General features: G+C 37.0%; 5 protein-coding genes across 5 annotated transcripts in view; 3 read left to right on the top strand and 2 right to left on the bottom strand.

The window, feature by feature from the left end:
• LOC124822369 (putative disease resistance protein RGA1) overlaps positions 1-3,637 on the top strand; it is an 8,278-nt gene extending 4,641 nt beyond the window's left edge. The window contains exons 2-3 of the mRNA XM_088096858.1: positions 1,020-3,238; positions 3,332-3,637. Of these exons, the coding sequence (XP_087952984.1) occupies positions 1,020-3,222 (2,203 nt within the window). The 3' untranslated portion in view covers positions 3,223-3,238; positions 3,332-3,637. The remainder of the gene's footprint in view (positions 1-1,019; positions 3,239-3,331) is intronic.
• A 1,722-nt stretch (positions 3,638-5,359) lies between these two features.
• On the top strand, positions 5,360-11,724 carry LOC124822370 (putative disease resistance protein RGA1). Its single transcript, XM_088097112.1, has 7 exons — positions 5,360-7,873; positions 9,438-9,559; positions 9,886-9,946; positions 10,396-10,467; positions 10,758-10,832; positions 11,021-11,087; positions 11,555-11,724. The coding sequence occupies exons 1-7, from the start codon at positions 5,360-5,362 to the stop codon at positions 11,722-11,724; spliced, it is 3,081 nt and encodes a 1,026-aa protein (XP_087953238.1).
• A 7,820-nt stretch (positions 11,725-19,544) lies between these two features.
• Positions 19,545-21,892, bottom strand: LOC148194106 (uncharacterized). The gene is made up of 2 exons (XM_088097111.1): positions 19,790-21,892; positions 19,545-19,556 (listed from the first exon to the last, which is right to left on the bottom strand). Exons 1-2 carry the CDS (start codon positions 21,482-21,484, stop codon positions 19,545-19,547), a joined length of 1,707 nt encoding a protein of 568 aa, XP_087953237.1. The 5' UTR covers positions 21,485-21,892.
• A 24,086-nt stretch (positions 21,893-45,978) lies between these two features.
• Positions 45,979-48,901, top strand: LOC124837545 (putative disease resistance protein RGA3). The gene has a single exon (XM_047312947.2). The coding sequence runs from the start codon at positions 46,027-46,029 to the stop codon at positions 48,652-48,654; it is 2,628 nt and encodes an 875-aa protein (XP_047168903.2). The 5' UTR covers positions 45,979-46,026; the 3' UTR covers positions 48,655-48,901.
• A 15,878-nt stretch (positions 48,902-64,779) lies between these two features.
• On the bottom strand, positions 64,780-68,825 carry OXS2 (CCCH-type zinc finger protein with ARM repeat domain-containing protein). The gene is made up of 2 exons (XM_047312948.2): positions 68,599-68,825; positions 64,780-67,526 (listed from the first exon to the last, which is right to left on the bottom strand). The coding sequence occupies exon 2, from the start codon at positions 67,421-67,423 to the stop codon at positions 65,318-65,320; it is 2,106 nt and encodes a 701-aa protein (XP_047168904.1). The 5' UTR covers positions 67,424-67,526; positions 68,599-68,825; the 3' UTR covers positions 64,780-65,317.
• Between the last annotated feature and the right edge of the window lie 3,264 nt (positions 68,826-72,089).

The following is a 72,089-nucleotide window of genomic DNA, read 5'->3' as shown; positions in this document are numbered from 1 at the left end:
GAACCAAGATATTCTCATTGGAAAGCAGTAAAGCGGATATTAAGGTATGTAAAGGGTACAATATCTTTTGGATTAATGTATACTATGTCAAACAACTACCAGCTTAGTGGATATTCAGATAGTGATTGGTGTGGAGATATTGATGATCGAAAAAGCACGACTGGCTATGTTTTCTTTATGGGAGATACAGCATTTACTTGGCTTTCCAAGAAACAACCTATTGTGACGCTATCGTCATGTGAGGCAGAGTATGTGGCAGCATCCTGGAGTGTCCGACACGCAATTTGGCTAAGAAACCTACTAAAAAGTTTGGAGATGATGCAAGAAGAGAGGGTAGTGATTCGAGTAGATAATAGATCAGCAATCGAGCTAGCAAAAAATCCAGTCTATCATGAAAGAAGCAAGCATATTGATGTTCGTTTTCACTTTATCCGGGAAAAGATAAAAGAAGGAAGTGTTGAGTTAGAACATGTGGGAACTAAACAACAAATTGCAGATATATTCACAAAACCGCTCCCTGCAGTAATATTTCATGAATACAGAAAGCTTATTGGGATGAAGGATAGAAGCATTTGAGTTTATAGGGGAGTTTTGTAGAATAAACTCAAATGGTGCCCACATGTCTTCCACTGCACCAAAAACCTTGTCTGGTTATGAAAAAATCTGCCGAAAGAAATAAAATTATTGAAGGGAGAAATGATAAACCCACCGAAAGTTTTTTTGTTGGCCTGTGATTATCAAATCACCGTTAGTACCTACCATACAAATGCACCGAAAGTGGAATTATTACATTTGCTTTTCCCTTCTATAAATAGACACCCCTATGGGAGACCAGACTTAGACCTCCAAAAACAGAAAATTAGTATTGTATAAGAAGAAGAAAAATAAGTGTTTGTGTCGTGAGAGAGTGTGCAAGTGGAGTGAGAAAATAATATTGTGAGTTCCTAAGAGAAGGAAGTGTTGTCTCTGTACCCTGTATTTCCAACTTTTAAAATAATAAAATTATCTTTGATACCAACAATGGCGCATCGCATTCAAGACATCAACACTAGATTGGCCAAACTTGCAGCTGATAGGAACATGTTTGGCCTTCAAATCATTGACCATGATACACGTGTTGTGCACGTGAGGGAAATGACTCATTCTTATGTAAACCCTTCCAATGTTACAGGGAGGGAACATGATAAGAATGAAATACTAAACCTTCTTATGCAAGATGGTGATCGCCAAAGGCTTTCTGTTATTTCCATTGTTGGAATGGGAGGCTTGGGGAAAACCACCCTTGCTAAGTTGGTCTTCAATGACACAAACATTGATGCATGTTTTCCGTTGAAGATGTGGGTCTGTGCCTCTAATGATTTTGAACTTAGGAATGTGCTCGTCAAAATTCTTAATTCTATTCCAAACCCAACTAGAGAAAACTTCAATAACCTTGAGATAGAGCAACTTCAAAATCATTTGAGAAATACACTTAAAGGTAAGAAGTTCTTGCTTGTGTTGGATGACGTGTGGAACGAGGATCCTGCAAGATGGCATGAGTTAAGGGAAATAATAGATTCGGATGTTGAAGGTAGTAAAGTCGTAGTGACTACTCGTAGCCATGCAGTAGCTGCCATGATGCATACTAAATCCTCAAATCCGTACCTTCTTGAATGTCTTTCTGAAGAAGATTCTCTTTCTCTATTTGTGAAATATGCGTTTGAAGACGGAGAGGAGAAAAACCATCCAGAACTACTGGAGATTGCGAAAGAAATCGTAGAAAAATGTGGACGGTTACCGTTGGCACTGAAAACGGTGGGGAGTTCGTTGTTCTCGAAGGTTGTTAAGAAAGATTGGGAGTCTATAAGAGACAATGAGATTTGGAATTTACAACAAAATGAAAAAGGCATTTTGCCTCCTCTCAAACTAAGCTATGATCAACTGCCTTCATATTTAAAACCATGTTTTGCTTCTTTATTCCTTTATGAATTTGACATTAATGTTTTATGTTATGATCTTTCCATGGTGTTGGATTCACTTGGTTTTCTTCCACCACCAAAGGAGGGTGAATCAATGAGTGATGTTGCCAATCAAGTTTTGCGTGAACTAAGGACAAGATCGTTTCTTTCCGATGATCTTGACTTTGGGGTCGATTCTTGTTTTGAAATGCATGATTTGGTAAGTGATCTTGCAGTGTATATTGGGAAAGGTGAATTTGAAAGAGTCGATCGCCGCAATCCAAAACTATCGGAGAACGCCCAGCATTTAGTATTTGAGGAAAATGACTTTTGTGGTCAAGATCTTGTCCCCGCCGGTGTCAGATCTGTTGTTTTTCGTAACGGAGGGAGCGATATAAATTTCTTGAATACATTGGTGTCAAGATGCAAATACTTGAGGCTTTTGGACTTACGTTATTCAGAACACGAGAGTCTGCCTCAGTGTATGGGAAAGTTGAAACATTTAAGATTTCTCTGCCTTGCAAAAATGGAAAAACTTAAGGAACTTCCTGATTCAGTCTGCAAACTTCAAAATTTGCAAACTTTAATCCTTAGTGGATGCACAAATCTGCAGAAGTTACCCAAAGGAATGAAAAATCTTGTTAGCCTTCGTCAATTGGCTATAACCACCGCACAAGCTGATTTTCCAAAAGAATTGATTGCAAATTTGACTTCTTTAGAAAATTTATCTTTTACTGAATGTGATAATTTGGAGTCATTGTTCGAAGGAGTACAACTTTCAACTGTCAAAAGTTTGATTTTGTCTGAGTGTGGAAGTCTAAAGTCGGTGTCGCTCCATGCCTTCAGAAATTTAGAGTTTTTAATGATCGCCGATTGCACCAAGTTGGAATTGTCAATGAGCCTTAGCTGCCAAATCCCCGATTCAAAGTTAAAGTATCTTTTTCTTGATGAGTTGCCACAACTAGTTAAATTGCCTCAGTCGTTTCAAGGATCTGCAAACACTTTACAACACTTATCAATTTCAGATTGCGTCAATCTTGATGAACTTCCCGAGTGGCTACCAACTCTAATTTGTCTCAAAGTACTTGACATTGGCAGTTGTCCTAAGCTACTGTCACTCCCTAATATTCATCACCTCACAAATCTTGAAAATTTAGAAATCGTTGATTGTCCTGAGTTATGCAGAAGATTCAAGCCAGAAGTTGGACAAGATTGGCACAAGATATCACATATCAAAATAGTTCACATTGAGGATTCAGATACTGAAGAAGAATCATCCGAATAACAGTCAAAAGTTGGAGGTACAAATTTTATCCCTTTATTTTTCTATATAGTTATTTTTTATAATTTTGTTTTTTCTAATTTTAAAAGAGGTGATTTTCTTCTTTGTACAGGTTATACCACTTTATGGATCTTTCCACCTCAAAATGGACTGATATTCAGCATGAAGCTAGAGAATATCCTATTTACATATAAAATTTGTATCTGCTGTAAGTTTATGCATTTTATTCTTTTAATTTTCAACTTTCTTACCAATATTTTCTTGTATATAAAATAAGGTATTGGCAGGTCAATGTTAAATAATAGTGTTATTAACATTAAGTGTATGTCAAATCAAGAAGAAGAATATATATATTGTCATGCTTTGAATGTTTCTTGAGATCCTTGCTGTGGAGCTGGAAGTGAAACATAAGCACTTTAAAATACCCTTAGATAACATCGTGTATATTTAGAAGCTTTTAAAAAGTTTGACGACCAATTTAAAAATTAATGTTATAAAATGAGACCCTTTTACTTTTATTATTGATTAATTCAAAAGTAATTTTTTAATTTATTATTGTGTTAACTTTTATACAAAATGTTACTTTTTAAATCATTTGTTTTAAAAATATTTCAAAATAATTTTTTAAATTAGTTTTTTTTTTCAGCTAACCGATTCAAAGAAGGTTTCTTTTACCATATTTCCAAAATCCGTAAAATGTAATTATTTTTAGACTTTTTAATTAATTTACCGTAAAATGTAATTATTTCTTTTTACCAAATTTATTTATTTATAAATTGAATAAATTTAAAAATAAAAAAATAAACAATTGATTCAATATAATAAATATTAGTATGCTAATAAGAAAATTAAACTCTTAACAACTTCAATGATGTTTGGTTTATTATTAAATTGATAATTAATATTATTGAGAAAAATTAATTATATGTTAATGTTAACTTTCTAAATAAACATATATAACAATTAACAATTACTAAATACTAAAGTCCTCAACCATTAATGAAATTTAAACAAAATTAAAGTTTACAAAATGTAAATTGTATTCCAAATAGACTCTTTGCCCGGATAAAGATTTAACCTTTCCAATGAATTATTGATAAAATTAAGCTAAATCAAAAGCACAAAAATGGATGGATAAAGAGTCTATAAATTCCTTATAATATTTCGTATATGTAGAGGATTAAGTGATACTAATCACAATGTTTTAATTAAACTTTATGCTTCATATTATATTTTTCACTCAAAACTGATGATAATAGTAAAGAATTAATAGAAGCATGCATGACTATTAAATCGTGTGGAGAAATTTTGATAACTTTGACATGTATGCTATACTAAAAAGTGATCACTTCCGAATTCTACTAAAATAACATTATTTTGTTCCCATGTCCTTCGCTAATGTGAAGATCAACTTAAAATAATGGAACTTCATATAACAGTATCATTATTTGTTACGAAGGATTAAATCTGTAACCTTCTAAAAAAAGAAGTCTAAATAAAACAAAGTTTAGAAGAGAAATCAAAACAAAAAATACGTAAAAAAACAAAAAACATAATTAATTCTAATTATTCGAAGCTTAAACACTATTAACTCTTTTTATTGCCGCTCTTCATCTATATTTCAGTTAGCTTTATGCATATTTCCCAGGTGTTTTATTCTTATGCATTTATTCATTTATTGAAGCATTTCTGTTTTAAAATGTTATTCTTTCAAATTCTTTTAATACTTTAAATAATATTTATATAAACCTTGCTCATTAAATGAGTGTTGGCACGATGCTCAGTTGTCAACGCCAAATAGTGGTTAGGTACATGAAACCTATACGAAATTTGTGTTAAATTAGTGAAAATAATTTTAATTAGTAATTATAGGACTTAAGTTTTTTATTATTGATTTACTTTAAGTAAGAGCTAACGAGTATTACTAGGAATTGAAATAGAGAGTTGCAGTCTTAGGTTGGATAAAAACAAGTGTGATAAACAAGGAGAAAGATGTATAAATGTCATACATGCAGGCTGTTATATGTCTTTTGTGTGTGTACGAATCACATATACCAAAACGGCCGACGGAATATATATTTCTTTTATAAATATCATAATGTTGTCAAATGATTCACAATTGCGTTCTTCTCTTATACTCATGGCGGAATCACTTCTTTTCAGCTTCGCGGAATCGCTCCTACGGAAGCTTGCCACTGCTGCCGTTCAAGAAGCTTCTTTGGGGTTTGGTGTGGATCGCCAGCTACAACAGATGAAAGCGACTACAGCACTTATCAAGGCTGTGCTGTTAGATGCCGAGCAGAAGAATCCGCATAGCAGTGCACTGAGCGAATGGCTGGTTCAAGTCAAGCGCGTGTTTTCTGAGGCTGAAGACATAGTCGATGATTTTGACTGCGAAGCGTTGCGGAAGCATGTTGCCAACACCTATGGTGGCTCCTCAAGGAAGGTACGCCGTTTCTTCTCAACAAGTAATCCTGTTGTTTATCGTCTTAGAATGGCACATCACATTCAAGACATCAACACCAGGTTGGCCAAACTTGCAGATCAAAGAAGCATGTTTGGCCTTCAAATCATTGACCATGATACACGTGTGGTGCAACTGAGGGAAATGACACATTCTCATGTGAACCCTTCCAATGTTACAGGAAGAGAACACGATAAAAAGGAAATAGTAAAACTTTTGGTACAAGATGATGATCGTGAAAGTCTTTCTATTATTCCCATTGTTGGAATGGGAGGTTTGGGAAAAACCACACTTGCTAAGTTGGTCTTCAATGACACCACCATTCATGCATGTTTTCAGTTGAGAATGTGGGTATGTGTCTCTAATGATTTTGAACTTAGGAATGTGCTCATTAAAATCCTCAGTTCAGCTCCAAATCCAGCTAGTGTAAACTTCAATAGCTTTGAGACGGAGCAACTTCAAAATCATTTGAGGAACAAACTTCAAGATCAAAAGTTCTTGCTCGTGTTGGATGACGTGTGGAACGAGGATCCTGCAAGATGGGATGAGTTGAAGGAAATAATGGATTTGAGTGTTAAAGGGAGTAAAATTTTAGTGACTACTCGTAGCCATGCAGTAGTTGCTGCGATGCACACTAAATCCTCAAATTCGTACCTTCTAGAATGTCTTTCCGAAGAGGATTCTCTTTCTCTATTTCTGAAATCTGCTTTTGAAGATGGAGATGAGAAAAAGCATCCACAGTTCTCGGAGATTGGAAAAGAAATCGTAAAAAAATGTGGAGGATTACCATTGGCAGTGAAAACGTTGGGGAGTTCACTGTTCTCGAAATTTGACAAAAAGGAGTGGGAGTCTATAAGAGATAATGAGATCTGGAATTCAAAACAAAACGAAAAAGGCATTTTTCCTGCTCTCAAACTAAGTTACGATCAACTCCCTTCATATTTAAAACCTTGTTTTGCTTCTTTCTCCCTTTACCAACAGGATAGCGTGTTTACTGCTGCTGAGGTTTGTATGTTATGGGGAGCACTCGGTTTTCTTCCACCACCAAAGCAAGGTGAATCAATGACTGATATTTCCACTCAATATTTGCACGAACTATGGACAAGATCGTTTCTTTTAGATTTTGTTGACCTTGGTGGTGATTGTTATTTTAAATTGCACGATTTGGTGTCTGATCTTGCAGTGTTTGTTGGGAAAGGTGAGTTTGAAAGAATAGATCACCGCAATCCAAAAATATCCGAGAATATCCAACATTTGGCATTTGAAGAAAATAATTTTTATGGTGAAACTCTTCTCCCCACTAGTCCCAGAACTGTCATTTTTCTTAATGGAGGGAGCGATAAAGATTTCTTGAAAACATTGTTGTCAAGGTGCAAAGGCTTGAGGTATTTAAACTTAAAAAATTGTGAATACGAGAGTCTACCTCGCTGCATCGGAAAGTTGAAGCATTTAAGATTCCTCAGTCTTGCGAAAAATGAAAAACTTAAGGAACTCCCTTATTCACTTTGCAAACTTCAAAATTTGCAGACTTTGTTTCTTAATGGATGCATAAAGCTACAAATGTTACCCAAAGGAATAGAAAATCTCATCAGTCTTCGTCACTTGGCTATAACCACCACACAAGCCGCTTTTCCCGAAGAAATGATTGCAAAATTGACTTCTTTAGAAAATTTATATATCAGTTATTGTGATAATCTGCGGTCATTATTTGAAGAAGTACAACTCTTCACACTTAAAACTTTCCATTTATGTAATTGTGGAAGTCTAAAGTCGGTGTCATTCCATGCCATCAGAAATTTAGAGGGTTTGGTCATAAAAAACTGCGACAATTTGGATTTGTCATTAGGTCTTGGCAGCCAAATCTCCAATTCAAGGTTAAAGTATGTTGTTCTTACTGATTTGCCACAACTACTCACTTTGCCTCAGTGGTTACAAGGATGTGCAAACACTTTACGTTCCTTACTGATTCAGCAGTGCATGAATCTTAAGGAGTTTCCCGAGTGGCTACCAACTCTAATTCATCTCAAAGTACTTGAAATTGGTCATTGTCCAAATTTGTTGTCATTCCCTTTGCACCACCTCACAAATCTTGAAGACTTACAAATCATTGGTTGTCCTGCATTATCCAGAAGATTCCACCCAATAATTGGATACGATTGGCACAGAATATCATACGTAAAAAAAGTTTATATTGGTAGATCCTTGTAGATCGCAAGATGAAGAAGAATTGACTAGTCAAAAGTTGAAGGTATTAATTTTGACCTTTTGGTTTTTCTATTAGATTATTGTTTTTGACAAGTTCTATTTTTTTTAAAGAGAATTTTCTACTTACACAGGTTATATTTACCAGTAATGCTGGACCTCTTGGGTATGAAATAGGCTTTTGTTAAGAGATTATTCGATCTCTGCACCTCAAAGGAGACTGTAATCTGAGGCAGGAAGCTAATTAAATATCAATTTCCTATAAATTTATACATTTCTTTTCCCCTATGATCAACTCTTAAACAATGGTTTCTTTTATGCAAAATTAAGTGTTGGTAAGTTTCTTGAGATCCTCACTTTGAAGCTGATACTAATATATTAAGTATGTAGAGGTTCAACTGATACTAATCACAGTATTTTGACTAAATATTGTGCTTCATTATATTTTTCACTTACAACTGATACTATAATAATAAAGAATTAACCGAAGCATGAATGTTACGTGGTGTTAAGAAAGTAGGTTTAAGATGGTATTAATCTTAGCATATTACAATCATCATATCAAACAAACCTGTAATATACATTCCAATGGACTATGCCTTCATCACCTTTTCCAATCTGTGTATATTTATATTAAACTTTCAATTTTAAAAATTGTATTACTGGATTTCTAATTTTATGAATTTTATCGTTGAACTTTTAGTTTCACGAATTTTAGGACTTTTTTCAAATTTTATTTTCTGAATTTTAAAATTATATATATGTTTTTTTTAATTGAGAATCAATTTACTGGGTTTTTTTAACACGAATGGGAATGGGGCAAGTCTGTCTTTATTTATAAAAATTGGATAGTTAAAATTTACAGTTAAAGAATAAGAATACTAAAGACTTCAAAATTAAAATCGACATGAGTGAGGACAAATTCTTTATTAAATTTAGAAAAAGTGAACTTTTTTTGCAAATATTTTGAACCAAACACTACAAAACTATTTAATTTTAGGAGAGGTTATTTTGTGGAGGTTTTAAAAACCCCGAATATTTCTGGCGGTTATTTAGTGAAACCGCCGGTAATCCCTAAATATTACCCCTTCCATACTTTATTTCTTTCTAATTCCCTAAATGTGCCCTAATTCTCTCCCTCCCTCCCCGCTGCCTTCATTAAAATTTCCCCAAACCCCATCCCCGCACCACAATCTTCCCTGCTTTGTGTTCGTGGAGCATCTCTTCCCACTACATTCATCAAATTTTCCCCCAAACCCTTTCCCCACACCACAATCTTCCCCTGCTTCGTGTTCGTGGAGTGTCTTCCCCTGCTTGGGCTAAGCGTCGAGGTCGAGACGGCAAGGTTGAGGCGACGAGGCGTCGAGGACTCTGCTGAAGGCGATTTTTATCACTTCCGTCTCCAACCCCTCAAATTCAAATACTCCCTGGTATGTTCATGTTATCTCTTCAATATGTTCTTTTGGTATGCAGTATAAGGTTTGAACTTGTAAGTTTGTGTAAAATACTTCAATCCAACCACTAGGTCAAACTAGTGGGCCTCACACTTCACAATCTAAAGGAACAGGAGGAGTACGAAGTGTGGAAGATGGCGGATTGTTTCGTCGTGGCTAAGGAGAAATGTGTTGGCTTCTCCAAGGAGAATTGGTTCCCTTTAGGGATGCGAGGATTAAGGTTGCGAAAGGGGTTTTGAGTTCCAAGGGTGTTGGGAAGTTGATTGGTTGGGGATCGGTGCCTGTGAGTGGGAGGAACATGTGGTTGATGAATCAAATGGGTCTGATTGGTGGTGATTTCGGAAAAAAATGTTTCTATCAGAGCATTCTAGCAAGGTTCATCAACAGATACCAATATACGATGAAGTTGAAACGATATATTCATGATCCACTACTTTCTCAGGTAAACAATTGGTTTTAGGTGAAGCTAGCTAAGATTTCCATGATATAGATTACTGCAAGAAAATATTTGGTATGGGAAATGTATTTAACCCTGAAATTTGGCAGCTACTTCGTTCAACAGGTCATACGTGCAATGCAGACATTGTTCCTTCCCTTCCCTTTTCGTGTAATTTCACATATTAGGATTTATTAAAATGAATGAGTGTTGTTGTGGCTATTCTAATTGAATAGAAGTAACCAAAGATCTGAGTGGTTATCTGTGATTTTTATAGGAAAATAAAGACCACAAGGAACAATAGTGACATAGCAGGAAGTGGTAAGTCAAAACTGTTATTATCAATTGCTAATTATGTTCAATGTAGGTGATTTTTTACACATAATCTTTAATTATAGAAATCTTCGTTCATTAATAGATCGAGAGAGGAATAATATTGGAAAATCATTTCAGAATCTGTCTTGGTTTTTTGGTACACTTTTGCCCCTGGAATGTTATAGAAGAAGGTGCATAATGTGTACATTTTTTTCTATGATAAGTGTTTTAATATTTCTCTCTTGTTGGCTATCGTCACTCAATACTCACAACTCATTATTCTTTGATATATGACTTTTTTTCAGGTTCTAGCTATTCGTACTAAGATGTATATCATATTGGAGTTTATTACAGGGGATGAATTGTTTGATAAAATTGTGAGTAGCTCAAGGTGGATTTATGCTATAAGCTTTTAGTGTGACTTTTATCAATAATTTTCTTAGTATTGATGTTGCTAATAAATAAAGTAATGTTGTAGGTAAGCTTTCTTCATGTCTCAACGAAGCTGACTGTAGAAGATACTTCCAACAACTTATTGATGTGTAAATTATTACCATAGTAAAGGTGTTTATCATAGAGATTTAAAGGTTTGTGTTGAATGAGTTCTAGAATTCTGTCTTCGTATTTATCATGATTTATGCTAATTAGTATTGTTTTTTGGCTACAGCCTGAAAATCTTTTACTTGATTCACAAGGAAATATTAAAATTTCAGATTTTGGTTTGAGTGCATTTCCAGAACAGGTGAGTGATTTCTAACAAATAATTCTTTAAATTTATTTTAATTCATGTGTCTGATATGAAATAGCTTTAAGAGTGCATAATGTTATTCCTTCTTGGACCTTGTTTACTTTTGTATGTTGCCATACTTTAGGCATTCTTTTGTTCATTTATTTTAATCCAATTAAAGTTATTGATTTTAATTGGTCTAGCATGTTTTTCACCTAAGTCGTGCACCTGTGTCAATTGGCCACACCTTCCATGCTTTTAATTGGTCTGGCATGTTTCATATCTTATGGCATATAAGATTCCTATCCCTCTAAATTTTAGATGAGCACGTGAAGAACCAAACCATGTATGTATATATATATTTAGTGCAGGATTTGGGTTATATCAATTGCTATTTTTTAAAATATATTTACTTTAATATCTAGTTATTGAGTAGTGATATATTTTCTTGATTGCTTCAAAGGGAATCTCAACCTCTGATTTTAGATGTTCGCATATTTCATTAAGGAAAATTGTACAATGTAGGTTAACAATTTAGATCAATAATTTCATTAAGGCATTCTTTAAGGCTTCCAATTCATTAAGGCATTCTTTTGCATATTTTTTATCAATAGTTTTCTTATTGGTCATCTGGTTTCTTATTTAGTTAATGACTTTATATCAACTTATCTTTTTTAAGTTTTAATAGAGATTATTGGGAATGTTGTCTTATACATGGTTTATGGTTGCTTGAGAAGGAACTGTTTGGCTTGAGAATGCATCCAATTCGTCATCTCTCGAGTGTTTTAATGGTGATTCTGAGTCCAATGAAGAAGATCAGTCTTTGTCCAATAGCAGGATGAATGAGGAAGATGATGATGCCACTAAAGAATTGCAGCCTGCTGATCCTAACGAACCAGGTGTTTAGAGTACCATTTAACCATTTAAAGACACATGATGGAAATGAAATTAGGGAACTTAGGTGAGAAAAAAGTAGAAATTACTGTTGAAAAAAGAGAGAATTCATCTCAAAGTTGCTTACTTGGCTGGTTGATTTTGATGTTTAGCTTGGTCAATCAGTTCTAGTGTTATGAGTTGATTTTTATTTATCAGAATTTTAGTTATCTTTATTCTGATAAACTTTTTGGACGTTGAATCACAATGTAACTAACATTATTTTCTCAATTTTGGTGATTGTTTTATAGACTGGTTTGTCCCTGATAGAAAAATGGTTCTGGGTCTTCATTTTTTTTGATTTTATTATTGATATTCATGGGTTCATTTTTTTTTTCATGACAACTAAAGTGGTTTATTATTTTTTTCATATATTAGTAATTTTGAAAAGTCAGCTAATTCTTTTTATTTCATATATTTTTTTATCAACTAAACAAAAGTGGTTTATTACATTTGCCTCTGATTATCATGCATTAATGAATGAATTAAAAATGAGTAAGTGTTATTGTTTGATAAGGACAAATGTAGACAAATCTAATCCAATTTAATGGTAATTGATATCAAAGATTCGATTTGGGTCAGTTGCACCAATCCTGACACTATTGTTTCATTCTTACAACACCTAATCCCAATAAAAGTATCACAGAACATCAGGCTCCAAGAATATTTTATCAAAATACTAAAAGAAATTAATATATATACATTTCCGGCGGTTTTGGAACCCCGGTTAGTATCAGAGGTTTATAAAATCAGTTTTGCAAAACCCCTGTCATTCCCGGCGGTTTTGAACGAACCCCTACCTTTTCCGGCGGTTTTCGCGAAACCCCCGCAAATTCCGACGGTTTTGGAAAAACCGCCGGTAATTCTTTACCGACGCAGCTTTTCCCGGGAGTTTTTACAACCGCGGGAATTACATTTTCCGGGGGTTAAAACCCCCGGTAACACTAAAAATAACCCCTATTAAAATTGTAAATTTTTGTAGTGAAAGTCGTTATGTATGATATCTACTTTCAATTTAGAAGATAATGTCTGCAACGGTAGCCACATTAAATTCAACTAAGGTCGTTTTCAATCATGAGGACTTCACTAGGCGACTCATACCATTCACGAGTGAGCTTCCTCGTATGAGGACTTTACTAGACAAGGGTATGGAACATTGAACGAGAGTAACCAATTAAGATTTAAAAATTTTAATTTGTTTATTTTTAATTTCATGTTTGAAATGCTTAAGATGAATTAAGTAATGAATGATCTATTTTTAGATTGAGTGTGGTGACTTCTCGGAAAGAAGTATCATTCTAAGTTGAATTTAAAGTGTATTGAATTGTGATTTAATGAGACTGTCATGTATTGGAATTTAAGAGTATTAGAGACAATTTTCAGATTCATGAAGAGTTACAATTATTCAAGAAGATTGACAACTATTCATGAAAAGTTACAATCAAGAAATGTAACTAATCAGAATCTGGTATCTCTTGGATTTGAAAGATGCCTGATACATCTACATAAAGGGATCATGTGCTCTACTGAAATTCATTCGGTCATTCTCTTAACACATTAATCAATTCCTGAGAATCATATTCTTGTTTAACGTTAATACTAAGAGTGAGTATCATCGTTGTATTTTTTCTTTGTATCTCAAAAGCGGATTCTGTGGTCTCCTTCACTCTTATAAGGGACGAAATATTGCTTTTAGGAAAGTGTGTATTCACGCCTAAAAGATTATATTAAGTCTACATTGTTGTTCATCTTGTTTCCCTATATTCTTGGAAAATTGTTCCAACAGTCTAGAAGCAATATTTTCTCTAAGATGACCACAATTCGTGAGATGTTTACAAACTTTCACAAATTAGACAAGTTTGAAGGCGTTGGTTTCCGAAGATGGCAAAAGAAAATGCATTTCCTTCTCTCGGCTCTAAACGTGGCATATGTTCTAAGTTCTCCCCAACCCAAAGAAAGCGAAATCGAGACATTGGAGGAACAACAGAAAGGAACAAATTGGAGAATGATGATTATGTCTGTCATGGTCACATTCTGAATGGTATGTCTGATCCTTTATTTGACATATATCAATATGTGGATTCTGCAAAAGAACTTTGGGATCAACTTGAAAGCAAATACATTTCTGAAGATGCATCAAACAACAAAATTCCTGGTTAGTAATTTTAATAATTACAAAATGATTTATGCTAGACCAATAATGGAACAATTTCATGAAATTCAAAGAATCCTAGGAAGTTTCAAGCAACATAATATTGCAATGGATGAGACATTCATTGTTTCTTCTATAATTGACAAACTACCACCAAATTGGAAAGATGTTAGAAATTCTCTAAAACATAATAAAGATGATATGAATGTTGAACAATTGGCTACTCATCTTCGGATAGAAGAAGGGATCCGTCTGCAAGATGGTCAAAAGGATTCCAATCATCCTAATTCTTCTACTGTTAATATAGTGCAAGATGGAAAAACAAAAACAATACTAAATAACAAGAAAAGGCCTCATAATTTCTATAAAGGAAAGATGAACAAAAGGCCAAAATTTGGTAAAGAAAGTCAACAAGCCAATTGTTGGGAATGTGGCAAGCCTGGTCATTTAAAGAGGGATTGCACAATCTGGAAAAGGAATATGGCCAAGAATGGCGGTAAACAAGGTCAAGGCGAGTCTAGCCAAGGCCAACTAAAAAAAGGTAATTGTACACAAATTGCACATAATTTTGTTTTGAATTTTGTGGAGATGGTTTCTAAAATCTTCTATGTGCAGACTGATGATTCATGGTAGATCGATTCAGGGGCTTCAAGACATGTTTGTAAAGAACGTTGTTTATTCAAAACTTTTAAAGAAGATGACAATGGAGAAGTTCTTTACATGGGAAATGATTCTATGGTTAAAGTCCTTGGTGTTGGACAAGTAGAATTATTACTTAGTTCTGGAAAATCATTTGTTTTAAGAGATGTATTATATGCTCCAGAATTAAGAATAAATTTAATGTCTAGAGTAATCTTGAATCGATTGGGATTTAAATTGGTATTTGAATATGATAAATTCATATTATCCAAGGCTGGTGTATTTGTTGGACTAGGATATCTTTGTAATAATATGTTCAAACTAAGTGTAATAAATAATGTGAAAGACTCTGTTTATGTTGTGAATCATGATTCTTCTTTATGATATTTTCGTCTTGGGCATGTTAATTATAGAAAATTATATTCAATGTCTAAATTTGATTTAATTCGTCCTTTTGATTTGAAAATAGAAAAATGCAGAACATAGAAAAATGCAAAAAATGTATGTTGACAAAGATAACAAGAAATCATTTTCCTAATATTGAACGAAATTCAACATTGTTTGAATTAGTGCATAGTGACTTATGTGATTTCCACAATACACCTTCATTAGGAAATAAGAAATATTTAATAACATTCATTGATGATCATTCTGGTTATTGTTATGTTTATATTTTGTTTTCTAAGGATGAAGCCCTAGAAAAATTTAAACTTTATAAAAATGAAGTAGAGTTACAACTAAGTGTTAAAGTTAAAAGATTGAGAATGGATAAAGGTGGTGAATATTATGATCCAATTTATTTTCAATCTATGGGTATTATACATGAAACAACTACAACTTATACACCACAACAAAATGGTGTAGTAGAAAGAAAGAATAGGACAGTAGAAGAAATGGTCAACTTCATGTTGTCCTATTCAGGATTAAGTGAAGGATTTTAGGGTGAAGCCGTGTTAACGACTTGTTATATTATAAATCGAGTTCCAATGAAAAGGAATGAAGTAACCCCATATGAACTTTGGTATAAAAGAAAGCCAAATTTGAATTATTTCAAAATTTGGGGTTGTAGGGCAATTGTAAAAGTGCCAGAACCCAAACGCAAGAAATTGGGAGAAAGGGGAATTGAATGCATCTTCATAAGATATGCTGAATATAGCAAAGCATATAGATTCTATGTAATAGAACAAAAGGACTATTTATCGCTTCATTCAATTATAGAATCAAGAGATGCAATATTTGATGAAAAGTGGTTTTCTTCAATTCCTCGTCCAAAGAATTTAACTCCTAAAACTAATATTGAAGGTTTATACCAAAACTTAATTGATCAAGGATTAAATGATGAAACTCTAAATCAGAGTGGTGCTTCTACATCTCAACTCAGAAGAAGCAAAAGAGCAAGAAAAGAGAAATCTTTTGGCTCAGATTTTCATGTATATTTAGTTGAAGGTACGAGAGATGGTATCTTAACAAAGTTTTCATATTGTTATAATATAAAAGAAGATCCATTGACATATCAAAAGGCCATAAGGTCTAAAGATGCAGCTTTCTAGAAAGAAGCAATTAATGATGAGATGGAATCTATCCTGGGAAATAACACATGGATCTTAGTTGACTTACCTCCTAAGTGTAAGCCAATAGGATGTAAATGGATTTTCAAAAGGAAAATGATGGCCGATAGAACTATTGATAAGTTCAAGGCACGTTTAGTGGCACAAGGTTTTAGACAAAAACCAGGAATTGATTATTTCGATACATATGCATCAGTGGCTAGAATCTCCACTATAAGGATATTGATTGCTCTTGCAGCAATTCATAAACTTGTAATTCATCAAATGGATGTCAAGACAACGTTCTTGAATGGAGAATTAGAAGAAGAAGTGTATATGACACAACCAGAAGGTTTTGTTATGGAAAACCAAGAATACAAGGTATGTAAATTGATTAAATCCTTGTATGGATTGAAACAAACACCAAAACAATGGCACCAAAAGTTTGATGATGTTGTGTTATCAAATGGTTTCAAGATAAATACCTCAGACAAGTGTGTGTATAGTAAATTTGATGACAACGATAATTGTGTCATAATCTGCTTATATGTTGATGATATGCTAACTTTGGAACAAATTTAGATCAAGTTAATTTGACCAAAACATTTCTATCATCTTATTTCTCTATGAAGGATATGGGAGAAGCAGATGTTATACCGGGTATAAAGATTAAGAGAGAAAATGAGAAATTAATTTTTTTCTCAATCTCATTACATTGAGAAATTACTCAAGAAATTCAACAATTATGAATGCTCTCTTGCTTCAACCCCTATGGATCCTAGTTTAAAGATATTACCTAATGGTGGTAAAGCAGTTTCACAAGTGGAATATGCAAGGGTAATAGGATGTTTAATGTATGCAATGACAAGTATAAGGTCAGATATTGCTTTTGCGGTAAGCAAATTGAGTAGATATACTAGTAACCTTAGTCTATCACATTGGCAAACAGTACATCGAGTACTTAAGTATTTACAGACAATTATTAATTATGGATTAACATATAGTGGTTATCCTTCAATTTTGGAAGGATATTCTGATGCAAGTTGGATTACAAATGCAGAAGATCATTCTTCAACTAGTGGTTGGATTTTCCTCCTTGAGGGAGGTGCAATTTCTTGGTCGTCCAAGAAACAAACTTGCATTACAGATTGCACTATGGCTTCAGAGTTTATAGCTTTAGCCTCGGCAAGAAAGGAAGCCGAATGGTTGAGGAATCTCATGTTCGAAATACCATTGTTACCAAAACCAATATCATCAATAGCAATACATTGTGACAATGTTGCAACATTGGAAAAGGCTTATAGTCAAGTATACAATGGCAAATCAAGACATATTGGTGTGAGACATAATTATGTGCAAGGACTCATCAAAGATGGAGTTATTACAGTAGATTTCGTACGAACAAAGTTAAATTTGGTTGATGGATTTACTAAGGCATTGGCTAAAGATTCCATTTCCAGAATGAATATTGGAATAGGAATGGAGCCCACAATTAATCACAAGTAAGGGAATCTTAACTTAACGCTTAATATGACATTGAGTCTTAAGTTCAATAAGATTTAATCTCTTATTTGATGATTGAAAGCACAAATAATTATTTCAAGAGTGTTTTAGATCTGTGATGCTTAGGAGGTTGAATAATTATTAATTGATTTCTTGAATTTATGTTTTGTCACAGGAACATGTTTACCTAAGAAATCAACCTATGTAAGTGCGAATTTTGGCCGCTTCAAGAAGTCAAGGGGGCATGACTTTGTTGCACTTATAAATAGATATGGACGCATGACCCTATTGTGTCAAGTATAACAAGAATATGTAATTTATCTTATATGTAGAGTATCTTCAAGATTTCATTATTATGTTGGTTCAATCGTTTCAACACCAATAAAATTCGAATTCCTGAAATGTGTATTCTACTAAGTAAAAGTTCAAGTCTGTGTACACTTTCATTTATGTGTAAGATTGCAATTATTAAATTGATGTTTGTGTTAAGTAATTATACAATACTCTCAAATGGTGGAGGATTATTGGAATTTAAGAGTATTAGAGATAGTTTTCAGATTCATGAAGAGTTAGAATTATTCAAGAAGAATTACAACTATTCATGAAAAGTTACAATCAAGAAATGTAACTAGACAGAAAAGTTGTTATTCATGAAGAGTTACAATCATTCATGAAAAGTTACAATCAAGAAATGTAACTAGTCAGAAAAGTTGTTATTCATGAAGAGTTACAACCATTCATGAAAAGTTACAATCAAGAAATGTAACTAGTAAAAAAAGTTGTTATTCATGAAGAGTTACAACCATTCATGAAAAGTTATAATCAAGAAATGTAACTAATCAGAATCTAGTATCTCTTGGATTTGAAATATGTCTGATCAACATCTATAAAGGGATCCTGTGCTCTACTGAAATTCATTTGGTCATTCTCTTAACACACAAATCAATTCCTGAGAATCATATTCTTGTTTAACGTTAATACTAAGAGTGAGTATCATCGTTGTATTTCTTCTTTCTATCTCAAAAGGAGATTTTGTGGTCCCCTTCACTCTTATAAGCGACGAAATATTATTTTTAGGAAAGTGTGTATTCACGCCTAGAAGATTATATCAAGTCTACATTGTTGTTCATCTTGTTTCCCTAAGTTCTTGGAAAATTGTTCCAACATCCTGATGGAAGCAGCTCCATGACGTGTAGAAGGATGCTTCAAGACGCAGAGAATGGCAACGGATGGAAGATGACAGAGGATGTCCGAATGCACTCAAGGTGTTTGTGAAATTGTCTGGTGGTGTTTGGATGAGTGTTTTGGTAGATTTCTAACTCAGTAGGCTTTCCAAAGGGGAAAGAAGCTAGAGGAGGTGCTAGATAACAAAGCACAGAGGTGAACTTGAGAGTAATAGCTGGAAATTGGCAGCATTTCTTTACTTCAATTCAAGTTACATTTACAAGTGATGAAGCTCTCTATTTATAGAAGAAGGAGAGCTTCTAAAACATATTGTGCAAATTATTTAAATGTGCACATGCTGTAAAACAGATAGAGGAAGCTTGGGCAGCAAGCTATGAGTGCCAACTCAGCAAAGCCATTGAAGAAGATGGAGTTGTTGTCTTTGGTGTTGAACGTAATGCAAAAGCCATGTCACCAACCATCCATTTGTGCTTCTTTGCTTACGTGGCAGCCCTTTTAAGTTGCTTAGACATGGTTCCTCCCTTTTATTAATATTCTACAAAAGCAATGTAAAAGTATTTAGCAAAGAGAACATTCTAAGATTTTTAGAAAGAAAAGATTAAGTTCTTTATTCAACTTCCCTTTCTTGGTCTTAGAGTGAAGTTGATACTTCTTTGGATGGTAAGTCCCTAAAGGGGTTGCCATCATTCCCTCCCTCTTTAAAACGATTTGTCCTCAAATCGGGAAGAAAGAAAGAAGCATAACTTTAGGTGATATTGGCCACCGGGATCAAAAATATATCTACAAAAAATAGCAAAAATTAGTATGATGAATGAAGTATATGCAAAGATAAGAAGATACAATGAAGGCCTTTTGACAAAAATGGTTTTAGAAGAAGTATTGGCCTTTAATATTTTTTTGAATTCACTTTGTTTTGAACATTCCCCATGATAAAATGAAGAAAGAAAGTGATGTTTTTGAGAAGAAGATTCAAGGTTTTTACCTTTTAATGAAGAAGTTAACAACATGCATACCTTTGTCTCCTTCTTCTTTTCTTGAGAAGGTTGCTTGGCCAACCTATTTTCTTGTTTTCTTTCTTTTTCAATTTTTTCTTTGATTATTATCTCATCCTCTTTCACTTGTTCAGGTGTAAGAGGAATCAATGTGATTTTATTACCTTTATGGAAGAAAGTTATTTTGTTGGTATAGCCATCATGAGTGGAATTATGATCAAATTGCCATGGCCTACCAAGTAATACATGCCCAACATCCATTGGAACAACATCACATAAAACATTTTCTTCATAGTTGCCAATGGATATTGGTATGGTTACCTGTGTGTTTACTACTATTTCTTCATCCTTTGTTATCCACTGAAGCTTATAAGGCTTGGGATGAGAAATAGTAGGTAAGGCCAATTTGTGTACCACTCTAGAACTACAACAATTGCAAGAGGAACCACTATCCACAATCAATGAACAAGTGTTTTCAAAGATTTTGCATCTTGTTCTGAATAGGTTTTCCCTTTGTGATTGTTCTAGTTCATGGGATTGACTTCCAAGAAGTCGTCTTACCAATAATAACTCACCTTCACAAGGTAAGGCTTCTTCCTCAGATATAGAAGTATCTGAGTCACTAGAAGAATCTTCATTTTCACTCTGATGGTCTAAGAGATAAGTAGACCTTTTGTGAGGACACTCAGAAGAATAATGTCCTCTCTCTCCACACTTAAAGCATTTGGTCTCTCTACCCCTTGTTTCTTTTGAAGATTCTTTGTGAAAGGTATTTCTTTCACGCTCTCTCTCTTTTTCTTTACCTCTCACTTTCTCTTTTTCTGTTTCTTTTTCTTGAGGCTTTTCATACCTCTTTGGACTACCCTCCCTCTTAGGATCTGTCCTATAGTCAGAGGTGGTAGGGTAGTTCCTTTTAGTGGAAGCTTTTCTTCTAATTTGTTCTTCCACTCTCACACATAGCTGCACAAAATCATTGAGATCTAAATAAGGTAAAAGTTCTACCTTATCTCTGATCTCATAGTTAAGACCGCTTTGGAACCTAGCTATGGTGAATTTCTCTTCCTCTTTTATCCCAGCTCTTAACATGAGTAATTCTAACTTTTGCCGGTATTCCTCAACACTCATGTTTCTTTGTTGAAGTCGATGGAGCTTGTCCATGACTTCTCTAGCATAATAGGCTGGGACATGCCTTTTGTGTAAGGCTGCTTTCAATTCATTCCAGTATTGGATGGTGTATTCGCCATGCATCTTTTGATCTCTTATGATTGATGTCCACCAATAAAGGGCTGCACCTTGAAAAGTCAAGGTAGCTAAGGTCACTCGCCTCCTATCATCTATGTGGTAGCACTCAAAAATCTGTTCAACCTTCATCTCCCACTCAAAGTATTCTTCTACATTGTCGCGTCCAAAGAAGGGTGGAAGGTCGAGTTTAGGTTCCACATGATGGTCTCTATGGTTATGATTACGCCTAGGAGGGCGTTGATAGTGATCATAAGGGTGATGACTATGGTGATCACTATGTTGGGAATGATCATCATGATCATGGTTTTGCCTATGAGAGTGATCCCCTTGTGAATGCCCTCTTTGAATGAGAGTAAGATTGGCGACCATTTGCCTTAGTTCATGTAACTCAGCCTTGGTTCTATTGAGCTCTTCTCTCAACTCTATGTTGTCCTGATCATGATTGGTGTTACCTTGAACACTAGAGTGACTCATGCTTGTGAAGTAGAGAAAGTGTTTTCACAAAATTTGAAAGCCTTGCACAAGTATGAATCAAAACTGTTGGAAAAGAGGATTTTCTTGTTTTTGGTGAATGACTTCTATAGAGATTCTAAAAGTGAAGAAACCGAATAGCTCCCAGGAAGGAGAGGTGAGTCACAATGGACAAGCTTAGAAACCTTGTCCTTCCTTAGCCAGAGTGTCTCCTGACGTTTCTTACCAAAGTTTCTAGATAGAAGTCTTTCAAAACCTTTTAGGAATGCAACGATGTTATGCCCCTAATAAACCAAACGAAGGTTTGTCTATATGGTAGCACACTTAGCTATCACGGAGACGTAGAACACAAATATTCAACAAGCAAAAGAAAGGAAGTATGAAATGAATGGAAAAAGAAAAAAACGGCCCTAAGTGAAAGTGCAAATGACACTGGGAGCCACTTGACACACTTCCACACTAAGATGCGCAACTAGACTATTACAATGTTTAATGGAGTACTTGGAATTGCTTGATAAGCATTTTCCCAAGTAACTCAAGGTTCAAAAGCAAAGAAGAATTAACTACAAAGGTTCCGTGATAGAATGTCACTTATACAATGAAGTGTAAGACAATGTAAACAAAGCCAAGTGTGGCAGCAACAACTAAATAAAGGAGCTGAAATGTAACTTTAAAGTGGTGTTTTTCTGCTGCAAAGAAGTGCTGGACAGCCAATGGAAATTGCTCTTGAAATCCACTTGAAGCAATGTTAGCAAGACCTCCACTCCTTAAGATGCTACCCCTTTGATAAGGCCTAGCTGGATGTTAAAACTCCACCAAAATATGATGTTGCAGCAGACAAAAGTCACAAAACCCGTGAGTGATAAAAAAAAATGCTGCAGCAAAGTTTAATGCAGAAATAACGTGACAGCAATATATGGAAGCAAATAAAAGTGATTTCTAAACACTTTGGGGCTGGAAGAAAGGCTAGCACACAAAAGGAACTTAAGATAGGGTCTAGAAGAGATTAGAAAAGCAAGAAAAACTCAAAACAAAGAGCAAATTCAAGTGCAGTGAAAGTGTTTGATGAAAATGCCAAACTGTTTGACAAAATGCCACTAAGAACAGTAGATTTTGGTGTTTTCTGGTTTTGGATTCATGAACACTGGATTGCAGGGGTTATTTGCTTTTTGATGCTTTGAATTCACTGGTATAATGATTCAAAAATAGTTGGAACAGAATCCCCTAGCTTTTGCCAATCCAAATTTCAAATGGAAACTTTTAAAGTATAGAAAACAACAAAGAAATGCATACTGCACCAAAAATGTGGCTGGAAAATTGGAACAGCAGTGTGCAAAACAAATGGCAGTGGATCAAAGGCTCCAATGATATGTCAAACAAGTTTATCTCATCAATTTTGATGTGTACAAACACTTAGACAACAAAGAATCACACTACAGCAGCAAATCAGTAGTCCACTTCCAAACTTAAGCAATTTCAATGGTCTGAAAACTGATTTTGCACTTTTGGTGAAAACTGACCAAATGAACAGTAGGTACTAGTTTTAATTGACCAAATACACTTGCTGAACCATTGAAAATGCACAGGCAGTCACAAAATCTCAAAAACAGTGTATGAGTTGCCAAATTATGCAGAAAAAGTGACAAAACTGCACCAAAATTTAAAATGCAATAGAGTCAAAGCTGGATGGATCAAAAATCATGCAAGAAAGGTCCTAAACAACTAGATCTAACTGTAGAGTATCAGCTAGAAGATTTAAAGTAACCTAAAACCACACAAAGACAGCAAGCACGGTGCAAAATCTGATAAAAAACTGTGACAGCATTGTTTAATGAATTTTGAAACAACTCAACAACTCATTTTGCAAATATGTGATTGATTGGAGTTACTATCACTTGAAACATGCTTAAAATCATAAAAGAAACTTGTCTCAAGTTTTAGATACAACAAAACTGGCAGAAACAGTATGCACCAAATCAATGTAGAAATGAATTCTGATGCAGAATTTGAAACCAGATTTTATGAACTCAACCACACATTTTGCTTTTCTGAGTTGAATATGAGTTTGTACACTTGTAGCAATGCTTAACAACACCAAGGAAACTTGCACAAAGCTTTAGAAGCAAGAAATCTGGTCTGAAACAGATTAAAGTATAGATACCAGATTTGAAAAGATTGTGCAGAATTTTGTGAAAATTGACGCAAATGTTGGATGCTTTAGCTCATATAATCCAGGCTAGACATTGTCTCTTTGCCTTTGTGGATTGATTCATTGCTAAACGTGCATCTAATACACAGTTTGAAAATGAAAATTGAAAGCTAGAACAGAATCAAACATTTGAAACAGAAACAACACTGCACATAAGGCACATGACTGAGACAAAACTGGAAAAGATGAATAAAGCTGGATTTGAACTCAAACAAACAAAGTGCACCGATTAAAATGATGACGAACACTAAGGAAAAGCAAATGCATGATTACAGCACTCACAGACACGAATTAAACCAAAACAGAATAAAAAAAAAAATTCTAAAACAGTGACAGAGTTTGACAGCACATGACAGAAACGAAAATTGAAGAAAAGAGCAACTTAGCTCGTTGAAGCACAGCGTGGACGTGCTGGCTCTGATACCAAATGATGGAAGCAGCTCCATGACGTGTAGAAGGATGCTTCAAGACGCAGAGAATGGCAACGGATGGAAGATGACAGAGGATGTCCGAATGCACTCAAGGTGTTTGTGAAATTGTCTGGTGGTGTTTGGATGAGTGTTTTGGTAGATTTCTAACTCAGTAGGCTTTCCAAAGGGGAAAGAAGCTAGAGGAGGTGCTAGATAACAAAGCACAGAGGTGAACTTGAGAGTAATAGCTGGAAATTGGCAGCATTTCTTTACTTCAATTCAAGTTACATTTACAAGTGATGAAGCTCTCTATTTATAGAAGAAGGAGAGCTTCTAAAACATATTGTGCAAATTATTTAAATGTGCACATGCTGTAAAACAGATAGAGGAAGCTTGGGCAGCAAGCTATGAGTGCCAACTCAGCAAAGCCATTGAAGAAGATGGAGTTGTTGTCTTTGGTGTTGAACGTAATGCAAAAGCCATGTCACCAACCATCCATTTGTGCTTCTTTGCTTACGTGGCAGCCCTTTTAAGTTGCTTAGACATGGTTCCTCCCTTTTATTAATATTCTACAAAAGCAATGTAAAAGTATTTAGCAAAGAGAACATTCTAAGATTTTTAGAAAGAAAAGATTAAGTTCTTTATTCAACTTCCCTTTCTTGGTCTTAGAGTGAAGTTGATACTTCTTTGGATGGTAAGTCCCTAAAGGGGTTGCCATCACATCCTGACTCTTCTTTTAGTATGCAACTAACATAAAGAGAGAGATATAGTTGTCAGAGTCAAAGAAAGTTCTTGTTGATATCTCGGTATTAAAGAAGGTCAAATCACATAAGTATTCTATCATACTTTAGGGGAACTTTGGTCCTAGTTTATTGTTTTACAAGAAGAGACTCCTTGAAAGTGTGAGATAGTATGATAGGTGAGAAATATCTAAGTCTATTCAATATAGATGTCTTTTGAAAGTAAAGTGAGGTCATGAGGGTCTATGGTTGTATTATGTGCCAGTGAGGTATTTAATTCTTATTGAATAGTGTGAATATTTGTACTGATGAGATATTTCCTTTTTAATAAGATGACCTTGTAGAGTTTATAAGAACGATTATAATTGCACAAACTTACCTTTTGCTTGGTTTGGGTTTTGACTTATTTACCTATTATGAACATAAGAGTTTTTCTCTATTAATGTGTATATAGATTATATTTTATATTATTCCACATGTTGGACTGGCTTTACATTTTGAAAGATAGTTTATTTTATAATTTGAAAACTTGGATGATTGTAAATATGAACTTTATACTTTAGTGTATACTCATAATTAATACCAAGTATATAATACTCTATTCTGACCAAGAATTGACTCTGAAGCTAATAAGACTTCTGAGTTGTTGTTGCTTCTCACGTTGGGCTAGCAGATAAATCTGAGAGCTCATTGGAGAAATAGGTTCCACATTTAGAGGAGACATCCTACTTGATGCTTCCCAAATAAGGCAGCCTACAATAAAGGATTCTCAACATTTTTAGAAGAAAAGGTTGTTTGCAAAGGCGACAAACTTTACTGCTGTTGAAATTGATTAAGAATAGTTGATTTATGTGTTCGAGAAAAATATTTTCTTTATCATATTTTTTTAAATAGACAAGCATAATCATTTCAATAGACGTTATTATCTTTAACATTTTTCATCCTATTACTTTAATTTGCAGCTTACACTTTTTGAGACCTTGTCTCCATCTATATCAACAATGAATATAATGGTTGCACTGGAAATGTTCTTACAGATTTAGATACCAATAATATTTTTTGAAAACGTTCAAACAAATTGTTGATTTTGTTAGTATTTTAAGGTTGTGAAAGGAATAGTTGATGGGATAGAGAAGATGTAGAGATAGTTGAATATGAAAGTAGTAGTTGGAAGAAATGTTGTAGTTGTCTTTAGTTGTAATAAATGTTAGCTTCATACAAATGGTAGATGTTGTCTACATCTTGCATCAAATGATAGAGTTTATGGGTATTTATAGACCCATAGATTATTCTAGAACATAATAGCCACAACTTATGTGGAATGTTCTAGATTTTTACCTATATAGAATATTCTTGATTTTTCTTTCTATCTTTGGCTTTTCTACAATATTCTAGAACTTGTATTACATTTCAATTCTTCTATCTAAGGAGCTTCTACATTCTTCTAGAATTTGCATTACACTTTATCAGTCCTCCTTAATGCAAATTCGGTAACTCCCAGTGTCGCAACCGGAATCGCGACGGGACGACGATCCAAAAAGAAACGGGCTTTGAAAAGAGATTTTGGAGTCGCCACCATAGTTTATTATGGAAAACTATGGAAAAACCTCAAAACGATAAAGCACGGTCCACGAAAACCATATTCTGGGTTCGGGAGTCGGTTACGTGTAGGGAAGGTGTTAGCACCCTACAACGCCTGCCCTAAGGCAGTACCTTTAACTAAATGCGCGAATATGATGTGGTTTTCAAAATGTTTAACTATCCCCTAAAATAAAATTATAAATAAACAAAATATATTTTTTTAGTTTTTTGGGCCCGACAAGGATTGACCTTGCTCCTACGTATTCTCATTCAAAATGAGAAATCAGGGTTACGTAGTTCTAGCTTGAAAGACTGTTTGTTGTTTGGAAAAGCAGATGTTTTTAATTTTTGGAGATTTTATGTTTTTTAATATTTTTGAGAAAAAGAAGGTAATGAGTACTAGGCCAACGCGAACGGTCGCACGAGTACTCATACCTTTAAAATGATATTTAAATATTTTTAATTATTTTCGAAAAGAGAGATAACGATATTAAGCACTAGGCCGATGCGAACGATCACACGAGCACTCATACCGTTATTTACTTATTTAGGAAAACTAAAAAGTATTGAGTGCTAGGCTGATGCGGACGATCGCACGAGCACTCATACCCTCGTTTAATATTACATAAATAAGAGAGAAAGGTATCGAACACTAGGACGATGCGAGCGATCACACGAGTGTTCAACCTTTAAAACATATTTTTGTAAATTTTATTTAAGAAGAAAAGAAAAGGTTTTTAGCACAAGGACGACGCGAGCGGTCACACGTGTGCTTAACCTTCAAAACGCATACTTTTTGTAAATTTATTTAAGGAAGAAGAAGAGGTTTTTAGAACAAGGACGACGCGAGCGGTCACACGTGTGCTTAAACCTTTAAAACATATTTTTGAAATTTCTTTTTAAGGAGAAGAGAAGGTTTTTAGCACAAGGACGACGCGAGCGGTCACACGTGTGCTTAAACCTTTAAAACATATTTTTGAAATTTCTTTTTATTTAAACTATCAATATTGTATTATTAAATATATATTTTAGGATAAGTAAATGTCTAAAATAAATAAATAGAACAAAATAAAATAAGACAATAAAGAAAAAAATAAATAAACAAAAGAAAATTGAGAGGCTGAACGGACGCTGGGAAGAATAACGAGCGTTTGTTAGGTAAAGAACGAACGTTCGTTGGGAAAGAGGACGAACGTCCATTGGGGAACATAACAGACGGACGTTTAGAGATGTGACCGAATGACGAGCGTTCGTCAAGAGATATGACGAACGGACGGTTAGAACGAAGGCTCAATAACGAACGCTCGTTGAAGGTATGACGAACGGACGTTGAGAAATTGAAGCTGAGTAACGAGCATTTATTGGTTCGGAAACGAATGCTCGTTCGAGCGCTCTTCAGGGAGAAAATTTGAACGAACGGTCAAAAAGCTTAAGGATAACGAGCGTTCGCTCGTTTGGATAACTAGCGCTCGTTGGTGAGAAGGTTTGAACGAACGGTCAAAAAGCTTAAGGATAACGAGCGTTCGCTCGTTTGGATAACTAGCGCTCGTTGGTGAGAAGGTTTGAACGAACGGTCAAAAAGCTTAAGGATAACGAGCGAGCGCTCGTTGGTGAGAGTGCTGAACGAACGGTCAAAAAGGCTTAAGGACAAACGAGCGTTCGCTCGTTTGATGAGAATGTTGAACGAACGGTCAAAAAGGCTTAAGGACAACGAGCGTTCGCTCGTTTGATGAGAATGTTGAACGAACGGTCAAAAAGGCTTAAGGACAACGAGCGTTTGCTCGTTTGATGAGAATGTTGAACGAACGGTCAAAAAGGCGAGCGTTCGCTCGTTTGGATAATGAGCGCTCGTTCGTTTGGAATGGTTAACGAACGGTCAAAAAGGCTCCAGGTTAACGAGCGCTCGCTCGTTTAGATAACGAGCGCTCGTTGGTGAGAAACGAACGCTCAAAAAAAGCTTACGGATGACGAGCGTTCACTCGTTTAGATAACGAGCGCTCGTTCATTTGGAACGTTGAACGAACGGTCAAAAAAAGGCTGTATGTTCCCGGACGTACGTTCATTTCTGGGCTTGGCCCAGTCCAATGCTTCTAACCTAGAATTTTCTAGGGGTTCAGGAGGTTCACCCTCATTCCCACTCATTCACGCTGTTCTTCCCAGATGAGACCAATGCCTCCTTCTCTCTGATCAAAAGGATTCACTCTGTCACTCAACGGCCACGTCTTCTTCCGATTGACCACCACGAACCAGACTAGCCATGCAACGAAAATGGTCACCGTATCACTGTCTCTACAGACCAGCTACCATGCCATCCTCTTTCTCGATCTAGCCACCGCACCACGCCAAGCCACACCGTGCCACTGCTTCCTTGTTCTTATCTGCTCTCTCCGACACCGGCAATCCCAGGGAGGGGTTCGTCTCCGCCAGTTCAAATACAAGGGCCGCCGCTTCTCATCGAGCTCTCCGCTTTTCACTACCGAGACCGCTCTCCGTTTTTTGATTGTATAATGGGTTTGATTTTGGTTTGTTGAGATTGGCCGTGAGCATGGGAGTTAGAACAGAGAGAGAAAATATGGTGTAACAGAGAATGAAGAGAAAGGGAGGTTGGTGATGAGGGAACTCATGGTGTTCAGAGGAAAAGCATTCATCATGGAATAAGCATAAGGAGCAGTTATGCAGTAAGCGTTCACGATGATTCTGGAAGCACAGAGACTTACCTGCTGTTACGTTGGCTGCTATCGTTCGCTGCGTAGACGGTGGCCTCTTCTCGCCGGTGACCGTGCCAATGCTAACTCTGGATGACGATTCAGAGGATGGTTTTCTCGTGTGCACCCTTTTCCCTTTTTTCTCTCTCCGATCAGAACCCCCCCCAATTCTGCTCCCCCAAAATCTTGGAATTATCCTATTCTAGCCACCTGGTCTCTCCCTTTTCTCTTTCTAAAAAAATCTCAGCCAAATTCCCGTAACCACCTAGTCCCCTCCTTCCAGAAAAATCTTTGAAAAATATTCCCTTCCCCCTTGTCCCCCTCATTCCAGACACGTCTCCCATATCCCCTTTTCCACGTTTTCTATTTTTCCATTTCCCCTTTTTTTTTTTTAATTTTTATTTTATTTTTTAATTGTTTTCAGTTTTAATTTTATTTTTCAATTTTTTAATTATTTTGATTAAGTGATCCTATTAAAACAAATTGAAGATGAGAAAAATAGAAATCAAAAACAATAAAAATGGAATAAAACAATAAAATAAAGAAAAAAATAATAAAAACACATTTTTTACAACCCGGACAAAATTGAGTGTTGACAGCTGCCCCTCTTTACTTAGATATTACTAAATAATATGAAAATTTAATCTTTTCGTATTATTTAAGTAAAGCTAAGTAAAGATAAAGACACTAATTTTGTCTGGGTTTCAATCATGAAAGAAAACGAACAAAATAATTCAAATCACGATGCCAAATGACCAATGTCAAGTAAAGTATCAGTAACAAAAACTAAAACCTGGATTTGACCATTGCCTCGCAGAGGGCCAAAATCACAGCACAGAAATTTAAATCCGACCATTGCCATGCAGAGGGTCAATAACAGAAAATTAAAACCTGGATTTGACCATTGCCTCGCAGAGGGCCAAACTCACAGAACAGAAACTTAAATCCGACCATTGCCGTGCAGAGGGCCGATAACAGAAAACTAAAACCTGGATTTGACCATTGCCTCGCAGAGGGCCAAACTCACAGAACAGAAATTTAAATCCGACCATTGCCATGCAGAGGGTCGATAACAGAAAACTAAAACCTGGATTTGACCATTGCCTCGCAGAGGGTCAAACTCACAGAACAGAAATTTAAATCCGACCATTGCCACGCAGAAGGTCGATAACAGAAAACTAAAACCTGGATTTGACCATTGCCTCGCAGAGGGTCAAACTCACAGAACAAAAATTTAAATCCGACCATTGCCATGCAGAGGGTCGATAACAGAAAACTAAAACCTGGATTTGACCATTGCCTCGCAGAGGGTCAAACTCACAGAACAAAAATTTAAATCCGACCATTGCCATGCAGAGGGTCGATAACAGAAAAATAAAACCTGGATTTGACCATTGCCTCGCAGAGGGCCAAACTCACAGAACAAAAATTTAAATCTGACCATTGCCATGCAGAGGGTCGATAACAGAAAACTAAAACCTGGATTTGACCATTACCACGCAGAGGGTCAAACTCACAGAACGGAAATTTGAATCCGACCATTGCCATGCAGAGGGTCGATAACAGAGGAGAAAAACTTGAATTCGACCGTTGCCACGCAGAGGGTCAACAATACAGAGCAACGAGCTGAAATTGACCATTGCCGAGCAGATGGCCAGTAATACAACAACGAGATGGGATTAGACCATTGCTTAGCAGAGGGCCATAAAGCGAAAACTGGATTCGACCAATGCCTTGCAGAGGGCCAATATCGTAGGATAAAAACTTGAATTCGACCATTGCCACGCAGAGGGTCAACAATACAGAGCAACGAGCTGAAATTGACCATTGCCGAGCAGATGGCCAGTAATACAACAACGAGATGGGATTAGACCATTGCTTAGCAGAGGGCCATAAAGCGAAAACTGGATTCGACCAATGCCTTGCAGAGGGCCAATATCGTAGGAGAAAAACTTGAATTTGACCATTGCGAAGCAGAGGGTCGGTATCGCAGAAGAAAACTTGGATTTGAAACTTTCTGAAACGTTGGTAAACACTTAGCAAAACATTGAATAAACTAAAAAGCAAAATGTTGTATTAACCTTTTCACAACTTCTCTTGTGCCTAAAGGATTTTTCAAACAAAATACCTTGCTTATTATGAAATGTATGATGTAATGTCATGAGGGTGCATGAATGAATAAACACATGAAACCTTTGTTTTTTTTTTTTTTTTTTTTTTTTTTTTCACTCTCTCTTAATTAGACTGCCTATGTTTGAAACTCATTGTCAACATTGTCGTCAAACCTAATGTACGTTCAAAACGTAATCATAAAATGTCAGGAGACAGTAAGCCCTCTAATGAGAAAGAGAAGGGTGTAACCATGAGTTCAAGTTCTCTTTATCGCTTCCTGCAATCCAATTTGGCCTGAACCCGAGAAGGTGAGGGAAAAATAGGGACGAGAAGTAGATAGCTGAATGATTGTATGTGGAGCTAACATTTGTGTTCTCCTCATCTGGGGAGATATGGTTAACATAGAAACATGTAGGGCCCACAAGACTGCCCCAATTTTGTTGTGCACAAAAGGTACGATTTGGGGAGGTGAAAAGGTTTGGGTAGGAAGGATTGCCCCAGTTGAGGATTCCTTCTTGACATGACGATTGACGGGGAGACCTTACATTGTATTTTCACTTTTCATTTTCAATGTCCTTTCTTTTCTTCTAGTGATGTTATCAGTCACTACATCATTCCTTCCCAGAGTTAAGTTCGTAAGAAAGACCAGGACGAACAATCTTCAGTCGGTGTGGACTTTAATCGGCTTGTAACGTGGCTAAAAGGCAAACGGGTTATGAAAGAAATGGATAATGAAGGCCCAAATAAGTGTTTGACGGTTAAAGTTTTTAAACAAGAATCATTTGCAAGGTGTCCAGTCAACTGTCTTTAGAGATTTGAACTTCAGGCATCCTTTATTGTTGTTTTTTTTCTTTCTTTCCTTTTGGATCAATCTTTTTGGTTGCCCCTGCTGTGGTCCTTTATGATACTTTCCTTTTCATTTTTGTTTTGTTTTTTTTTTTTAGAGATTTCCTCCTCAACTTTGGATGCTTATGATGTATGTTTTTGAGTTGACGTCGATATGCTAATGATTCTTGTCTAGGGTAATGAAAAATTATTACGACTTACGGCTCAAAGTGGGTGCAATTGATTAAACCTCTTTTATCATTTGGATAAAGAAAAACGGCCACACGTCGTCCTGAAGCTTGCTTGACTTGCTTTCCACAACCTTAACCATGAGACGAAATTCTGTAGCAGTTGACACATCGACTTCATTTTTTCAATTTTTTATTTTTTTTTATTTTTTTTTTATTTTTTTTTTAATTTTTGCTCCCCGATCGCGGATCATTGGGCATGGGTACAATGATGACAACTGCCCCAGTGTTATATCCACGACAATCCTTTGTTTTGAAGGGAAATGAAAAGGTTAGGGGTTCACGCAATAAGAAAGCGGATGCTTTAACGAGAAATGAACACAGGTTACCCCCGAAACTCTGAATTAGGAGAAGACTCTGCATCTTTGCCATTTCCAGTTATTGTTTTTTTTTTTTTTTTTTTTTTTTTTTTTTTTTTTTTTTTGAACGTACTATGCCCTAGACAACCTAATTGACAATGAATTCAACATGTGCATTTTTATTCTCTCCTTTTTTAATCTTTCACGACATCCCTCAGGAACGAGCTGGTGCCAACCGAATGTACCCGTGATGCTTTTACTCATGTGTGCTTAATTATCATTACCTTTATTTTCCTTCATTTACCTAAAAGCTCAGCGCGACATGCAATATTTCAAGAAGCGTGCAAACAAAAATTATGAATGAAACCATGCAGTATTTATTGAATGAAATAACGCAGAGTACAACAAACTTTAAAGATCATGTCAATATCCCTTAATATTGATCCCCTATCACGGAATCATCATGTGTAAAACTTTTTGACTGCACCCGAATTAACCGGTAATGGTAACTCCTCTCCATCCTTCCTTGTGAGAATTAGTGCCCCACCAGAAAATGCCTTCTTCACTACGAATGGCCCTTCATAATTCGGGGTCCATTTGCCTCTATGATCCTTTTGTATAGGCAAGATCATCTTCAACACCAGCTCGCCTTCGTGGAATTCTCTGGGATGCACCCTTTTGTCGAATGCATTTTTCATTCTTCTTAGTTTTTCAGCTTGACTGGAAGGTATTCCGGTTTAAGTGGGAGCTTGTGTTGCACAATATCGGTATCCAAACTTGGCATGTCATTGTAAGACCAAGCGAACACATCCTTAAACTCCTTCAATAGGGCTTGCAACCCTTCCCTCACTTCCTTTTTCATGCCAGTACCGATTTTTACTTCCTTTCTCTTCTTCCTCTCCCAAGTTGAGTACTTCAACCTCTTCCAGATGAGGTTTTATTTCTTTAGACTCTTGTTCCACTAATCTCAAGAACTCTGGAGAGGGTTCCGGATTATCTTCATAATCATCTTCCGTATTATCGATAGGGTGTTCAAAATTAGGAATATCGACATTGTTATTTTCAAAACTTTCATTGTCACATCTGCATTATTTAAATTTATGAAAAAAAAGGAATAAATAAAAAAAGAAAAAAAAAATGACTAATGCGAAATGATGATAAAAACAAACACGATTCGATTATCACGCTGAGCACAAAAACTAAACGTCAACCCGTAAGTCATGAATCCTAAAGCCCCGGGTGAAGCTATAGGATTAATTAAAACTATTACATTTTATTCAAATTAAGCATCACGGGTAACTCAGAGTTCCAATTGTTGAGTGGTGCATCTGGGGAGCCGGCCCGCACGAAACTTGAGCATTCAAAGCTATCTTCATCCTCTACGGCTGTTATATGGCCCGCGTTGATCCAACCAGCACTACGAAATTTCTCCTTGATGTCACGAATATGAATCTTTTCCACCCTGGGTTCACGCCTTTCTACACGAGCTAGGCCGCACTCACTCCTTTCTTCCATCAGCCTTCTCATTTTGTAAGGAAAGGGAGACGGCGCCCGGATGATGACAGACAACTTTTCTTCAGCCTCTGGCACAGGGGTGGTTCTAGTGAAATGGATCACCAACGGCTCAGGCAGAGTTACGTCGGATTCTCCACCAATCTGTGTAAACACTTTCCCCTCCTTATCCTTGTAGCATACTTGCATCAAACCCCGATCCAGCAGGTCTTGCAAAACATACTCAAATTCACCACATTCCTCAATAGAGTGCCCAACATCCGGATGAAGCGCGCATGTTACATCCTCGTCATAATCACCTTTTAAAAGGCCCACCTTTATCAGCGCCTTGAAGATAAACTGTCTGGAACTTCGGATTCCACCCGCGTCCCTTATCAACTCATATTTTTCATCCTCGATGGCATTCGTCGAGGCACTCTCATGCCCAGAAAGTGGGTTAGTCTCAATGCTGGGTTTATCTTCTTGAAACTTTAACCACCCAGAGTCGATTAGAGTCTGTACTTTGTGTTTAAAAGCCAGACACCTCTCAGTTGAATGACCAACACCTCCCCCATGATAACTACATTTGGCCTCTGCATCATAACCCCTGGGATACGGAGGTTGCATGGGCTTCATTGGACAAATAGCAACCAAACCCCTTTGGACGAGTTGGGGTAACAATTCTGTGTAAGTTGTAGGGATAGGGGTGAAATTAACAAATTGGTTCCTTCTTGGGTAAGTATTTTGGCCCGCATTCTGATTTGGACCTGCAATTTCCCCAGCCCTCCAAGTATCAGTTGGGGGCAATGGCGGTTGATAATACCCTTGTTGTTGTTGAGGCCTGGCCTGATGAGCAAATGCCGTATTAGCTGTAAGAGGGGGTTGCCCCAAGTATGGTCGGAAGCTATGAGCGGGAGCTTGACCTCTCCATACAGGCATTGCTGATGCCGCATGCACATCCCCTTCCTTCTTCTTTCCCGCATTGAAATTGGTTTTTTTGTAATTTGCAGTTGCGGGCGAACTGTATGCAATTTTCCCACTTTTAACCCCAATTTCTATCCTTTCGCCTATTATAATGATATCAGCGAAATTGGCAGACACGTTCCCGACCATGTGCTCGTAAAATGGCGGCTGGAGAGTGTTCACAAACATTGCCACCATTTCTTTATCATACAAAGGCGGCTCAACTTGTGCAGCCAATTCCCTCCACCTCTGAGCATACTCCTTAAAAGTTTCGTTGTCTTTCTTCGACATGTTTTGCAGCTGTAAACGATCTGGCGCCACATGTGTATTGTATATATACTGCTTCACAAAAGCATCAGCCAAGTCCGCCCAACAACGAATTCGAGTCGGCTCCAGATGGGTATACCAGTTTAACGCCACTCCAGCCAAACTATCTTGAAAAACATGGATGAGCAGCTGCTCATCATAAGCATATGCAGCCATCTTTCTGCAAAACATGGTTAGATGGCTCTTTGGGCATGTATTTCCCTTATACTTCTCAAAATCTGGCGCCTTGAACTTATGTGGAATTTTGACGCCAGGAACCAAGTTCAATCTAGAAACATCCCCAAATCCATAACTTTCATACCCCTCCACAGCCCTCAATCTTGCCTCTAGGCTCTCCAGTTTATCCTTCGCCCCATCAACATTACTAGTTACCCCCTGAAACGAGGTATGTGGTGCAGCCCCTGTATAAAAGCCCTCTCCGGTAATCACAGGCGGCACCGGAGTTACTCGTATTCCATCAGACATGCTTGCATGCATTCCTTCATTTATCATGGGTGCGGACATTACAACCGGTCCCTGAATACTGATTGGTGGTACGTTGGCAGTGGTAGGGAAAGAGAATGAAGTCTGCTCCCCTTCTGTGTATTCTCCCACCGGTGGGGTGTAACCTTGGGGTAATCCATACATTGGGTACGGAACAGATTGGCTCCCAGAACTGAACACCGGAGGGTAATAATGAGCGCTTCCCTCAACTTGCGCAGGCGTCGCCCCTCCCGTAGTCTTCAGGGCTTCGAGAGCCGCCAAAATCTGGGCCATTTGATCCTTCAACTGGCTGACATCGGCCTTAATAGATTCGTGTGACTGCTCCCAATTCTCCATGACCTTCGAATTAGCTCTGGTCCTGTACGGATGTCGTGGAAAACTTGCTGTTGTTTTCTCACTTGTACTGTTGATTATTATTATTTTTTTATTAAATTAAATTATATAAGGATGAAAAATGCAAAACAAAAGAAAACATGATGCATGCTAGTGATAAGTGGAAATCACAAGATAACGATGACAATACTGATGGAAAATTAACACAAGCCGATACCAACAAACATCCCTTATCTTTCATTTAAAGGAAATTTGATCCGTTACATAGTCTAAGGAACAAAACACATAATTCCGATGTACATCAATCCCGCGCCCGGGCAATGAAAGATTTCATCTCTCCCACCAACCATTTACAATGATTAATAAACAATTCTATTTCCGCTGGTGAGTTACAAAAATGAGTGCTTGCTTCAGCATTCGACACCATCCTGGGGATGTCTTCAATTGCCCCGTTTGCCAAAGCAGCCAACTGAGAGAATCTTTCCTTCCAGTGCTTTACAGCCATTTCTTGCTCGGCGATGTGCTCTTCCATTCGCTTTATCAAGGCCTGATGCCTTTCTTCAAAATCTATCGACCTCCATCGCTCCTCCTGTTCCTCGATATATTCCTCCATTTGTTTTATCAGAGTTCGATGCTCTTCCTCTGCTTCTGTTAGCTTCCAACGCTCCCTATTCATATCCGCCTCAAATGACATGGCCATCTCTTTCATCTCATGCCCCGCTTTTTCTATCTGAATCTGCGCTTCTCTTAATCTCTTCAGGGCTTCTCGTTTATCTCTTTTGGCTTCTTCGTAGAGGTGCTTCCACTCCTTCCCCTCTTCTAAAGCTACCTTCTTCTCATTTACCCTCATGGATAATTCCTTACTCGCGGCGGCTAGATCCTGTTTCACTCGAAATGTGTAATCCCTCTCAGCCTTCTGGCTTTTGACAAGGTTTTCATAAGCCCGCGACTTTTCTTCATTATCATTTTTCATATCCACAAGATCATTACGCGCCCTTTGTAATTCATTCTCCAACCTAGCATTTCTCACCTTCAATTTCTCCATCTCAGCCTTCAATTGTTGCACCTCTTCACTTTCTGGGGCTTGAGATGGTCCTTCACTAGCTAATTGATCCTTGATTGGCTTGAAAGGCAACTTGACTACTTTCACTCTCTCCAGAATCCAGGTGTGATAACTAACACTGCTATCCACTACTCCATCCCTCAAGTCCTTCTCTGCTCGAACAACATTTTCCCAGGCGCTTTTAACCTTTCTTAACAGTTCGATGAAATGCCCGTCTTCGTAATAAATGAATAGGGTAGCAAGGTAATCTGATGAAGGTGCCCCTTTTATAGGATGCCCAAATTGTCTTTGCACCAAAAGGGGGTTGTAATTGATACAGTATCGGGCGCCTATGAGAGGCACATTAGGAAAACTACCACAATGCTGGATAGCCAGTTTATTTCCGAGCCAAGGAAGGCGCCATTTTATACTTCTTTCGCTCAAACCAGCAAGGAATCGGGCCCAATCGTTTCCTCCTTTACCTTTAAGCCCTTGGTGTGACAAAGTCTCCGATAGACTCTTGACATCGACCATCTCCTTAAACACGCGCGTTGTCATCCATGTATACAACGCCGGTAAGCAACAAAGAATCTTCTTTCCCTTTCTCTCATGGCAAAAACTTAAAGTCCCATAAACATCTGCAAGAACTGCTGTTACAGGATTCTCTGATCTAGTTTTACTCGCCACGAAGACGTCTATCGCGGTGTAATCCACAAATTCTTCTATTTTGGGAAACAAGACAATGCCGTATATGGTGAGGGCTAATACATCCATGAAAGTTTCCCAATCCTCTTTATCAGCCAGATGATGTAAATACTGTTCTAGATATCCCTGTGATAACCCATGCACTTGATTCCTCATCATCATCCTGTCTTCAAGCTCCTTGGGATGTAATTTCATGATGGTAGCAATAGTGGGTATAGAGGCATGATGCTCTAAATGTTGATAGGGAGTGGTGCCTTCCAGTGGCAAACCCAAGATATACTCAAACTCTTCTATGGTTGGCGCCAACTGAAAGTCTTGAAATGTGAAACATCGAAGCGGAGAATCATAATATTGTGCCAAGGCTGTGATAGCGGGTATTTGTACTTCAACCTCCATTAAATTCAACAAATTTCCATATCTTCTCTGAAAGGTTTCTCTCTTTATCGTCTTAAGCCTTTTGCCCAAGTTTATCAGCCCGGTCAAATTTCCAACATGAGTCCTTAGACTATACTTCTTTCTTAAATCGGAAGAGTCGGTATGCCGTGTAGCATCGGATCTTGTGTTAACATCCATCTCGTATGAAGTCAAGTAGGTACCTGTGATTTCCCTTAAAATTAACATGTTACTAAATGATGTATGAATATGATGCATGATAATATGACATGACAAAACAAAACACATGCATGGTATGAAATGTAATATCATAAAGAAAACGAACAGCGTGAGGGTTACAGAAGCATATATTCCTCCCATCGTGCCCTACCAAAGGTTCACTGCTTTGAGTTCAAGGTCAAGTATATGCAATCTCACAAGGGTAGTTCCCTGAACCTAAAGGTCAAAGGTCACTAGAGCTATGGCCCCCTTCATAGCATTTCCACAACAGTCGAGTAATCAACTAGGTGTGAAAACACATATGAAGAGAACAGACTCTAGCTGGAGTTCTCACGATAGCCAAACAGGAAGTACATCCCAGAGTGACACTGCTACACAACTCCTCTAATTCTAAGCTACGCTCAGACCCGGGTATAGGGCCCCACTCATGATATGCCAAAAGTGTGTGTGTGAAGGGAGGAAATTATGCACACCCCAAACCCTCACCTGCAAAACAACCAGAAAAATTCCCAGGCAGATATAAACATATTGTCTACCCTAGGGTTCAATATTCCACAGTTATTCCAGTTATTCCGAATATCACACATAGATAGAGAAAAGGGAAAGAAAAACACAAAGCAAAACCACATCAAATTCGCGCATCTAATTAAATGGCTCGACTCTCTGAAGACGTCCCCAGTGGAGTCGCCATCTGTCGCAACCGGAATCGCGACGGGACGACGATCCAAAAAGAAACGGGCTTTGAAAAGAGATTTTGGAGTCGCCACCATAGTTTATTATGGAAAACTATGGAAAAACCTCAAAACGATAAAGCACGGTCCACGAAAACCATATTCTGGGTTCGGGAGTCGGTTACGTGTAGGGAAGGTGTTAGCACCCTACAACGCCTGCCCTAAGGCAGTACCTTTAACTAAATGCGCGAATATGATGTGGTTTTCAAAATGTTTAACTATCCCCTAAAATAAAATTATAAATAAACAAAATATATTTTTTTAGTTTTTTGGGCCCGACAAGGATTGACCTTGCTCCTACGTATTCTCATTCAAAATGAGAAATCAGGGTTACGTAGTTCTAGCTTGAAAGACTGTTTGTTGTTTGGAAAAGCAGATGTTTTTAATTTTTGGAGATTTTATGTTTTTTAATATTTTTGAGAAAAAGAAGGTAATGAGTACTAGGCCAACGCGAACGGTCGCACGAGTACTCATACCTTTAAAATGATATTTAAATATTTTTAATTATTTTCGAAAAGAGAGATAACGATATTAAGCACTAGGCCGATGCGAACGATCACACGAGCACTCATACCGTTATTTACTTATTTAGGAAAACTAAAAAGTATTGAGTGCTAGGCTGATGCGGACGATCGCACGAGCACTCATACCCTCGTTTAATATTACATAAATAAGAGAGAAAGGTATCGAACACTAGGACGATGCGAGCGATCACACGAGTGTTCAACCTTTAAAACATATTTTTGTAAATTTTATTTAAGAAGAAAAGAAAAGGTTTTTAGCACAAGGACGACGCGAGCGGTCACACGTGTGCTTAACCTTCAAAACGCATACTTTTTGTAAATTTATTTAAGGAAGAAGAAGAGGTTTTTAGCACAAGGACGACGCGAGCGGTCACACGTGTGCTTAAACCTTTAAAACATATTTTTGAAATTTCTTTTTAAGGAGAAGAGAAGGTTTTTAGCACAAGGACGACGCGAGCGGTCACACGTGTGCTTAAACCTTTAAAACATATTTTTGAAATTTCTTTTTATTTAAACTATCAATATTGTATTATTAAATATATATTTTAGGATAAGTAAATGTCTAAAATAAATAAATAGAACAAAATAAAATAAGACAATAAAGAAAAAAATAAATAAACAAAAGAAAATTGAGAGGCTGAACGGACGCTGGGAAGAATAACGAGCGTTCGTTAGGTAAAGAACGAACGTTCGTTGGGAAAGAGGACGAACGTCCATTGGGGAACATAACGGACGGACGTTTAGAGATGTGACCGAATGACGAGCGTTCGTCAAGAGATATGACGAACGGACGGTTAGAACGAAGGCTCAATAACGAACGCTCGTTGAAGGTATGACGAACGGACGTTGAGAAATTGAAGCTGAGTAACGAGCATTTATTGGTTCGGAAACGAACGCTCGTTCGAGCGCTCTTCAGGGAGAAAATTTGAACGAACGGTCAAAAAGCTTAAGGATAACGAGCGTTCGCTCGTTTGGATAACTAGCGCTCGTTGGTGAGAAGGTTTGAACGAACGGTCAAAAAGCTTAAGGATAACGAGCGTTCGCTCGTTTGGATAACTAGCGCTCGTTGGTGAGAAGGTTTGAACGAACGGTCAAAAAGCTTAAGGATAACGAGCGAGCGCTCGTTGGTGAGAGTGCTGAACGAACGGTCAAAAAGGCTTAAGGACAAACGAGCGTTCGCTCGTTTGATGAGAATGTTGAACGAACGGTCAAAAAGGCTTAAGGACAACGAGCGTTCGCTCGTTTGATGAGAATGTTGAACGAACGGTCAAAAAGGCTTAAGGACAACGAGCGTTTGCTCGTTTGATGAGAATGTTGAACGAACGGTCAAAAAGGCGAGCGTTCGCTCGTTTGGATAATGAGCGCTCGTTCGTTTGGAATGGTTAACGAACGGTCAAAAAGGCTCCAGGTTAACGAGCGCTCGCTCGTTTAGATAACGAGCGCTCGTTGGTGAGAAACGAACGCTCAAAAAAAGCTTACGGATGACGAGCGTTCACTCGTTTAGATAACGAGCGCTCGTTCATTTGGAACGTTGAACGAACGGTCAAAAAAAGGCTGTATGTTCCCGGACGTACGTTCATTTCTGGGCTTGGCCCAGTCCAATGCTTCTAACCTAGAATTTTCTAGGGGTTCAGGAGGTTCACCCTCATTCCCACTCATTCACGCTGTTCTTCCCAGATGAGACCAATGCCTCCTTCTCTCTTATCAAAAAGATTCACTCTGTCACTCAACGGCCACGTCTTCTTCCGATTGACCACCACGAACCAGACTAGCCATGCAACGAAAATGGTCACCGTATCACTGTCTCTACAGACCAGCTACCATGCCATCCTCTTTCTCGATCTAGCCACCGCACCACGCCAAGCCACACCGTGCCACTGCTTCCTTGTTCTTATCTGCTCTCTCCGACACCGGCAATCCCAGGGAGGGGTTCGTCTCCGCCAGTTCAAATACAAGGGCCGCCGCTTCTCATCGAGCTCTCCGTTTTTCACTACCGAGACCGCTCTCCGTTTTTTGATTGTATAATGGGTTTGATTTTGGTTTGTTGAGATTGGCCGTGAGCATGGGAGTTAGAACAGAGAGAGAAAATATGGTGTAACAGAGAATGAAAAGAAAGGGAGGTTGGTGATGAGGGAACTCATGGTGTTCAGAGGAAAAGCATTCATCATGGAATAAGCAAAAGGAGCAGTCATGCAGTAAGCGTTCACGATGATTCTGGAAGCACAGAGACTTACCTGCTGTTACGGTGGCTGCTATCGTTCGCTGCGTAGACGGTGGCCTCTTTTCGCCGGTGACCGTGCCAATGCTAACTCTGGATGACGATTCAGAGGATGGTTTTCTCGTGTGCACCCTTTTCCCTTTTTTCTCTCTCCGATCAGAACCCCCCCCCAATTCTGCTCCCCCAAAATCTTGGAATTATCCTATTCTAGCCACCTGGTCTCTCCCTTTTCTCTTTCTAAAAAAATCTCAGCCAAATTCCCGTAACCACCTAGTCCCCTCCTTCCAGAAAAATCTTTGAAAAATATTCCCTTCCCCCTTGTCCCCCTCATTCCAGACACGTCTCCCATATCCCCTTTTCCACGTTTTCTATTTTTCCATTTCCCCTTTTTTTTTTTTAATTTTTATTTTATTTTTTAATTGTTTTCAGTTTTAATTTTATTTTTCAATTTTTTAATTATTTTGATTAAGTGATCCTATTAAAACAAATTGAAGATGAGAAAAATAGAAATCGAAAACAATAAAAATGGAATAAAACAATAAAATAAAGAAAAAAATAATAAAAACACATTTTTTACAACCCGGACAAAATTGAGTGTTGACACCCAGCATAGTGCGTAATAGTTCAAATCTTGGTCTTGGTAACATGTCTTCAATTTGATCTTCTTCCTCCATTACCTTAACCATAGTTCTTGCTTTGAGGCTTCTTCATAACAGTTAGGCTTAATCATGGCCATATTGCAAGTTTCGTATATGTCTACCAAAGATCTTACTCTTCTTGGACTAAATTCAGGTGAAGAATCTTGTTGTTGTGGAGGTGGAGAAAGCATACCTGAATTTTCTGCCTCTTCTTGAGTTTCTTCTTGAGATTGTTGCACTGGAAGTAAAATGTTGTTTTTAACAACTTTTTCTTCTTCCCAATTCCAAGAAGCATTTTCATCAACTTCAACATCTCGAATGATGATGAGTTGTTTTGTTTGTAGGTTGTAGACTCGATAGCCTTTTGACTGTGTGCTATATCCCAAGAATATTCCTCGTATAGTTTTGTCTTCAAGCTTGTGCCTCTTTTGATCAGAAACATGTATGTAGCAGATAGATCCAAATACTCGTAGGTGTTTAGCTGATGGCTTTCTTCCACTCCAAGCTTCAATAGGAGTCTTGTCTTGAACTGCTTTAGTTGGACATATGTTTAGAATGTAAACTGCAGTGTAGACTGCTTCAGCTCAAAAAGTGTTAGGCATACTTTTTTCTTTCAGCATTGATCTTGCCATCTCCATAATTGTGCGATTCTTTCTCTCTGACATGCCATTTTGTTGTGGAGTATATGCGACTGTAAGTTGTCGCTCTATGCCTTCATCTTCACAAAATTTGTCAAACTCGCGAGATGTGTACTCCTTACCACGATCACTTCTAAGTACTTTTATCTGTTTTCCACTTTGCTTCTCAACAAGGGCCTTGAATTTCTTGAATACTCCAAAAACTTCTGACTTTGCCTTTAAGAAATAGACCCATGTCATTCTAGAGAAGTCGTCAATGAAGAGGATGAAATACATGTTGTTATGATGTGAAAGTGTTCTCATCGGTCCACAAATATCGGTATGAATCAACTCCAATAAGTCTTTTGCTCTCCATGCTTTGTCTGTCGAGAATGGTAATCGGTGTTGTTTTCCGAGGAGACATCCTTCGCATGATTCATTATTCTCTTTCAAGCATGGAAGATCTTTCATCATGTTTTTCTGATATAAAAACTTTAAGGCATGTGTGTTGAAGTGGCCAAATCTCCTATGCCAAAGCCATGAGTCATCAACTTCTACCTTCATGGCAATATTAGTTCCAAGTTTGAAGCTTACAGGAAAGCTTCTATTTCTCTTCTCCATTTTTACTTGGCCAATTTCTATCATATTACTATCATAAATTTTGCATGTATCTTTCTCAAAATGAAGAGAATATTCATTCTCCATCATTTGGCCAATACTTAAAAGATTCTCTTTAAGATTGGGAACTAGTAAAACATCTGTGATGAATTTCGTACCTTTCTTTGTCTCCACCATGACAGTTCATTTGCCTCGAGACTCCATTGTGGTGCCATTTCCTAGCCAAACTTTGACATTGATAGATTTATCAATGTCTTTGAAGATACTTTGATCTTTCGCCATGTGATTACTGCATCCACTATCCAAGTACCAACTCACTTCTCCATTAGGAGATTCTTGATTGGCATAGAATAAAAGTTTTTCCTGATTATGTTCTTCCGCAAAGTTTGCTTGATGCTTATTTTTATTACAACAATACTTCTCTACGTGACCAAACTTCTTACAATAGTGGCATTGACGTTTTCCATGATGCTAACAATCTTTTTCCAAGTGACTTGTCTTTTTACAGATGTCACATGGAGGATATTTTCCTTGACGAGTAATAAAGAAGTTTCTAGAATTTTCTTTATTTCTATAAATTTCTCCTCTACCTTTATTTCCTTCATATTCTTTATTATGAGACCGTAATTTTAGTTCTGATTGAAAGGCATTTTCAACTGAGTCTTCTTCATGCATTTTCAATCTTTGTTCATAAGCTTCAAGAGAGCCCATTAGTTGTGTGACTAATAATGTAGCCAAATCTTTTGTTTATTCAATCGCGGTTGCGGTTGCATCATATTTTTGGGGAATAGAAATTAAAATTTTCTCAACGATTTTTTTCTCAAGAATATTTTCCCCAAAGGCTCTCATCTGACTAATTATTTCTTTTATTCTAGAATAGTAGTCTTTAATGGTCTCAGATTCTTTCATTCTTAATAATTCAAACTCTCGTCTTAGAAAATGAAGTTTAACATTGTGTACCTCGTCACTTCCATGAAACTTCTCTTGTATTGTGTTCCAAGCTTGTTTTGCACTTCTGGCACCAATTATCCTTGGAAAAATTGTGTCATCAACTGCTTGTTGAAGAACAAATAAAGCCCTTGAATCCTTCTGCTTGTTTTCCTTCAACTCCTTCTTTTGAGCTGCAGTAAGAGTGGATGTGTCTTTTGGAATAGTGAGTGAATCGTTCTTCTATGATGTCCCATAAATCTTGAGAACAGAAGAATGTCTTCATTTTGACACTCCAAAAATCATAGTTTTCTCCTTTGAAAATAGGTATTGGAATTGATGATGTTTGATTAATAGTAGTCATGAGTTGAGAATATATTTGGAAGTAGTAGAATGAGCTATTGTTTTGTTTGAGGTAGTTGAAAATTTTTATCTACGCCCAATAGATGACAAAACATAGCTCTGGTACCACTGTTAGTATTTTGAGGTTGTGAAAGGAATAGTTGATGGGATACAGAAGATGTAGAGATAGTTGAATATGAAAGTAGTAGTTGGAAGAAGTGTTGTAGTTGTTTTTAGTTATAGTAGATGTTAGCTTCACACAAATGGTAGATGTTGTCTACATCTTGCATCAAATGATAGAGTTCATGGGTATTTATAGACCTATAGATTATTCTAGAACATACTAGCCACAATTTATTAGGAATGTTTTAGATTTTTACTTATGTAGAGTATTCTTGATTTTTCTTCCTATCTTTGGCTTTTCTACAATATTCTAAAACTTGTATTACATTTCAATTCTTCTATCTAAGGAGCTTCTACATCCTTCTAAAATTTGCATTACACTTTATCAGATTTAGCTAACAAGCAAAAGGCATAAATACTTTAGTAGGCATTTGAAATTTCACAGGAATAGACTTTGCGTATGTAAGGTTTGGAACTTGAAAGAAGCATAGTATATGCAAGATAGATGTGAAATAGAACCCGATGCATGATTTATCCAAAACGAAACGTCTCAGATGAGGCAAAGGAAGGAACAAAGAATGTTCTGTCTAAGCTTTTGTTTAATGCTACATATCTTCAACAGATTCATTTAAGGCAATACCTTTCCCGAAGAGGAGGCATGCATGAGAGTCATTTCTATTGCTCGCTCGGCCACAAATATAAATATCATACTTATCTGATATATGATTCAACTTCAAAAACCCCTTTCCATTCCCTTCCTCTTTCTTCCACTTTTAAAACTCATGGCTGAATCGCTTCTTTTCAGCTCTGCAGAATCGCTCCTTGGGAAGCTTGCTTCTGCTGCCCTTCAAGAAGCTTCTCTAGCGTTTGGTGTGCACCGCCATCTTCAACACATGAAAGAAACTATGGGACTCATAAGAGGTGTGCTTTTAGATGCCGAGAAAAAGAATCCGCAGAGCAGTGCCCTGAGCGAATGGCTGACTCAAATCAAGCGCGTGTTTTCTGATGCTGAAGACATAGTCGATGATTTTGAGTGCGAAGCATTGCGGAAACACGTTGTGAACACCTATGGTAGCTGTTCAAGAAAGGTACGCCGTTTCTTCTCATCAAGTAATCCTGTTGTTTATCGTCTTAGAATGGCGCATCACATTCAAGACATCAACACCAGGTTGGCCAAACTTGCAGCTCAAAGAAGCATGTTTGGCCTTCAAGTCATTCATCTAGACACACGTGTCGTGCACGTGAGGGAAATGACTCATTCTCATGTAAACCCTTCCAATGTTATAGGGAGGGAAGATGATAAACAAGAAATAATAAAACTTCTGTTGAAAGATGATCATGGCCAAAGTCTCTCAGTTATTCCCATTGTGGGAATGGGAGGCTTGGGAAAGACCACACTTGCTAAATTGGTCTTCAATGACGCCACTATTAATGCATGTTTTCCGTTGAGGATGTGGGTGTGTGTCTCCAATGACTTTGAACTTAGGAATGTGCTCATTAAAATCCTCAATTCTGCTCCAAACCCAAATAGGGAAAACTTCAATAACTTTGAGACAGAGCAACTTCAAATTCATTTGAGAAATACACTTGAAGGGCAGAAGTCCTTGCTTGTGTTGGATGACGTGTGGAACGAGGATCGTGCAAGATGGGATGAGTTGAGAGAAATAATAGATGTGGGTGTTGAAGGGAGTAAGATCCTAGTGACTACTCGTAGCCATAAAGTAGCTGCCATTATGCACACTAAATCCTCAAATTCGTACCTTCTAGGATGTCTCTCTGATGAGAATTCTCGTTCTCTATTTGTGAAATATGCTTTTGAAGATGGAGATGAGATGAAACATCCACAACTATTGAAAATTGGGGAAGAAATAGTAAACAAATGTGGAGGGTTACCATTGGCGGTGAAAACGGTGGGGAGTTCACTGTTCTCAAGGGTTGAGGAGAGAGAGTGGGAGAGTGTAAGAGACAATGAGATTTGGAATTTACAACAAAATGAAAAAGACATTTTGCCTGCTCTCAAACTAAGTTACGATCAACTGCCTTCGTATTTAAAACCATGTTTTGCTTCTTTCTCCCTTTTCCCAGAAGACACTTTTCTTTTTAGTTCTCAAGTTTGTATGTTATGGGGAGCACTTGGTTTTCTTCCACCACCAAAGGCAAGTGAATCAATGACTGATGTTACCACTCAATTGTTGCATGAGCTATGGTCAAGATCTTTTCTTTCAGAATATGAAGACTTGGGAGGTGATTGTCGGTTTAAATTACATGATTTGGTGGTCGATCTTGCCGTATATATTGCAAAGGGTGAGTTTGAAATAATACAAAACCACAATCCAAACTTATACAAGAATGCCCATCATTTGTTATTAATGAATAATAATTTGCTTGATCAAGCTCTTCTTCCCTCAAGTCTAAGAAGTATCTTTTTTCCTAATGGAGCTAATAATGAAGATTTCTTGAATACATTGGTATCAAGGTGCAAATTCTTGAGTGTTTTAATCTTAGATTTGTGTGAATACGAAAGTCTGCCTCGCTGCATCGGAAAGTTGAAACATTTAAGATATCTCAGCCTTTCGAACAATGAAAACCTTACGGAACTCCCTGATTCAGTTTGCAAACTTCAAAATTTGCAAGTCTTGAACCTTAAGGGATGCATAAAGCTACAAAAGTTACCCGAAGGACTAGGAAATCTAATAAGCCTTCGTCACCTGTTTATAACCACCAAACAACCTGTTTTTCCAGAAAAAGAAGTTGCAAGTTTGACTTCTATAGAAGATTTAAGGTTTTATCATTGTGATAATTTGGAGTCATTGTTCAAAGGAATACTACTACTCACTCTTAAAGGATTGACTTTAATTGATTGTAAAAGTCTAAAGACGGTGCCGTTCCATGCCATAAAAAATTTAGAGGTTTTAGTGATTGCAGAGTGCAACAAGTTGGAATTGTCAATGGGCCTTAGCAACGAAATCCTTTATTCAAGGTTGAAGCTTCTCATTCTTAGAGACTTGCCAAGTCTAGTCAGATTGCCTCGGTGGCTTCAAGGATCTGCCAACTCTTTACAGTCCTTAGGTATTGTAGATTGCTTGAATCTTGAGGAGCTTCCCGATTGGCTACCAACTCTAAATTGTCTCCAAGGACTTTCAGTTCTCAATTGTCCAAACCTATTATCAGTCCCTCATAACATGCTTCACCTCACAAATCTAAAAGTGATTAATGTCACTGGTTCTTTTGAATTATGGAAAAGATACAGGCCAGAAATTGGACAGGATTGGCACAACATATCTCATGTCAATCTTGTTTGGGATGATTATCAATCGGAAAATGAAAAAGAATTAACAGTCAAAATTTGAAGGTATGCCAATTTCAACCATTTAACTTTTTTTATATTATTATTTTTCAACAATTCCTTTCTCCAAGACAGGATTTTCTTTTTGTCACGGGTTATAGAGTTCTGTCGGTCTCTCCACCTCGTATATGTATTTACTTAGTCGAACATAAAGCTATGCAATCTCCTGTTTATATACAAACTATGTATTTTCTATAAACTTATACATTTTTTTTCACTTCTGAACTTTTGAAACAATAAGTGTTGGTAAGCTATAATATTCGATAGTAGTTGTGTCAATGTCGAGTATAGATCAAATAAGAAGAAGAATACATGTCTTTTAGAAATTTATTCAGTTCTCGTTGCTGAATATATCAACATTGGGAGAAATAAAAAAATTTCGAAAAATACTCTTTAATTTTACATTTTTTATTTAACAGCTTTTAAGTAAATTTTTATAACCAATTTTTTCAAAAAAAAAATATAAGAAAATTCTTATATATTTATCAATTCAAAAAGTTACTTTTTAAACCGATTATTGGGTTAACTTGTATAAAAATAGTTTGTTTTTAAACCGTTTGTCTCAAAAATTGGTTTTCTGTATAATTTTTTTACCGAAGTGATTACAACAAATTGCATTTTTATATTGATTTTCAAAAAACTAATTTAGAATATAAAAGTTTTTTTCAAAAATATTTTTTCAAAATTTTAATTATTAATAAGTTGAATAAAATTTAAAAATGTAAACTTAAAGGATGTCCAATTAATTAGGAAAATGATACTTGAACAACCATTTTTGACAACATTTAGACACGTGCACACGTGTCTAAATTTGAGTGGTCCAGTTGGAAAAATTAAATGAAAATGGACCACTCAAATTTAGACACATGTGCGCGTGTCTAAATGTTGTCAAAAATGGTTGTTCAAGTGTCATTTTCCAATTAATTAATAAACGTGTCCAACTTCAATATAACTCTATCTCATCATATCAAATACCCCATAGTCATTATTTCTTAAATGAAAAACAAAACCAAGATGAGAAGTGATTATCTTCGTACATATGGTAAAATTACATTAGAATGCTATGAAACTGACAAAGTCAGGTAAAGAAAATAAAGAAATTAGGAATGCTAAAATAATTTATTAATTATGTGACTTAAGAATATTTCATTCAGTGTGTAATCTTATCGAACACATAATCAAGTTATAGTTTTAGGAGTGGCAAAACGAACTAATTGGGCCCGTTTAAGCCCAAGTCGATCTTGATCTGTCAAAAATGGGTTGGGCTGGAATGGCTCGTCACTTTAAGTACGAGTTGACTTTTTCAACCAGGTCCGCCAAGCTACTAGTTGCTGAACTGTCAAGCTCTACCAAAGTTTGACCAAACAATTTCAGAGCTCGGTCAGACTATTTCAAAGTTTAGCCGGGCTAGCGGACTGACCCAACTAACCCATGAGGCTGGCATGCTTGGGAGAGTTACTCCCTCCACCATCACACAGTGCTCCCTGCATCTCCTCATTCATCTTTTACCCTTCAGTAATATTTAAACAAATGTGAATATGCGTTGAATTCTTAAACGGATGTCAACATCCATGAACAGATATTGACATCCGTTGAAGGACAAACAGATGTTGATATTCGTTTAAGCATAAATTTTGAAAAGGATAGCTCCCTGAAATTTTCAATAAAAAATATAAATTATTAACCTCATAAATTTATTACCAAAACCGGATCAGCCCAATTCCCATGGGTGGATCCAAATCATCAAACAACAGCCAAATGGAGAAAAAGGGTGATAAAATACCAAGAGGACAAGAGATACAGACAGCGGGAAAGTTTTGGATTTGGAACTAAAGACTGTAGAAAAGGGAAAACCCCATCACCAAGAAGCAGATACTAATTTTTCCTGGTCACATTTATTTTCTAATGAAGTCTATACCCTTCTGGATGCTTCCTACTAACTCTTTCTTTGCTTTTTCCAACCCAATCATGTAAAGCATTACTCACCGAAAGTTTCACTTTTGTACTACTTAAAGGTTTGTGTGCAATCAAAGAAAGATAAAAGTGAACGGGTGTAGGGAGAATTAGAGTTTTAAAAAAGGTAAATAAAGTTAAATGGTAAAAGTTAAATTAATGTAGGATATTTTTTAAATAAAAAAAATAGTGGAGAGGTGTAGGGAGCACTTGGGGTGGTGGAGGAAGCAACTCTCCATGCCTGATTGTCGAGCAACCAGACTGAAGAGATCAGCCCGATCGGCTTTTTTGGCTGGGCTGTCGAGCTAGCCCACCCGGCTTAGCCCTTTTTGTCACCCCTATATAGTTTTTCCTATGTATAAAACTAAGTAAAAAGAAAAATACATATAGTTTTCTAATAGAAATATGTTTTTCTTTTAACTTAACAAATCGACATAAAAAATCTACATTATCAATTGTAATTTGAAAAACGAAAAGGTTGCATTGCTAGTCAAGTATGCATCATGTTTAAATGTGAGAAGTTAGAAAAATGTTTTAAAGGGAGTAGTGACATTTAAAAGAAAGATATGATAATATTTTAATAGTAAAAGTATAAATAGATTTTTTATTAATGAAAGTTCATTTTATAAAAACTTATATTTCTAAGCTTTCTCTCTACGCTCTCAAGATTTCTTACCTCAATTTTCATCTTTTTGAAGATCAAAGACAGTAGAAATTTCCTAACGAAAAACTCTACAAATTCCCTTATTAGAAGGAAGAACAAAGTAAGTTTACTTTTTATCCACTTTTTAGGTTGTTTTGCTTTTTGAGTTGCACATGGGCAAAGATGTTATGCATGCGGCTCAAATTTATTCAAAATGAATCTATGTTCCTCTATGATCATGGTGATATGATTATTTCAAATCAAAGTATTATATGTCTAGTTAAATTAGGTTGTGGGGAATAGAGTTGTAAGGAGTAACTAAGTAAAATGGCACCAATAATTAAATTAATCATTAGGTAAAGCAAAAGAGAGAAATAAAAGGGGAAGAAAATGAGAACATTAAAAAGAATATATATATATATATATATATATATATATATATATATATATATATATATATATATATATATATATATATATATATATATATATATATATAATAAACCTTGTTGTTGTGTTGCAACACCAATAATTGTGTTTCCCGTATTTAAATTCTGAAACAAATATCAATTTTGTTTTTGTTATGTTTTTTTTTTCAAAAAATAAGTTCATCACGTCAAAGGTGTATAGGAGAGAGAAAAAAAATGCAGACTTTTTTGTCAAGTCACTACTGAATTAATTCCATTTTTGTAAAATTAACGAAATGAATGCAATTATACAAAGTAAGGACAAAATTGATATCTTCTTAAAAACGGGACGAAGTTAACACTAAACAATAGAATTTGGAAATCAATTAAGCCATTAAACCTTTATTTTATATTTTGAAAACTTGGAGGACGATAAATACGAATTTTATATTTCAGTGTATACTCATACTTAATACCAAGTCTATAATACTCTGTTCAATTGTGTAATCATCCTAATATAGAGTATCACAACGTCATCAATGAATCTATGTAAGAGATTTGTTTCAAAACACAAACCTCTCTCTCTATGTACGACTTTTATTAATTGGAAGATAATATTGTTTTTTAAGTGGGTATACATCAAATCCTAAGTTGAGTAATATAAAGAAAGAAAAAGTAAAAAATTATTATAAAAAATGGAAAATTTAACTCGATGTTGTCACATAATTTAATAAGTAGTTTAATATATAAAAAAAGGAAAATTTATCTCTATATCGTCACATAGTTTAATAAGTAGATTAATGTATAACACATATTTAAATAATTTGGTGTCTTGAGAAAGTTTACAATTTTTTCGTCAAAAAACAATTGTGCAATAAAGTTTGCAGTTTTTGTGAAAACAAATGTTATATATTTGATTAATTATACTTTTCTATTGCATGATTTTAAATAAAACTAAATTTATTGGAAAAAATATCAATTTTAGATAATTATTTAAAATATAATTTTAAATTTATATATTTTATTTAAACTTATGACATTAAAATTATTGCTAAATTCATTAGTTTTACTTTTATGTACATTTTATAGTCTAATTGATTCAAATTTTTATTGAAACTAATTTTATTCTTCTAATATTTCAAGAAGAATTTTTTTAGAGTATAATTTAAAATTAATTATTTATTGGTCTAATGTCTCAGTAGGTTCCCATTTTGGTCAGGAATTTCAAATAGGTCCCATTTCTTTTTTGCGTCTCAATTGGGTCCTTTTTTGTGTAAAATTTGAGCAATTAAAGGCTTACCGTCAAATTGGGTAAACGGTCGTTTAAATGTTGGTTACGTGGCATGGTCAGAGTTCACGTTAATGAGACGTGGCTTTATAAACGAATTTTGTATTAAAAATTATGAATGCATAGTGGTGTAATCAGCTTTTTGGAAGGGCAAAGTGAAAATAATAAAAAACTTTGAGTGCAGCCATCACCGCAACCTCCATGACCGCCACGCGAAGCCTCCCTTGTCCTCGACCTCCCTAATGCCGCAAGCCAAGTTCGCATCTTCGTCATCTCCAACAGAAACGTAGATCTACAGCGCCTCCATGGCAGCCACCAGGGAGCAAAATCTTCTCCATCCACCATCGTCGGAGCACCGCAAGCTTTCTCCTGCACACGCCATCATAAATCTCATCAACACCGGGTCACGAGTCCTCCATGGCACCCAGTAGAATCGTGAATCGCGCCACTCCTCACGAATTCGTCATCTACATCACCGGACCTACAAAGCAAAATCCAGAGAAGAACAGAAATGTCAGTCTCTCGCCGAACCTCCGCTGTGGCGCAACCATCTCCCTCGCGTCTTCATCGTCAACCTGCAAGCAGAAAACCACAAGAGGCGCACCACCAGAAACAAACCCAGAATCTTCTCCACCATCACCAAGCATCATAGTTGCCGCTGTTGAAGCCTAAATCGCCTCGACCACCATCGCACCGCCACTTTCACCTTCGTCATATCAACCTATGAATCAAAAACACACAGAATCCAATTTGCGACGCAGGCAGGAAGGCCTTCTTCCAACCTCCAACACTAATTTGTTCCTCACACGAACCTTACCCCCAATTTTTCCCCCAATCTCAATTACATTTGTCAATTAAAGGGGTTTGCACTTAAAGTTTTTTATTATTCCCACTTTAACCTTCCAAAAAGCTTATTACACCACTATGCATTCATAATTTTTAATCAAAATTCGTTTATAATGCCACTTCTCATTAATGTGAACTCTGACCATGTCACGTAACCAAAATTTAAACGGTCGTTTACCCAATTTGATGGCAGGCCTTTAATTGCTCAAATTTTACACAAAAAAGGATCCAATTGAGACGAAAAAAAGAAAGGGGACCTATTTGAAATTCCTGACCAAAATGGAGACCTACCGAGACATTAAACCATTATTTATTTGAATTTATATTTTAAAAAGTCAAATATTTTTATTTAAAATTCAGTATATGTGTGTGTTTTTACGTGGACACGACCCAAGTTTTTCAAGCTGATGATAATTCTTTCAAACACACCAAAATCAGTATTTTTAAAATGAAAATGAAAACTAAGTCAAAACCAACATAACACATTAAATTGATTATAAAATAAGAGAAATAAAACAAAAACTAAAAAGAACGAAAAGTGATCTTAAAAGAGTGATTATCCTAATATATTATTGATAAAATTAGAATGCTATGAAATGGGTGGAATAGGAAAAAGACAATTTTACTATACAGGGTGCACCAGTCGTCCTTCGCAGAAGTTAACTGTTACCCAACTGAGTGGTTATTGTTTAAATCAATCGAACGGCCGAGCGACATTAACACCAGTAGATAGGTTGGGAGGGTTCACCGGTCGTCCTTCGCAGAAGTTAACTGCTACCCTGTGCATGTAGCCGAGCGGTTATTATTTGAATCAACCCAACCGCAAAGCGACATTAACACCAGCAGATAGGTTGGGAGGTTTTAATGGCTAATTATTAGGCTTGATAATTATATTAAATGCGAATATACGATATTTATGAGTGATTGACAGGTTATATTGCTCAAAATATATTGTATTAATGGGAAACTAATGGGCTTGATGACAACGAAGCTTATAAGTATGAGGTTAATGACCAGGTAAAATCATTTTTTCCATAATCACACTTAGACCTTTTTGAGTCATATCTGACTTGAGCGTCAGAGTGTTTTCCACAGGCCTACCACATTCAAGATTGGACGATCGGAGAATTACAGTGAGTGTCCAAAGAAGTAAAGCCGAGAAGACGATCGACCTCGAACCCCTTCAACCAAAACATTTGGCGCCCACCGTGGGGCTCGAAGAGTGCGGAAGAAGCCCAATTTGAGACCACAATGGTAGAGCAGCTCCAGCTAAAGGTACTTTAGGAGATGCATACAGATGCAGGAATTGAGGGCAGAGGTAGCAGCTTCAAGGGCGAAGGTAACGACTCTAAGAGTCGAACGTGATGATGGTCAAAGGGAGCAGTTGGTACAGCAGTCAATGGTACCGACGCAAGAACGCCTAGTAGATAATGGTCAAACGGCACAAGCAGAGAATAGAGGCCAGGAGGCAACCAATGTCACGGCAAGAAACGTTCAAGATACTCAGCATAACCCTGTGAATCGACCTAGCCGTGAGGATACTGCAGCCGTTGGCAATCGTCCCAACCGGGAGGACAATCTTGCACTAGTGGAGCGTCCGGATCAAGCAGAGGGGCTTCATCTCTTCACAGCGATAGTGATGAGGGCTCCTATGCCCAAAAACAAAATGCTTCCCCCAATCGACAAGTATAGTGGAATGACTGATCCGGAGAAGCACCTGTGGTCTTTTGTAGATGCCATGGCAGTCTACTCATCGGACGACTTAGTCTGGTGCTAGGTTTTTTCTCTATCTTTGTAGGGAGAAGCCTTAGATTGGTTCCACTCTTTGGCACCAGGGAGCATTGATGGATTTGGCATGTTGCATGATTTGTTCGATCAACAGTACGCGTCCAGCAGAGCGGAGGGTCTAATGTATCTCGCTTTGGTCTAAGATATGGCAGGGAAAGGATAAGAAGTTGAAGGACTTTATAGATCGATTTAACAAAATAGTGAGCCAGGTGAAGGATGTGAGGAGAAAGTTTATTCTAAGTAGCCTGACAACTTCATTAAAGCCTGGACCTTTTGCTAACAGTTTATATGTCGAACCTTCACAAATGTTAGGCAAATTGCATAATAAAGCAACCAAATTCATACGCGTTGAAGACATGCATGCTTTTCAGAAAAGCCAAAAGGAAGAAGTGGGCAAGGTGGTGAACCCCAATCGTGAACAAAAAGAAGGGAAGAGACCGTTCGGTTACAGTGAGAGAAAAGGTAGCTCGAGACAACGGGATTTTTCGAAGGGGCCTAAATTTACAAATTATACACCTTTGAGCACGACCAGGACCAAGGTATTGGAAGAAGCATTGTGGGCTGGCCTATTACCCGTAAGGCAGCTGCCGACCCCCCCAAATGTTGATGGAGGAAAGTATTGTCATTATCATCAGAATCTCGGCCATAGTATGGAGGATTGTGCCGCTCTCAAAGACAAGATTGAGGAATTGATAAGGGCAAGGCATCTTAAGAAGTGATGGGGAAGTACATGCTTAGAGAGGAGTAAATTAATGACAATTAAGAATGGAATTGAATTAAAAACGAATAAGAGAGAAGAGATGGAAAACTTATGTGTTGTTGACACGCCACTTGAAAAGGATTCCAAGATAAGTGCTGGGAATTGGATCGCCACTTGATTTGCTCAAGATAAGATATCAAAATTGACTAAGAGACAGATCACTATCTCTAAGAAGAAAAGCAAGATTGCAATTCACTCTTAAAAGTTCATTCATTCAAAGGTGTGTACAAAGGAGACCCCGTAGGTTGCTTATATAGCTTTTGGAATGACTTTGGTGAAGACTTTCAAGAGATGTGGGACTTGAATGCTCCAAGGTCTGACCAGCAGCATCCCTAGGTTTTCCTTAGTCCCACATTGCTTAATTCTCTCATTCCAAAAGGTTTTATAAGCTTCCTAGCACTCCTAGAGTTCAAAAACGAAAACTAGCTAAGACTACTTGCACTACAAGCAACAAAATGAGAAGGCTTATTTATCCTTCTTTTTTCTTTAAGTTCAAGCTATGTGAAGTCTCACATTACTTGTATCATAAAGAAAAGAAGAGTTTATAAGCTTCTTTACAACTAAAATTAACGAAAGAACAAAAGAGGCAAATACAAGCCAATGAAACCTATTTTATTTTTTTTTGTGCTTTTTGGTCACTTTATTCTCTTCATCCTTTGCCCTATCTATGATCACATCATCCCCCAGGTTGGAGAGGATTCGAAAACAATTAAATGCGCATAGTAAATGATAAAATGAGCTCAAATGAATGATTGGACATTATTCCTAACATGTAGACGAAACTAGGAAAAAAATTGCACTCAATTTGGATGAGAAATGAGCAAGATATGAAGCAAACAAGATGGTTGCACAATTCGCGTCCGCACTGGGCGCCAGCAAAGTGAAAAAAAATGGTTTTCTTTCTACTCTAACAAGTAATTCCTAAGATGGTCAAACCAATGGTTCTAGATACCATATGATATGGAAGTGCATGCTTAAAGAGAAATGTTCTAATGACAATTAAGAAATGGAAATTGAAAAGATTTAAAATGGAAGAGATAAGGAAGAGAGAACTTATGAACTTGAGGACACGCCACTTGAAATGATCCAAGATAAGTGTCAAGGTTGGATCGCCACTTGCTTCTCACAAGATAAGACCCAAAAGATGACTTAGAGATAGAATTCTATCTCAAAGAAGATAAGCAAATGAATGCAAATCACTCTTATATTCATTCAATCAAAGGTGTGTACAAAAGGAGACCCCTAGGCTTACTTATATAACCTTTAGGATGAACTAAGTGGAGATTTTTAAGGGATGTGGGACTTAGAATGCTTCCAAGTCTGGACAGCCACATTTTCAAGTGGTCTTAGTCCCACATCTCTTAATTCTTCCATTCCTAAAAGGTTTATAAGCTTCCTAGCAAGTTTAGAACTCAAAGGCTACAAATTATGCATGATTACTTGCACTACAAGCAACAAAAGGAGAAAGCTTATTTATTCTTCTTTTCTTTTAATTGCAAGCTATGTGAAGTCCCACATTGCTTGTACTATAAAGAAAAGAAGAGTTTATAAGCTTCTCTACAACTAGAAATAATGAAAGAACAAAAGAGATAAATACAAGCCAATGAAACCTATTCTATTCTTTTTTATTATTGTTGTAACTTTGAAAACTCTTCATTGTTGCCCCATCTATGATCATATAAAGAAGTACATTCGTGGAGATTTGCAGAAAGGACCCCTAACGGGAAGTAACCGTCAGAGTCAAAAGGATGATCGAAGGCAAGACGATCGGCGTAGTAGGAGCAAGAGCAGGAAATGACCCTTGCGGGGTTATATTAACACAATTTTAGGAGGATTGACTCCTTCGACCAGGAAGAGGCATATGAGGGAGTTGAGGAGTGTCAACAAGGTGGATGTGGCACGACGATCCATGCCAGCAATTACGTTTATGGATCAAGACTTCCATGCTCTGGATTCTGATCATGATGACCCGATGGTGATAACAGTGGTAATCACGAGATACAGTATTGGAAAAGTACTTAATGATCAGGGAAGTTCGGTCAATATTCTTTACTGGAAAACATTCCAGCAGATGGGCCTTTTCGATGATTTGATAGTGCCTTTTAATGAGAAAATTGTGGGATTCGCTGGGGAGCAGGTCGATACCCGAGGCTACGTGGATCTAAGGACGAGCTTAGGAACTAAACGAGGGGCGAAGGAGTTGAAGGTCAAATTTTTGTTGGTGGAGGCTAATACGTCGTACAATGTCTTAATGGGTCAACTGTGTTTAAATTCTTTTGGAGTAATTGTATCAACTCCTCATCTGACCATGAAGTACCCATCAGACGATAGAACCATTTGCACGGTCAGGACGGATTAGAAGATGGCGAGAAAGTGTTACGTGGCGAGGTTGAAGGTAGAACCTCTAGTGTAGAGGCGCAAGATCCACCGATCGGAGGTAGCTAAGGCAGACCTAGATACCCGAGTCAACACTGAAGAAAGAATAGAACCGCAAGGTGAAACTGTACTGTTTCGCTTGGGAGAAACGGAAGAGTAGATTACATCCGTAGGGGTGGGTCTCACAAAGGAGCAAGTTAAGGCTATTGGTCATCAGTTAAGAATGAATAGTGATCTTTTTGCATGGTCTGCAGCTGACATGCCTAGAGTACACCCCGATGTGATGTCACATAAGCTTACTCTCTTTAAAGAGGCCCGCCCTGTGGCACAAAGAAAAATAATGTTGGGAGAAGAAAAGCGTCGAGCAGTGGATGTGGAGGTCAAGAAGTTATTGGAGGCCCAGTTAATTCGTGAAGTTAAATACACTACATGGCTGGCTAATGCAGATATGGTTAAGAAGTCAAGCGGACAATGGAGAATGCGCACTGACTCCCCAGCATCGACGGTCTGGTCGATGGAGCATGTGGGTATCAGATCCTTAGCTTTTTAGATGCTTACTCGGGATACAATCAAATCCCGATGTACCACCCTGATTACGAGAAAATGGCATTCATTACCGAAAGGTCGAATTATTGTTAGGCGGTCATGTCGTTCGGCCTCAAGAATTTTGGGACCACCTATCAAAGCTTGATGGACAAGGTTTTTCATCAGTAAATAGGGAAATGTATGGAGGTTTACGTGGACGACATGGTCGTAAGAAGTCGATCGGTAGAGGAGCACGTCAGGGACTTGACAGAGGTGTTTGGGCAAGTGCAGAGGTATGGAATGCGTTTAAATCCTACCAAATGCACTTTTGGAGTGCCGGTTGGGAAATTCTTAGGCTACATACTGACTGCGCGAGGAATAAAAGCCAGGCCCAATAAGTGTAGGGTGATCCTAGAGATGCAAAGCCCTCAGAACTTGAAGGAAGTGCAGCGCTTGGTGGGACAATTAACTGCTTTGTCCCGGTTTATCCCTAGGTTGGTCGAACGGGTTAAACCGATCATCAGGATCATGAGAAAAATATTCCTTGTCAAAGTGGGACACCGAGTGTGAAAACGCCTTTCATGAACTGAAGAAGGTATTGGCAAGCCCACGGGTTATGGGAAGACCGGATGCAGGGCATAATTTGCAGCTTTTCTTGGCGGTAACAGAAGAAACGATTAGTGCGACTTTGATAAAGGAGGCAGCAAAACTTAAGCCCATTTATTTCATACGCAAAGTTCTCAAAGAAACGGAAACACAATATCAACTAGTGGAAAAGTTTGCTTTGGCGTTATTGACTACCGCTCGTTGGTTGAGGCCTTACTTTCAGGGGCACCAGGTAGTGGTAAGGATTGATCGTCCTATAGCCAAGATCTTGAGAAAACCGGATTTGGCAGGAAGAATCGTGGGTTAGTCAGTAGAGTTATCCAAATTTGGATTGCAGTTTCAACCGATAGGATCGATGCGGGGTCAACACTTGACAGAATTCGTAGCAGAGTTACCTGTTAAAGAGGAAGGCATAGCCCAGCCGTGGAAACTTTTCGTTGACGGCACAGCTAGTAGAAAGGGTGAAGGAGTAGGAATAATTTTGGAAGAGTCAAGCGAACTGGTTGTGGAGCAATTGCTTATCTTTTGTTTTAAGATAAACAACAATCAAGCAGAGTATGAGGCTTTAATAGCGGACCTGGAATTTGAAAAGGACCTGGGAGCAACATCTGTGGAGTGTCGAACTGATTCTCAGCTCGTCGTATGACAAATGAATGCTAGCTTTCAGGTTAAGGATGATCAATTGTTGCAGTATTTTCATAAGGCTAAGGGTTTGGCCGATCAGTTTAAGATGTTGGAGGTAAGACATATACCTAGAGAGGAGAATGCTCGTGCTGACATTTTGTCCAAGTTAGCAACTAGGAAGGAAAGTGGCCAATTAACTTCGGTTGTACGGCATATTTTGGAAAGGCCAACCGTTGAGTGTTTGGCTATATCAACGGCACCTGATTAGCCAGATTGGAGAAATGAGATTATTACCTTGATAAGGGATCAGGAGCAGGGTAAAGGACTGTCTATGAAGGATGCTAAGAAGATAGCACGATACATGCTTGTTGGAGGAGAACTTTACAAAAGGGGATTTGTTACACCTTTGTTAAAGTGTGTTTCCCAGGAGGAGGCCTAGTATGTCTTGAGGGAGCTACATGAGGGAATATGTGGAATGCATATTGGGCGACGAATACTTCGCGCCAGGGTGCTACGAGCGGGATATTTTTGGCCAGCGTTGGAGAAGGATTGTGGAGACTTTGTGCAGAAATGTTTAAGTTGTCAGGAGCATGGGAATGTTTTTCACCTGTCTGGCACGAACTTGCATAACCTGGTTTCCCCGTGGCCTTTTGCTCAATAGGGCATGGATATAGTGGGACCTTTCCCGACCGGTAAGGCTCAAAAGAAGTTTCTCTTAGTGGTAGTTGACTATTTCACCGAGTGGGTGGAGGCCGAGCCGCTAGCCACCATCTCAGCTACTTAAGTTCAAAAATTTGTTTGAAAAATAATATGTCGTTTTGGTTTACCACGGGTGATCGTTATCGACAATGGGAGACAGTTTGTGGACAGAAAGCTGGTTGAGTTCTATCAGAACCTGGGAATAAAGCATGTCACCAATTATGTAGAACACCCACAAACGAAAGCTAAGGCAGAGGTGGTTAACAAGACCATAGTTAACGAGTTGAAGAAGCGGTTGGGGAAGAGCAAGGGTGCCTGGGTATATGAGCTCTTGGAGGTATTGTGGAGTTATCGTTGTACCCTGCACGGTACAACTGAGAAACATCATTCAACTTGACATATGAAACGGATGTTATGTTGCCGGTAGAGGTCGACGAACCTACGATCAGAGAAGGATTGATAGTATATGGAGAGCAACGACGATCAGTTGAGGGTGGAGTTAGACACTCTATAGGAAAGAAGAGATATAGTTGTTGTCCATGCAGAGGCTCAAAAGAGATTGGTAGCACGTCGATACAACACCAAAGTATGTCCACGGCAATTTGTGGAAGGTGACTTAGTGTGGCGTAAAACAGCAGAAGCACGGAGAAACCGAGCCCATGGGAAATTTGTGGCTAATTGGGAAGCCCTTTCAAGATAAAAGAAAATCTCAACAATGGAATGTATTGCTTGGAGTACCCGAGTGGCAAGTTGTACCCAACACTTGGAATGTGTCCCATCTTAATTTTTATTTCAACTAAGTGCAATTTGTAATTTGATGTTGAAGGAATAACACAAGATATTTTCAGTATTTTATATGTTGATTCAGGACTCCCATAGTATGCTACTCGACAGCTTTAAATTAGTGGCTCACGCCGCTCGGTGGTTCTAAAACGAATTCACCTTAAACTTTAGTGGCCTACGCTGCTCAATGGTTCTAAAACGAATTCACTTTAAACTTTAGTGGCCCACGTCGCTTGGTGGTTCTAAAACGAATTCACCTTAAACTTCAGTGGCTCACACCGCTTGGTGGTTCTAAAACGAATTCACCTTAAACTTTAGTGGCTCACGTCGCTCAGTGGTTCTAAAACGAATTCACCTTAAACTTTAGTGGCCAACGCCGCTCGGTGGTTCTAAAACGAATTCACCTTAAACTTTAGTGTCCCACGCTACTCAGTGGTTCTAAATCGAATTTACCTTAAACTTAGTGGCCCAAGTCGCTCGGTGACAGACGTGACAACGACAACGGTCCCCTCCCCCATTTATAGCCTGAAAAAGCGGTTTCAGAAACGAATCTCAACCATTCATTACAATCAAATCGGACGACTGGAGAGGCCTAACTCTTCGAATTCAACCGTCACACATCCCACGACTCCACGTGTTCCTTAATCCACAGTCACTTCACCTATAGTCCCTTTTGACAGTAATTTTTTTCTCGCCATTTCTAAACCGATCAAACTATACAAAACCCCTTCGCAACCGTCTTTAGTTTCTTGGGGCTTGGGGGGCTTATGTACTATACAGGGTGCACCGGTCATCATTCGCAGAAGTTAACTATTACCCTATGCATGCAGCCGAGCAGTTATTGTTTGAATCAACCGAACGACCGAGCGACATTAACACCAACAGATAGGTTGGGAGGGTGTACTGCTCGTCCTTCGCAGAAGTTAACTGTTACCCTGTACATGCAGCCGAGCGGTTATTGTTTGAATCAACCGAACGACCAAGTGACATTAACACTAACAGATAGGTTGGGAGGTATTAATGGCTAATTATTAGGCTTGATAATTATATTAAATGCGAATATACGCTATTTATGAGTGATTGACAGATTATATTACTCAAGAATATATTGTATTAATGGGCAATTAATGGGTTTGATGACAATGAAGCTTATAAGTATGAGGTTAATGACCAGGTAAAATCATCTTTTCCATAATCACACTTAGACTTTCTGGAGACATATCTGATTTGAGCGTCGGAGTGTTTCTTGCAGGTCTACCACATTCAGAACTGGACGATCGAAAGATTACAACGAGTGACCAAAGGAGCAAAGCCGAAAAGACGATCGACCTCGGACCCCTTTAACCGAAACAACAAAGAAACTAAACATGCTATTTTTTTTCTAATTCTGAAATGAAAATGAAAATTTAAATCATAGAATCATTCATAAATAAAAAGTTTAAGATTATATTTTGTTTAAATGGTCACGTGATTACTTATAATATGACTTTCTCACATTATATATGCTATTTTCATATTGAATAGTTGATTATAAGATTTTATAATTATTTTTTATTTTTCTCACTAGTATATCAAGAATTATAATTATTATTATTATTAAAAGTGACTACTTAAATATAATCGTTAGATTGTATTTGAATTATTAAATTTAAAATGTAAATACACGTAGTTTTCAAATATTGATACCAAGTTATAATCAGAAACATTTTTTAAAAGTAAGTAAAATTATTTAATTTTAATTAACTTAATTAGTTTGACATTAGTTTCTTTTGTTTACATTGAGTTCAGAAGTTTATGGTTATAGTTTTTTTGTTGTTTTGCAATAAATAAGAATACTAAGTAGATACAATTCTTTTGCACAATAAATATGTGAGAAACAACTACACAGAAAAGAGAATCGTAACCCTGTAACTAAAATGAATGGTTACCATCACAGCAAACTAAAGCAATGTTGACATCTGAAAATGCTGATAGAAAAAGAGAGATTCACAAGGGGTAAAAAATAACGAAAAATCGAATGTGTAAATTCTTTTTCTATTTCCTTATCAACTAAAGACAACTTTGGTCTGAGTTGTGACTATGACTGTGTTAAAGCTACAAACACGTTTTGTCAGACGAGTATAAAAATCTTACTGAAAAGAGAACACTTGGTCATGCGTGTATGCTGATAGCATTCTAATTCCTTTTGCAAAAGGAGGAATAAATGGGAGAACAAATCATCAAGATGATCAAGGCAAAAAATAATTGCCAAAAGGAGATCATGCGGTTGTGAAGCTAGTTACTTAATTCCTTTGGGATATGTTGAGATTAAAGGGCACTTTACCTCTTAACTTTTTGGCTATTGTTCCATCATAAAAATACCAAGTTATTGCCATTGATTTGGATATCTGCGTAAGATCATTTCCAACTTGATCAGGCATAAACATGACCACATTTGTAGCTGTCACATGAAACATCATGGGCCTGTAATAGCGTAAGTTACTGAACTTTTGTGTTATTTGCTAATTCCACAAAACTTGTGTTATTTACTAATTCCACAAAACTTGTGTTATGACGGACCATCTAACTTATAGCTAAAATGTAAAACCTTGTGTACTGAATGTAAAATTATCATTGCAGTTCAAAAGGGTTGAACCAGTCTCAATATTTATACCGCCACAAGATTATAGGGCATATAAATGTCTGCCGATATCTAAACTCTGAAAGGGAGAATCCAAGCAAACATACTAATATAATTGAAACCTGTGCACATTAAAAATCCATGGATGTTTAGAAATTCAGAACAGTTCACGTAATGGATCAACATGGAATAAGAAAACAAAAGCAAAAAAGAAAAAAAAAAACAAAGGCATTAGGATTAATACAGCAACAAACTTTAATTGAATGTTACATAACCCAAGTATCAACCTTCCAATATCCCTGACTTACCCACTACCTAGCATATCCACTATTATTTATTTCAAATTACATGAAAAATATCATATCCAACATCCTGTATTTTCATCCCCAAAACTGGACCAAAAAGGAGTCTCAAGGAAATTATAACTCCAATGACCCTTGTAATTTTCTACCCCAAAATGAAAAAGGAAGAAAAACAGAACATTTACTCCTGGAGGGACTGGAATGTGAAGCTAAAATTTCACTCTATGGGCAAGCGAAAACTGGGAGCAGTTGCATTAATACTACCCAGTAGTTTTGTGAGCTTCCTAAGCTACTCATGTAACACTACATTTGAAATTTCCTCTTCTGCTTCCTTTCATAGTTACTATTATCTTCTTCCATCAGCACAACAAAAATTAAAATAAAAACATTCTAATCTTAAGTGAAACTTTTCTGGTTGACGACTATCTCGGGATCAGCAAAACTTATTTAATTTTGCTGAGCCACAAGATCGAGCTGCATTTGTTCAAGCCATGCTCCTAACACAGCATGATCAACAGAGTCCATTTGTGTGCTCATATTTGATACCTCACTGGAGGATCCAGCTGCTGCACCACTTGAGACAGTTGCAGTTGAGTTCTCCTTAATCTCAGTTGGAGATTCTTTAACAAGTGACTGCACCCATGAGAAATCAGGCTCCTCACTATTATTCCCATGCTCAAACGAAGATGATCTACGATGTTTCCTTAACTCATCAGCATTGACAGCCCAATCCAATGTACCATTCGAGGGTCCCCATTTTGACCAAGAATTCACTGGGGACCCAGCAGCAGCTGCAGCAACAGTAGCAGAGTTGGAGCCAAGTTCCCTGGAGCTAAGACTCCGGAATTGTTGCTGCTTCTCACGTTGAGCTAGCACAGAAATCCGAGAGCTCATTGGAGAAATAGGTTCCACATTCCGAGGAGACATCCTACCTGATGTTTGAACCCCAAATGAGGCAGCCTGCAATAAAGGATTCTCAACATTTTTAGAAGAAAAATTTGTGTTCACAGGCGACAGCAAGCTTTGCTGCTGTTGAAATTGATTAAGAATAGCTGATTTATGTGTTGGAGAAAAAACAGCCGAAGCCAATGCTGGATCAGCAAACCGAGGTGATGAACTCTCAGAAGAAAATAGATCATCAAGATTTGAAGGGGTCAGTGTTTTAATGCGGCCGGAGCGGTTCATGGCATTAGGCTGTTTAGAGAGGCAAGAGAACTCATTAAGGAGCTGTTGCTGCTGCTGAGCATCGTACTCCGGCAACATGTCAAACTCATCCATAGGAATATCTCTGGCATTGAATGAAGATCTCAATCGACTGGAATGAAGATTGCTTCCTGGAAGATGCAAGGCGGGGACATTTGGCTGGGGCCAGCCAACGGAAGAGTGTGACATGCCATTGGCAGAGGGTGACATGGGTGGGGTGAACGGTGAAGGAGACATGACAGACATTGAGGAAGGAGAGCCAGGTAACATGTTCATAGCTGCAGCAAATTCCATAGCAGAAGATGTGCTTGAACGAGGAGATGGTACAGCAGAACCAGTTGAAACATATAATGGCCGAAGCTCCTCAGCAGTGTGAGCAAAAAAGCAAACTCTTCTGGAGCAACTTGTCCCATCTTTGCAAAGACGAGTACGATACTGTGCTGGATGCAGCCAACACTCAAAAACTCCATGAGCATATTCACACATATCTCCACGTCGGCAAGCACCCTTCCGAAAATCAGGACAAGGGACACAGCTGTAGTGGTACTTTCTTGGGTCCCTTCTCCGAGCATTCTCCCCAGGATGAACAAAAGGGCATTCTGTCCAATCATGTGAATAAGCACGTGAACAAGGTCGAACTTTGAAAGAATACATCCGGAATTCATCTGTTGAATATATGCTATTTTTTATGTCAGGAAGGGATGGATCAACAGGATATTCTTTCTTCTCTGATGCAGAAGAAACAAAGCCATCATTTAACTTTGACTTCAATTGGAAATCTGGTGCAGAAGGAGAGCCATTCTCTGGTGAAGTTGACAATGGTGGAGAATATGCATTTGATGGGGCTGTGATCACCCTGAGATTACACACTGCAATGGAGTCATCAGTTTGAAGAAGTGCTTCAAGACTGTTTCTAACAGTTTCATGCTTGGGAGGAACAACAATGACATCAACTGGTCGATGACCATTTCCATCAACAGAGTTTGGATCAGCCCCGGCTGCTAGAAGCAATATAACAACATCAACAGCATTTTCAGCACCGCCTGAAGCGGCACAGTGAAGAGCAGTGCTTTTGTCAAGACCACAAGGTTTATTAATATCATAACCAGAAAGTGAGAGAATCAGATCCAAAATATCAATGCTCCCGTAAGTAGCAGCAACCATCAATGGGGTTCTGAGCTCATTGACCATCCGCCTAGATCCCTTCTGCCGACTGTACCATAGTCCTACCTCGTCTACACAGGAAGGATCCCTCTCAATCATTCGTTTAAAACCTTCAACATCATTGTTAGCAGCAAGCTCAAGCAAGCTTGCAAAAGAATCCTCTGTCTCAATGGTCAAGTGGTTCATTATGTGGCTTCTTGGTTGAGATGCAGTTACAAAATTAGCAAACAGAGTTAGTAACAGCACTGACTTTAACCTCTCCAAATGCTTTCATCGACAGCAGGCTTACCTGTGGAAAAAACAAACACAACTTTGTTGAAGTTAAACTTTAAAGATCAATTGCTAAATTATTTGAAATTAAAAGCAAAATAACTAAGCACCAAACTGCATAAACCCTCATGCCAAAAAGTTAAGTTACTGAACCTCCAAACAGATGAAGTTTCCATAGGTAACTATGTATCAAATTAAATTTCTAAATTGGAAGAAAGGAAATGCCAATGGTTTTCCAATTTTAAGACACACCCAAGACAAGAAAGAAACTAAATATATCAAAGGACATAATTTAGAGTCAAGACAAACCCATTTATTAAACAAAGGTCATGTAAATCGAACAGTGATCGACCCAGTGAACCTCACTCAACATTGAATCCGCTATAAGAAAAAACCAGATATTCATAAGCCCCTCAAAAGAACATCATTCCAAACAAGATTAAGTCCTCAAGGGATCTTCACTTTTCAGCACATGGCAAGAGAGATACAACAAAAATTAAAGTCCAGATTATGTCATCTAAAACACAGTCAAAAACAGACAGCAATTGAACCAGCAAGGTATGCGCTGACCTCAAGCACCCATTAAGGAGAAAACAAACTCATGATCAAACAAAAAGGCAACTTTTAAAGATACCTCCGCCACCCATTTTTATTTGTGAAAAACAAACATAAAATCACTATCTAACAAGTTCTGAAACTCAACTACTAGTTCAACTCACACGGGTTATTCTAGTTTACCCAGTGGTTAAGAATCCGTACTTCAAAAAAGACCTTTGCTACAAATAGGGTACCAAAGATTGACTCCTAAAAACACATACGGTCTGTTAAAAAAGAATTATATTAGAAGAAATGAAAACACCGACCCAAAATTTGCATTACAGCAATTACGATCATCATCTAAAAAATAAACAAAAATAAAAAAAGCAGGTCCAAGGAAAGTGAAAAGGAACAAAATCGCACAGAACAGCAACACAATTGAAGTGAAAACAGTTTTTTTGGTCTCGTACAATCAAAGCAGCAAAAACACAATAGATGGAAAAAAAGAAGGAAACTTGAACAGTGATCTGAACTCTGATGGAAGTGAATCTTACCAGTGCTGTTGAGTCCAGAGGAGAAACCCATGAGCGAGAGAGAAGGCAGATCTCAGCAGAAGCGAGATTCAGCAAAAGGGTGTTTGGATTCCGAGAAAAACTGGGACTTGGAGAGGAAAATAGTTTGACAGAGAAAACGATCGCGAGAAAAGAGGAGCCAGAAGAGAGCTTCTTCTTCTTCTTCTCTCTCCATTTCCTATGCCCTTTGAATAGAAAATAAAATAAAAGTAAAAATAAAAATAAAAAAGACTTATTATTTTAATTAATTAATTCCCACGTAATTGTTTTTGTTCGGATAAAATCGCCAAACCAATAAAAAGAGAGAAGGAAAAAAGAAAAGGGAAAAGGCTAAGCGCACTGGAGAGTTACGGGTTCATTATTCTTGCACTGCACCTCACCTTTGTGCCTTTCTTTATTTGCCAATCACATCATGCCTTGTCACTGCATCAAGGGTACGATCGTCATTCTCTTCAAATTTTGGGGATGGATGTGTACTTTTCTTTTGTGTATGTGTTTTTACACCTTTCCTTTTCCTAGGAGTTATATTTCAGTTGTTGTTGATTGAGGTGAATCTTCTATTAATAGCATGTTTGGATATCTGTTTACCAATTAGGTCTAACACCAAATTTAGGTCGAGTCAAGTATATCAACTTATTACATTTGTTAAACAACTATCTAATTTGCATTGTTGTGATGCTGATTCTTGCATACTGTCACTAGTAGTGTTGCTTACTGAGTATTTTGATATAATAAGGTGATTTGATTTGTTTGAAATAATGTTGTATTTAGTATTTGGTTTTTCGTAATTTTAATTTTGAATTAAATTGTTATTTGATAATGATCTTAGGTAAAATTCTTGATAAAATGATAAAGAGTTGTTTTAGGATTGTTAAGCATGGTGAGAAAGAAAATACATGTTTTAAGGAAGAATATGGAAACATAAAAGATCATGTTTGGGGTGAGTTGATGTGGGAAAAGAGATCATAGATATAATGGAAAGAAATGTTAATCAATGTTACTAGTTGTGTTGGAAGACAATAAATAGAGAAATAAGGTGGGTTTAAAATATTTTAAGAAAACCAAATTAGTATTAAATTGAATTAGCTTTTTAAAAATGATATGGAATTGTTGTATGAATTTAACTTTTAAAAACTAAGCAGAATTACATTTAATGAAATTTGAAAATGGATTTTAAAATAAATATTTGTTAATATAAAGTTATTACATTAATTTAATTTTTTAAAAATTAAATTATTTTTAAATAAGATTGTGTGATAACCTAGAAATTTCAGTATTTAAAGTAGATGGGTGTTTTTATTTTAATAATAAATTTTTTATGATATAAACTAAATTTTATATCATCTCTTATTATCTAAAACATAAATCATTTCTCTAAAAACTCGTTCCTTGAGTTTCTCTACCTTCTCTCTAAGTTATCTAACTCCCGAATCGTCTGTTTAATGATTAGGAAGTGCCTAAGAAATCATGACGGTGAATCCTCCATTTTTTACTGATCAATTTCTAGTTTAGAGCAAGTAAGTTTCGACTCCTTTTTTCTTTTGCTTTAGTTTGAGATCATTCGTAGCGATTTCTTATCGCATGTGTCGTATGGTCCCTTTACCTAGTTCCTTATTGATTAAAGGTTTTAAGGACCCTCTTCGATCACATTTTTGTGTTATGCAGGCATTTCTAGGATTCCTTGAGCTAGAAGCGAGGTTTGTGAGCTATCTAGAATTGTGATAGTTCTCTTTTAAGGTAAGGGAAGTTAGTGACTTTTCTTTGTTTCTATTCTATTGTGAAATGCATGATTTATGAATTGGTAGTAAATTATGTTGATTTGGTTGAAAGATAAATATCAGTTTTAGTACTAATGGTAATGGAATGATTCTAATCAATCTTTGAACGTTTAAGGTTGTGAATGATATCTCTTAAATATGATGTTGTTTGGATTTGCTTTGATTATGAATTTTATGTGTTATTGGATGTTGGTGGTGTTAAATGTTGCTAAATTATTGAGAAGGGAAGATTAGGTGGAGCAATAGGTCTTTTTAGTAAAAAAGGAAGGTGTTCATAGGGGAGATTTTGAATTAGGAGTTGAAAGAGTAAAATTGAGTCACATATGGTATTTTGTGATCAATTAAGACTTGTTGGAGTAGTTATTTGATAATAATATGTCGTATGAGGTGTAAGTATTCAATAAGTCGAGTTTAGAAGGTTGTTAAGTTCATTTTGAGGATCTAGACTAGTAAAAGTTTAAAATATAGGTTCTGTGTCAAAATGGAGGTTTTTGAGTATGTTGTAAAGTCAATTATGACTTGTTAGAGACCCTAACTTGGTTATTTAAGAGTTAAAATCATTATAATCGAATTTGAGTTGTTTTAGTGGTTTTAAAGTAAAAATTTTGTGGTAGAACAGTTTAAAACCTTTTAGGTTGGTTTATATACTTTTGGTTAGGTCCTTTGTAACTTAGAATTTCATCTAGAAGTGGTAGAAGTTGGAAAAAGTGCATAAGACAGGTCATGAGAAGTTGAGGGGTGTAAATTTTGCATAATTGGTATTCTGCAGAATTATGTAGTCTTGCTTAGTGAGTGTAACCGCTGAGCGCATAGAACTATATCTAGCTGAGGAGTATAGTCGCTGAGCAAGTAGAACTCATTGTTTTTGTATTCGCAGAGCAAGTCATGGTGGCTAAGCGAGTGGGTTGGCATGCACTTTTAGCTAAGCGAGTCGATCTGGTGGTTGAACAAAAATATCAAAATGTTCAACTAAGTTTTTATATACTTCTTAAGATGTATTCAATATATGTGATTGTTTGAATGATTGGTTTATAATACTTATTGTGAAGTATGAATTGGTTTATAATATGCATTAGAAACAAGATTATTTATATGGTCATGTATATGATTATGCATATGATATACGATGATGATGAGTTTTGTGTTTTTTTTTTCTCTGATATGATTTTTTAAGCATGTAAAAAGGAGTTCCAAGGGTAAGACCCTTATGTTTTTTGTTGTGTAAAATTTTGGTGTAGGAGCTTTGAAATAGGGAAATGTTTTTTAACTCCAATACTTATCCAATCTCAAGTAGAGTGAGGCAGTTATGTGATAAGGAGTAGCAGATGGTACTTAGCCTCAAGTCAGATTGACCATAATTGTTTGACGGACTAACCTTGTGTAGAAATTAGGAAGTATGTTGGAAATTTGGAGGTATGTTGTTTCACCACACATATGCAGGTTTCCTCAATAGTTCGACACTAGTATATGTATCCGGATGTCAGGTATAACATTAGAAATGTGTGTCAAACTGTGTTTGTTTAATTGACTTGTTATTAGAACTGCATGTTTTATGATTTATATTAAAGTATGTATAACTCTTTTTATAATTAGTTTATCCTTACTTTTTTCTTTGTTTGTTTGTGTTTTTTTTTTCAACGATTACCTTAAATAGTGTGAGCTTATGGGGAACATCTTTCTAGTTGTTTCAATTTG

This window comes from Vigna umbellata, chromosome 8 (genome assembly GCF_029865625.1).
Source record: "Vigna umbellata cultivar VRB3 chromosome 8, Vumbellata_1.0, whole genome shotgun sequence".
Taxonomy (NCBI): Eukaryota; Viridiplantae; Streptophyta; class Magnoliopsida; order Fabales; family Fabaceae; genus Vigna; species Vigna umbellata.
This window is presented reverse-complemented; position numbering and strand designations above follow the sequence as displayed.

Bases quoted from the DNA above. Each gene is read 5' to 3' on its own strand.
- LOC124837545 (XM_047312947.2), top strand. From the start codon at position 46,027: ATGATTCAACTTCAAAAACCCCTTTCCATTCCCTTCCTCTTTCTTCCA.
- LOC124822370 (XM_088097112.1), top strand. From the start codon at position 5,360: ATGGCGGAATCACTTCTTTTCAGCTTCGCGGAATCGCTCCTACGGAAG. The intron at 7,874-9,437 runs ATTGGTAGATCC...CTCACACTTCAC, and splicing joins CATACGTAAAAAAAGTTTAT to AATCTAAAGGAACAGGAGGA. The intron at 9,947-10,395 runs GTAATTTCACAT...ACTTTTTTTCAG, and splicing joins TCCTTCCCTTCCCTTTTCGT to GTTCTAGCTATTCGTACTAA.
- OXS2 (XM_047312948.2), bottom strand. From the start codon at position 67,423: ATGAACCACTTGACCATTGAGACAGAGGATTCTTTTGCAAGCTTGCTT.
- LOC148194106 (XM_088097111.1), bottom strand. From the start codon at position 21,484: ATGAGTCACTCTAGTGTTCAAGGTAACACCAATCATGATCAGGACAAC.